The sequence below is a fragment of the Strigops habroptila genome (genome assembly GCF_004027225.2).
Source record: "Strigops habroptila isolate Jane chromosome 13 unlocalized genomic scaffold, bStrHab1.2.pri S16, whole genome shotgun sequence".
Taxonomy (NCBI): Eukaryota; Metazoa; Chordata; class Aves; order Psittaciformes; family Psittacidae; genus Strigops; species Strigops habroptila.
The window spans coordinates 1,805,183-1,876,694 of NW_022651054.1; the positions used below are offsets into that span (position 1 = coordinate 1,805,183).

Here is a 71,512-nt window from a genome sequence, read left to right on the forward strand (position 1 = left end):
AGGTAGAAGTGAAGTTACCTGCCATCCTCTCCAGTTTTCTATAAAACAACTTCTTTTTGAACCACGTGAGCCTGTAACACACTGAGCAACACTGGTTTTCAGGACAGTGTGGGTAATTTTAATGCAGGAGGCTAAACCCCTTATCAAACAGGAATCAAAAGGCTTTCAGTAACACTGTGCAAGTGAAGAACCAGCTTCCCCCCTTCCCCAGTGCAGTGGGATGCAGTTTACTTGTGCTGTATAGGTATATACAAACTGGCTGCTGCTTGAGCCTGGTGAGTAGCATTCACAGCTCTCCAAATAACCACATTTGTTTTCCAGAGGTGACTTTTTTGGGTGCTCTCTGCTAATACAAAAGAGAAAAGCTGTAACACCTGCAGGAAACACTGGAAAGCCTATCTAGAGGTTTGTTGGGAGTCAGCTTGCACGCACAGTTTTGCAGGATCAGCATCTGGAAAGCAACATAGCCAAGGGATATTGGTCAACAGAAGACATGGTTGATCCTGACTCTCCAGCTACTTGCTGTATGACCTCAGCCAAGATGGTTCTTACCTTACTTTTTCCTGTCAGTCCTCGGGCTGTTTGGGTCTCCCTTCACTTGTGTACAGAAGTTCTCTTACCCCATGAAAGAGCAGCTGCTGTTTTCTAATCATTATAACAAACAATTACTGCCTGGCCTAGCATCCTGAGCCTCTGTATTGCTGCTGAAGCAGCTGACCAAACACTGAGCTTGCTAGTATATTTTTCAACTAAAAGTATGTTTCACAGGTCAAAAGGCACATTAAGCCATCATTTAAACTGAAAGGGACAGTAACAAATGGCAGCATTTCCCCAGATAAGGACTCAAGGAGGTATTGCCATGCTTGACCTTAAATACCTGAGTTAGCATTCCAAGGCCCCTGCTTTATAATCAGCAGAGTCAGACAGATGCTTGCAGAGGCTGAATCAGAGGAGAGATGAACTTAAGTGCCCTGAAATGGTTATTCAATGACCTCTCTCCTTTCAATCACTGAAGAAAAGTCCTCCAGAGATAAGCCTTGCTGAATATACACTAGATTTAGGTGGCCAAAGTTTAGACAATACACATGGGAATCCCCAAAGTTATATAAATCCAACAAAAATTTCCAGGTTTGCAAGTCAAAAACCAATTATTGCAGATACTTGTGCTTCTAGGATCCAAAGTCTGGCTCCTTCAGTGTGAAAACCCTCTTCTGCCTTCTGAAGTCTTCAGTTTGGAAAAGGTCATAACAGCATGTTGAAAGACAAGAGACCTCAGATGCTGCAGCTGTAGAACAGTTCTGCACAGCATCAACATGCCCAGAAGTGTTCTTTCACAAGTCGTGAACCCCATCCATGTAATCAGGGCTGTGGGAGCTGGAGTCTTTTGTGTTGCAAGCCAGAAAATCCAAGTGGATTGGCTCTTGCATATTAACCAGCTTTGTTGAAATTTGTTTTCCCCCATTCATAGTGGATATGGAGTAGTATGGATTTGTTGTACTCAGTCCCATCATCCAGGTCATTAATGAAAATGTTAAAGTGTTGGCATTGTATTTTCACGTAGAAAACTCATACTTCAAACAATCTGCACCTTTTTCACACCTTTTCAAGGTATGTCCTCAGATAACCCGTACTGGCACATTACCAAGGTAACAGAGGCAGAGGGGAATCAGATCTAAGAAAGTTTCTGGGACAGCTAGAACGGGCTACAGGGAGATCAGAAGCAAGTCATTACTGAGAAAGAGAGTCTGGAACAAACTGTTACCCACATTGCCTTGAAACAAACCTAACCTTCACTGCTGCTGAATGATGGCAGGGGGGTTGGTTGCTTTGTGGTTTTTTACAGACAACCAACCCCTCAAATAATTTTTCCATTCTGCTGGTGCTAGAATTTTGTGTCCGAGTTGGCGCACCATGTTTTAGGAATAAATATGTACAAATTTAAGGTAATCCTACAGAGAGAAAGAAGAATTAGAAGTGTAGAAGAGATTGCTGAGAGGAAAAGTTGGGAAAACAATGTGGAAAAAAAGAAAACTAAACAGTCTTCCAGTGTGCAAATGCTCATTACAAAGAGGATGCAAAGGATGAAATTGGCTTAATTTGCAGACAGAAAGATTTAGGTTAAATAGTAAGGGGGAAAAAATGCATAAATATAAGGCTAGCTTTGGACTTGAGGCTACCTAGAAAGTTTAGACAACGATCCTGCCTCCAAGCAGAACAATAAGCTGGGGGAAACTCATGAGAACCTTTCTCTGGCTTTTATGACTATATACATCAAAGGTTGCTCTACCCATTCACAAAGTTTCAGAAAGGTTTACAGGATTAAACATTTAAGAGTTAATAAAACACATTATCAATTCTACGCTGTTTCTTTGGTTTTTTCCCATCCAAATAGTAATTGTACGTGAAAGGGCTGACACTAAAAAGCAACAGCCAGGGTTCATGCGGGTTTTGTTCCCGTCTGATCATTTTAATGATGCTTGGTGAGAATCTGTTTTTGTGGAATGAATCTCAGCTTTTTGTACCCTTCAGTTATTTGAATGTGCACCCAAAGCCCATAAACACAGCCCTGTGTCCCCAGATGAAAATGGAGATTGAAATTAAATTGGGATTGATACAGGTTTGTTCTAAGAATCCTTAATATTTTCATATTTATCTGAACATGCGTCCTTCCCCCTCATAGAAGGGGAAGGTTAGAGCTCCAAATTCTCTTGCATGATGGTCCAAGAGCCCAAGGTGCAGAAGCCCAAATGAGCAACAAGCTTTGTGGTATAGCCCAATCCAAAGATATCTTCGAGAAGTCTGTAATAGGACATCTGCTGCACAGCCCTCGAAGTGCAATAATTCTGGTGCAATAGACATGAACAAAAAGGGGGAAATAAGAGATTTTAAACAAAAAGTGCACCAGTAAGGAAGGAGCATCAGAACTGCAGAAAAACTGAAGGAAAATAGGTAGGGTCACATGGAATTTGGGCTTTATATAGCACACAAGCCACTTCAGAGTGTCACAAGAGCTCAGAGTGGTTGAGAACACCCTGGTTTGGTCCCCATCAGGAACCAGAGGGAATTTGGACTGAATTTCAGGCAAAGCCTGTGGTTTAGCTTCCTCCAAAGCAGCTACCTAGGTTGCTCACGGTAAGTAGGGGCAATCAAATGATTTGCTTCAAAACTGCACAGCTCCAAACCAAATTGCTCATCTTGACAAAGCCTAGCTAAGCCTAATCTGCACTAAGGTGGTCCCAATTTTCATCCTGCCCACAGCTCTATGCTTCTGCCCCATCTGCATCTGTTAGGGAGCACTGACTCCCTAAGGAACCAGGAGCCTGTAGCAGGGCATGATAACATGGCCAGCAGGAAGGTGGCCTCATCAATATCCAAGCAAGGCAAGCCCGAAGATGGGAGTCAAATTCAAGAGTCCAGATCACGAGGCAAGTCCACGATGCTGTGGCAGGTCCCAGATCAAGCTGAAAAGCCAAGCTGCAGGTCAGGGCTACCTCCCGTGACTGCTACTAGAGTCATACACAGTTCAGTGATCGCTAGGCAGGCCCACATGATACAGAAGGCCCAAGAAGTGGTGCAGGTCTAAGAGTATAGCTCTGAGTGCTCTGGGCTGAGCATAAATGGGGCTCTTGGGCCCATAGACAGCAGGTGTGTGTAGAAGTTCCAGGTGAGACTTGTGAAGGCCATTAATGCCTATTAGTGCACTCAGGGCCCTGATAATTGCAGACAGGCAACATAGCTTAGGGAGTTGATGTGATTGAAGAGTAAGGAGGTTTCTTCTCGGTCAGTATCTGATACGTGTGTGTATGAGCTCTAGTGCTGACCTGAGGGAGAGAGTACAGCCAGGGGAAGGGGAGACTGTGAAACTGCTCAGACTGGATTTCTGTCAGCCTCAGAGCTGCAATTGAAGAAGTCATGTAACTTGGCAGTAAGAGATGAAAAAGGACTCATCAAAAAGCGTGCATGCTTTGATGGAAAAATGTGACCTGATCCTTCATGAGCTTATCCTCAAAGTTTTTGCCTACCAGCTTGCATGAGGAAAAATAAGCCCCTCTAAATTGAAGGCCAAAGGTGAGCCTGTATTCCATTTTATCTAGTCTTCAGTCTCATTCTGAAATCTTTAGAGTGTAAAACCGATAAGCACCATCTGACATCTGATGCCTGAGTGACTTCAGCTCATATTAGTGGAACAGTCAGTACTCATTTGGTTGGGTATGTGATTCTGTGGAGCTTATACAAGGTAGTATTAAACTTTGCATGTGTGTTTGCGACATACAGGAGCATTTTCCAGACCCACTCAAGCAATTTACAAAGCAAGTTTGTAAATGAAACATCCATTCTGCTGCCTTCTTCTCTAAGCAGCTCCTTTCTCTCCTGAGAAGTTCTGTCACTTGTTTGGGTCTCCATAAAAGCCTAAAGCAGAAATTCATAAATCAACTTTTCTACTGTGCCACTCAAAATCTTGTACCTCCATGGCCTCCCATTGCCTATTTACCCCACAAAGAGTGGTCATACACCTATGAAGAAAAACACATTCGGGGGCAAAAGAGCTATCATGTGAAACAAAGGTAAGAACTGTGCTTGTGCAGGAAAGCTCAGCTTCTGGTGAATCAGCCGTGAGGTAGAAAAAGAGGTCATATAGACTCTTGCATTGATGAAGTTTTACTAGTCCCTAAAGCCCACTCAAGCTGCACACCTTGTTGGGAGGGACAGGTCTGGGTGACCACACAAGTATTTCAGATGTTACAGGACCATACAGCAAGAGCGCTACAGCCCTCTGCACACCTTCAGCAAGATACATGCAAGAAAGGGATGAATTTTGCTTCTTGCTCTGCCTACTAATATTTTTTAGCAGAGAAAATTACTGGTAGATACAATTGGGAATCGTTACTTATACCAGAAAAACACTGCTGTTACAGGAATATACACAGTGCTTCTGGACATAAGGGCAAGGGATGAGATTTGTTATATCAACTTTGTGTCTGCTAAGAGCCTTCTCTTTCCAGTTGTTCTATATTACTTAAGTGCACTGAATGTAGGGTTTGCTGGAACAACAGAAAATGCAGGTGGGAATGAATGTCACATCCCAGAGCTTTTTCCGTGTAATTTCTGCCCGTCCTGATGAGGGCAAATTTGACACTTTGCCCTCCAGTTTTCTTTCTACGAGGACTACTATGGAAACAGAAAATGAGTGGCTTGTTACTTCCTCTCAGTGTCTGTGGGACTGTGGCGCCAACAACACTGATGCAAAAGGAAACCATTGTCATTAGTTGCTAAAACAGCAGACGCTTGTTTTCCTTTGGCTGCAACATCCTTCTGACTCCCACACAGGAAGCACTCCTGCAATATTCCACATAGGCAGAATGTGTCCAGTTCCTAGAAGTCCAAATACAAGAAACTGTAGCCCATTTTAGAAACCACACTGACCTTGGATTATGAAAGGGAGAGGTAGTCTGCTTTCATGTGTAACCCTGGGCTACTGCTCCTGGGTTCTCTTCTTGTCTTTGTCCCTAGACTTTTGATGATCTTTGGCAAAACATCCTTCCAGTGTGTGCCTCACCTGTAAAATAAGGCTAATACCAGCGAGTGAAAGACTGGTCATTACTGTTATTTCGTAGACAACCTCCTACACATAATAAAGGTAACTCTGAAGGGTGAAATCTCTTATTATTGGTTTCTAAATGCACCTAGGTAAATTATATTCTGAGAAAAACAGCCACTATCCCACTGTTTCTGTTCTTTTGCACCAAAGCAAATGAGTCAAGTGGCTTATGAAACTGGCCACATAACTCAGATAAAGAGGGCATGCTGCATATTCACAAGAGCTTAAGATTCTTTTATTTACATTTTCATTGCTAGGGGCTGTGAAATGGAACAGAATTCTATTTACTAACTACTATTCCTGGTGCAATAAGTTAGAGGATTTCTCAATTAATACATGGAGCTTATGTATAAAAGACAAGAGGTTAAGCAACACTGCAGTGCCCAATGGACCATCTGGTGAACATTAGCATTGTCAATAAATCATAAAAGCACCAGTTCATCAAGAAAATTCCATTTCAAACCACTAACAGAAAAAAAGGATGGGAAAAAACTCACAAAATTGGTATTTTCATCTTTTATAAAAACAGGAGCATTAAATAACTTTAATACAATTTCAATTGTTTTATTGGTTCTCTTCTGATGACCACATGGCTTCACATACTGAATGTTCAGCCCTTTGTCTTGCACACAAAAGCATTATGAAATAACTCGGTGTATCATCACAGGAGAAGCTCATCTCTTTCCTCTTAGTCTTTCTCCTCACCATGGGTGATAACATAACAGAGGTTCTTATAGTCAAGATTACCAGAGACATCTGGAGGGAAAGCAGCAAACATCTGTTTGATCTGCCAAGCAAACAGGAGATAAGTGTTACAAACATAGGACTGTGGGACAGCAACATGTACTGCTTTTCGTTTTCACCCCAGTTCAGTTCCCTTCTGCCTTGATTCGATAACCTCCACAGAAAATCATTCCTTAGCTTCAGTAAAATTGAAATAGGAATTAGGACACAACCAGTTAATACAGTCCTGCCAGAATCCCAACAAGTATCCTGTCAAAAAGAGCTCTCCTGAAATCCGGGTAAGCCCTGGCCAAGAAATGTACTACAGTCTACACTCCAGACTGCTCTTGCCACGAACCAACTCCGCTCAACCTCCTCTTCTGAAAATGAAGTCCCTCTAAATTCCTCCCAGCCAGCAGAATCCATGTTCAGTCTCACACAAACCACAGTCAGTACCTCGTTTCAGAACTCATTTCAGATTTCAAACAAAATGACTCTCACAGAAATGCAAACCAGATCACAGTCCCCACCCAAACCCACTTAAACTCTAGTAAATTCATTGCCCATCTCACTGTAGGAAGGAACAGCAAGAGATAGGCCACGCTTATGGTTGGATGGAAGTCCAAAGAATCTGTTTGACTTTGATTTAGCCATGGAGCTATTCAGAGAAGATGCATTGAATTGTTCCTAATTGCTAGAGCTGGCATCATCCTTCTCTCAGTCTGGATTTCAGCTGAATTCATGCATTTAAAGAGGGGCAAATTCTTATTGCTGAATAAAATAGTTTCCTAATCTGAGTAAAGATGGTCCTTACCTCTTCTTGACTGAACCGGTCTGCCTGTGTCATAAGCATTTCTTTGATGCTGTTCAAATAAAATGAAATAACCTGATTAAGGGGTGATAATGGCACATGACAATTCAGATGGCAAGATCCCTCCTGAAGTTGCCTGAAAGAAGATCTGTGTGACCGCATAAATTAGAGCTGTTAATCCTTACATGATATTGTAAAAGATGTTCTGTGGGCACCCAACAGTGTCAATGCCTCGCTCTGCCAACTTATTTTGCTTTTGTGACATTTTATAGAGGTTTAAAATTGTTTAAGGTTATTACTGTAATTGAAATACAGCAATTTGCTATGCTTATCTTAACTTAAACCGGTAGGTTTTCTCACTTGCTGTTTAAAGTTTGAATCACTTCACAAAACCAAAAGAGAGAATATTTTCTGTAAAATCTGAGGATGAAAGGAACAGAGCATGAAATGAGAAAGAGGACTTGAAAGAGAACTCCAACAGCTATTCCGAATCATCATCTGAGAATCCCTTTATTTGCATGCAGTCATTCCCAGAGGAGACTGTGAAACTGCATGAGACCTGTTGTATTTCACGGTACAATGTCTTGATCTGGAGTTACAGCACTGTAACAAGGAGCTTATCCCACACACAATCTGCATCCTATGCAATTACATCAAAGAGAATATTTTGGGGACAGACTCTCAGCTGATTTACCCTCTGTTTTCAAACCCATTGTGGGAAATCAGTCGAGCATGTAATTTTTTTACCTAGAGTTCATAGGTGACTAGAAAAGCCAAGAAGAATGATTACTGTTCCTAGCCTCACCCCTTTAGATAAAATGTCTTTCTATTTCACCCAGTCCTGAGGGCAGGACATGCCCAATGTGCTAGAACATCCACCCGTATGAACTCAGTTATACCATGTAAACATCCCTTTCACTTGCACTAATAATTTCCCCTTCCTGAAGAATTCCTATATTAATCTCAAAGAGTTTGCATTCACACTCAAGAGGCAGAGGTGGCTCCTTTTTTTACTACCAAAGGTACTTACATATTTTCAGTATTATTTCTAGATCAGTAAAACAGACTATAAAGCTGTGATAACAGATGAGCAGTCTGTTGTACAAAACCAAAAGCTGAAACAAGTATAGAAATCTGGTTTTGTTTGTAGATTTGAAAAAAGCCTGCTTTTTGGAGGAATTTGTGTGGGGGAGTGAGAGCAATAGCTCTTCTGGAACAGCCCCTTCTTTTTTTAATGCGAATACTTATTTCTGCTTTTTAAAGTGAATATTTGAAACTAAGTGTTTCTAATAGAAATCATGCCTGCGCAGGAACACTTCCAGATGAGCAAAATTCACCTACTGTGGATGCAGATGTTCAGGCAAAACAGTAAAGCTTCCCTTTCTGCTCCCATACACCATGCATCTCGAGTGAAGAAAGTCACACAGATAAAAGTGTAGTTTTGATGGCAAAGCTACAACTGAACTTCCTCATATCTCTGACACACATATTTTTTCCAGTAAAAGGCTACAACAAAGACATGTCCCAATTTGCATAAGAGGCATATACACTTCTGAATCTCTTTCTTGTTGATGTGAAGTGCTCATTTGGAAGGACAGAAAGGGAAAACTGAAAAAAGAAGTTTCTGGGTAATGAATAAGGATCTTAACCATAAGGACAAGAGTGAAAATATCTATTCAAGTTTTAGGAGATACTCTGAAGTCGCAGAGAGAGCTTACGCTATTGTATATATTTTTCCGGCATGACTTTACCATTCTCTTTATTTAGCAAAGACTTTTCTCATCTCTTTTTCTCATATTGCTCTTTCTGTTTTGTTATCCCAGCCATTTGTGCCTGCATTTTTTGAAGTGGAATTCTCAAATGATCAGTGGGTGAAAGAGTAGAGAGATCATCCTCATCAGCATGAATTGATTATTGGATATATGTGCACAGGGGCAAACAGCATTAGCGAATGTAAATAGGAAGTGTGATACAGGAAGGAGCTTGGTGAATAGAAGGAAGCACTTACAGCAATTTTGTCAGAAGTCACAAATAAACTTCATCACAAACAGGACTGAATTAAAGAGATCTGGGCACTGTGTGTCTTCTGTTCACATGCTTAAAGTATTTAGGGGAAAAGATCAAATATCTAATTACAATCTTCTGATGCACAGCCCAGTAGGCTCTGGCACACTCAGAAGGAAGAAGGACTGAGTTAAGGATCTATGCACATTTTCCATTATTTATTTTATAGGGAAACAAACATTCACAGTTTCCAAAGCTACAGATTATACACTTTTTTCTTTGTGTATCTTTTCTTTTTTTGAAGACTATCTGCTTCTCAAAGAAAAAGAATAAAATCAAAGTCTTTTGGGCAAAAAAGAGTATCCATTTGCCTTGACATAGGAGTCTAAATGTCACCTCTTGTCCTGCCTGGCATCAATTCCTTCTACTAGTACAAATACTTTGCTTTTTTGAATTATCTGTGAAATCTCTGGGACATTTTGGTTTTCCACTGGGTTTGCCCTTTCTATAATGCTGGCTCAGAGGAAAACAGGTGAGTTGAAATGAGCAGTGCTCTATAGCTGTGATGAGAAACATCACTAGCTCAGCCAGACACAGCTCCAAAGGTCCAGAATGCAGCTCAGCTCCCTGGGTCCATTTTCATCTGGTACAAATCTGAACACTTTTTTTGCATGGTGATGAGGCATAGTTGATGTTGGCCTGACTCACTTTGTCCCACAAATGGCATTTAGGACTGAATCATCCAACCTTTCCGAACGCTATGCCAGTTTACACCAGCTGAGAATGTGACCTAAAGCATTTTCCCATTTTGACATCATGCTATAGGAAGGATTTGATGTGTGGCATAATGGTGCAGACAAACAAAGTCTGCCATTGAACTTGGAAGTAAGTTATAAACTCCTGGAGCTTCTGGAAAGGTTAGAAGACTCCATCCCAGCTTCCATCAGATGGACTAAGTGAGTCATTTCCAGACTAGAGGTGAAAACACGCAGAGGGAAGAGACATAAAAATCCCCAGAAGGATGTTAACTCCATGAACATAAAAAGAAGTTCTGATTAAAAGGTCACTATGGCTGGTTTTAGAGAGAAACATTCCAGGATTTTTTAATATGTAGAAATATTATTTATTAACATTAACTGTCATTTGAAATGGCTGTTTGAGCCAACAGAAAAATTATTTCAAAACCTTCAAATGTCTAAATTTTGGAAGCATATGAATAGAAGTTAAACCTCAAAGACATTCACGGAATTGATTTAATGGTTTGTTCTGTAATGATCAACATTACCCTCGGGTCTAATAAGTAAACATTATGTTCTGTTGTGGTGATGAACTAAAACAATTGTCTAATGTTAGCAGTGCAGTGGGGGTAGGGACAAGGTTGACCTTTTCCATCAAGGAAAAATAGAAGTATTTCTCTCTCATCTTCATTTTGGAGTGTGATCCTGCATTCCTAATTTGCCCCAAACTCCAACTGGCTTCCAGCATCCAAGGAATGTAGAACTGGACACAGGGTGGCAAGCTGCAGATTTTGTATGCAGTATATTGTTACAGACAGTGGGAAATACATTTCATGGGCTTTGTATTATCAGAGGGTTATATTTCATGCTTGTGATTTCACTACTGTGTGATCTGGCCTATTTGGCAACAAGCTATGTTTTATTCTGATTGTTTGAGTCACTTGTGATGTGTTTCTCTGACTGTTCTTCCCAAGCTGGTTGGATAATGTTAACCCCAAAGCAATCGGGATGACTGTTAACCCTCTGTTCCTTCGGATTGTTTGCTACATCCACTTGTGTTTTAATTAATTTGGAAGTTTAGTGAAAAGACCGTTTCCTTGCTTTGATTTTAGATACTGTGTACCAGAATAGGACCTTTACACCCACTGGGATACTGTCATAGAAAAGCATATTGGTAATGGAAAGAAATATTGCATGTGAATTTCGTATTTTCAGCTAACTTTCATGAGACATTGGTAGTTGCAGATAATGTCATAGAAAACTCCACCTCAGAGGTTCTGGTCAAAGGTGTAGTTTTCATTTACCTTATGACAACATTAGCCGAATTAATTGGTGCAAATCAATTTTGTAACTCATGGTTCTCTAATAAATTTCCTATACATATTATGCTTCATAAAATCTACCTGAAATGGCTGCTGCAGTAGAAGTGTAGAACCCAAATTCACCAAGGAATTTAAGAATATACATAAATCTAGGCATATAAAGCACTTCACTAGAACTATAGGTCAGACCTCCTCATCCACTGCCCTGATTTGATATTATTTATCTCATTTACCTGAGGGTCTCCTTACACCCTCTGAGAGTGCAATGAGGATTTACATTTGTGCAATTAGCACTTCAAGTCCTTTCACCTGGCTTTGGTGGTGTAACAGTTTGTGAATACAAATTAAGTCCTGCCTCCTTATTTAAAATATAGTCATATTGACAATAATTGCTATCTTATTACCAGTATTACTTGCTTTGGCTCCCACCATATCTAGTGGAATTTTACAGCAAGTTATTGTCTAGAAGCAGAAGGCTCCAACAGTGAACACGTAACAAGGAAAATGTCCTCACTAAAACCATGTCCCAGAGTTAATTAAATTGATCACTTTGTTTAAAAGGGGACTAGGTTTCCCATTTTAGACAAGCACTCTCAGTTAGGCACCAGACATTCATTTTCATTTTACATATGGAGTTAATCTACAAAGACTCATGTGTTGATTTATATCCAGACCTTCAAAAAAGGCTATCTAATAGCCTACATGTGATTATATTTCCATTGCCTCTTGCAGTGTCTGAAGACAATAACATCTCTTTTTGGTATACAAATACATTCATACAATAGTCCAGTCTTTTAACTCTGGCTTACAAAGCTAAATGTTTTCTCTGCCTGACAGCTCTTCTGCTTCTTAAAATACTGCAAAATACATAGCTTTTAAGCTGTTCTTTAAACCTGTGCAATTATTATTAGTAGAATTATTCTTTTAAAAGGATTTGAAATAAACTTACTAGTCTGCCTTTATGTGGCCTTTTCCTTCTGGGTCGAAAATCTTAAAAGCATTCAGAATGGTTTCTTCTGGGTCCGTGCCTAAAATTAATGAAATATAATTTAGCAGCCTGGATGTGTTTCTGTAGCTGCTGAATACTTGCTAAGTAATTGCATTCACTCGAAAACAGAGCAAAATGGAAAATTCTGCAGTTGTAGGTTTGAAGACAAAGGTTCCTTAAGTCGGCAGCATTTGTCATGTCAGATAAACAATAGAGGTGAATAGTTCAATGCTCAGAAGCTTAAAAATAATAACTCATATCTATTCTATGTCTGCAGGAGAGAAAACTTCCAGGAACTGGTCTCCAATATCAGTACCCAGAGGATTAGTGGCTTTCAGAAATGAAAATATAACAAACTGTTTCCCTCACTGGCTTCCTTTAATCTTGCACTGGACATTCCTCGTAAAAACACTTCTGGATGTTACTTGTTCTTCACTATATAGGGAAGAGGTTATTTTCCTCACTAAAGGAAATGGAGCTCATGCTAAAATCAGAATGGCAAAGGAATGCAATGGAAACAGGGTGATCAATGTAAAATGGTGATCTGCTCTTAAGTTCTGTAGTGCACTTCCACTGAAGGATCCCTTCATTAGTGTTACTTACAGAAACAGGATGGTTTAAAGCACTAGACTATGGCTCCAAGATTTTGCTTTCGCTCTTAGCTGGGCCACAGACTTTTGGTATGACTTTAATTTCCCTGCTCCTCCATTCCCAGCAGTAAAACGATAGTAATAGTCTTCCTTTTCTTCCATCCTTTATCTGTCCCATCTATTTAGACTGGAAAAAATTTGGGTCAGGGACTAGCTCTCAGAGTCCCTGAATCTTGGCTGGGGTTTCTGACTATTCTGTAACACTGCGGGTTGTGAGTACACTCACTGTCAGTTTCAACCCACACCAAAGATACACTGTATACTCTGCCACTTCCCCAGTGTTTCAAAATATTATGGTAGTATATATAACACAGATCATTATAACTGTAGGAAACCGAATTTACAGGCAGATTGACAGACCCATGGACAAATGAAGCTTCTTGGAATGCTGAAATGTTGAAAGAGTGAATAAAACATGGTAATAACATGAAGAACTGCAGTTTCAAAGTTTGGCAGAGGCAGAACCAGAACAGAATCCAGTCAAGGTCCCCTGCTCTAATGACTACAGGCACTCCTGATGCTGCCTTAGTTTTCTTTGTTTAATAAGGATTATTAGTAATACTTTAGTGGATATAAAAATGAATAAACCTAATGGCTAGATGGCCTCTTTCTTGTCACGCACTGAACATGTATATTCTTTTGCCACGTTATGGGCAATGCATTCAAACTGCAATGAATATATGATCAATACAAAGAGCATTGGCATTTAATGAGTGTTTTGATTGTCCTATGAAGAGAAGCGTCTTCCAGCTCGGAGGAAAGGTCTGCATTTAAAGTAGTCACCACTGTGGGGGGGATTTTTTTTGTTCTTACTGTGTTTTACATTTTCTACTCTGTCATATCCTTGGACTTTGGCTTTGAAGAGAAGCAATGCAGCAGGCATTCTTTATTGATTAGCTGGTAAATAAAGTGGTTTCTTTGATGTGCGGCATCTCTGTTTTCTGTACAAATTGTATTATTCTGACTCCCTGTAGAAACAGCTCCATGTGGTTGGCATTAACATAAACCTCGTTTTGTTAGCTGTTCATCTGGCATCATAATCTCAATATACAAAGCTAAAGCTCGTCCTGAAAATCCCAGCTTCCCCTTTATGACAGAAATCAATTATAGCACAACAAATTTTACTTAGAAAGCACCTTTCACCAAATTCTCTGAGTGGTACTTAGCTAATAAAGAGTGTTGCAAAATTGCCATATCCACTTCCTCTAGCCCTTTCTCCCTTTCTAATTGCACTACAAAGGCTCTTCATCCCAATTAGTTTTGATTGGGAATGTGCAGTCTTTTGGCTCTGCTTCCTTTGCATGACAAACCCAACCAGAAGGGCATGACAAGCACAGCTGTGATTTTCCTTTCCCAAATGGAAATTAAAAAAATCCTCCTCCTCTGCTGGTAGCCAGCAGGAAACCTGCAGACAAGAGGGGTATGCTTTACCATTCACCTCCCCGTGCTGGCGCTGCTTTTAGGCCACACAATTGGCAGGGCCAGACTCCTTGCCAGCTTCAGCCATCGTAGGAGACAAGAGGGAAGAGGGGAAAGGAAGAAGAGCTCATTTCTATGCTCTGTGTGATCATAAGCATCACAAATAGGCAGGAATGGGTAGCAGGGCACCCCACAGGAAATAGTCACATATCCCAGAAGGAAGATTATGGAGAAAAAGGCACTACCTACTCTGCAAGCTGACATCTGGAATGTAAAGGTGGAGGTACCACTGTGATCAAGCCAAATTGTTGTCTGAGTAATAAAATCCCTTCCTCAGTGTCAGTCTACAGCCTTTGCCATCACCTCTTATGCTTCCCAGACATGTCTTGTTCCTTAGCAATAGCGTATTTCTTTGAGAACTAGCTACATTAATTCTTTCTTTGAGACCTCTGTATTTCCTATTCCAAGTGTGGAAAGCCCTTCACTGAAATTGTGCTCAGCAATATAAAGCCAGAGTCCAGTAGCAACACAACGAATGTTTTTCAGAAGATGGGATCAGATTTTTCTGTTTTTCTGCTCATTAGTTATTTCATCAAACTTCTGGAATGTGCTTGGCTAAGGCCAACCTTGCTTTGAAGGTCAAGGCTTTCCCTTACCTTTAATGCATATAGGAAAATGGTTTCCTTTGGCCTCTCCCACTCCCTCTCTTGCAGTTTCTAGCCTTTAACAGTATAAGAGACACAACTAAATTACTAGCTCCTGCAACAAATTTAGTACCCACATTTCTTGAACTCCCTACAGTGATCCCTATATATTCTGTGGCATTGGGCAAAATCCCTCTCCCTTATCAATGTAAATCTACTGTAATTATTTCAATTTCTCCCCTCCATTAAGAGTTATTCAGCAAATATCCAGTGGTAAAATCACCGTTGACCTCAGGGGAAACCAAGGCTGGGCCACTGGCTTACAACTTCTACAGAAAATGAGGGAAAGCCATGTTGCTCCTTCATGCCCTGTAACTGCAAAGATGCTGCAGAGGTCGTGTTTGTTATTGAGCCAAAGGAGTGCAGAAAGTTTTTCTTTTAGAAATACTGAAAATACTTTTAAACCAGCTAACACTGGGAGTGACACCACTATAGCATGAGCAATAGGCTTCATTCAGCCTAGGAACCTACTGACAGTAACTCATCTGCACTGTGCTCCAGGCTGCTGTGATTTCATTACTTTCTGGTCCTCAACTTACCACTTTCATGTTAGCTTATGTAAGCTGAAATCAACACCTTTGAATTGTCCTCTGGACCGTCCCATAGCCTTTTCATACTTCAGCTCTGTCTGCAAAAATGGAGATCACTCCTTGCCTTTAAGCATTGTTCTGTGGATACATTATTATAATTTGCAAGGTGCTGAGATATTTCAGTGCCGAGGATCTTTGACAGATACTCTCCAACCCCCCAAAGGTACTTACCTTTCAGCTTTTCCCCAAACATAGTAAGGAAGACAGTGAAGTTAATAGGACCTGGCGCCTCCTTCACCATGGCTTCAAGCTCTTCATTCTTGACATTCAGACGACCTGCAGCAGAGATCATTTTTCATAATAAATCACAAATTGTGTTTCAAAAAACGATTCCTATTCATCTCCTCCCACTGGGGAGCTCAGGGCTCTGTGCAACTTTGCTAATAACATGGTAGAACACAACTCCAGAATACCCCAGTGTAAAACAAATTGGCAGAGTTGGCTCCAAGATCAAAGGGTGACTGAAGGAGTAAGAAGGATAAATAATACAGACGTGGCCAGCAGTGGACGAAAGAAGGGGCACTTCCAAATAAACTGGTTTTCATTTTTGGGTGGTTTTTTTTACCTCAGGTGAAACACAGGCCCCACTGATATTAATATAGCAGAGTTCAAAGTGACTGAAGTGAGTCCAAGGTCTCAGACTTTGCCCTCCTATATACTGAGAGTAGAGGGCAGATGGATGAGTTGAGTAGTTGTATCCTTTCCTCATCCTTGTGCAGTCCTGTCCCTTCCCCATCCTTGCACAGTCCTATTGATGAGAACTTAGACCCCGGCAACTCTACTCAAACCGAGGGGTAATTTGCTGTGATGGTACTTAACAGGCATTGAAAGACTTCACTGAACAGGAAAGATACCAGAACTTGGCCTAAAGAAATAAATATTTCAGGGTAACAGTAGCTACAGGCCAAAGTTTGCAAACCTCATTGTCACAATAAAGAGTTCAGGAGCTTCTGCTCTTTACACTGTCTCTGCTGGTGTCTGATTCCACCCCAGGGAGCTCTAAAGATTCTTATCAAGCTCTTTTTAATAGGATCCAGATGGCAAAAGCCCAAATGCCTACATCACTGCTCAAGCCTCAGATGTTGCAACAAGGATACAACTCCAGGTTTGGGATCATGAGCATTTTGATTTTTCCTTTCCTTAGGAAGATTTGCTTTAATCTGCTTGATATTATCAGGATTGTGATGCGCATGGAATGGACAATACCAAATCTCATGACATGCACATTCCACCTCACATAAAAGCCCAACAGCACAGAACCTCACATGAAGTCTTTCTACTTTTGTGTGGGCAGAGGGGCAGCTAGCCCATGACAACAATGTTAATCGGTAGATATTGCATGGCTTTTAGATGAAAAAGGTGCAGCCTGTGAAGCCTGGATTCAGAGCAAATCAGAAATGCCTGGCATGGACCCCTGCTTGGGTGGGCTTCGTATGACATAGTTGCAGGGGAGGGATCAGTGCTTTTGGAGCTGCACAGCTCTGCTGCACCCAGCAGAGAGTCCCAGGGAGACCTTCATTTTGCTTCTGAAAAAGGCTGCCCGGGAGACTTTCCAGCTGGAGCTATGTAGTAAAATAACAACTATCATAAAGGAGGAAGATCAAATTGAAGAGTTTTCCTTTTGCCTCCTGCATATCTCTTTACTTTCCCAGTGTAATTCTAATATAAGCTTTTCTTCTGTGCTTGAAATTTAAACTGCGTTTCTTTAAGTACTGAATTCTTACTACCAGTTTACCTAGTGCAGCAAATGTGTCTCTCAAGTCTGCTTTGTCAATAAAGCCATCCCTGTTCTGATCCATGATGGTAAAAGCCTGTTGGAAGAGAAAGGAATATTTACTGCCATTGCCATGTTGCACCAGACAATGCTACAGTCCCACATACCAGTCCAGGGGGGATTATATTTATGCTGTAAAAAAGAAGATTTAACTTCCTTTGCTTCACCCACACCATGCCACATCATTGCGCTTTCCTCACTTTCAGCACATTGCTGTAGCTTGGCAAGGGGCTTAATTCAACCCACCCAAAGTTCTTCCTACTAAATTAATGCTCAGTGCAGTGTGTAGCTGGGCTGAAGCCAATGCTGGCAGCTCCAGCCATTCAGGCCTTAACCCATAAAAGTTTGAATTAGGGAGGCTTTAGTTAGGGAGGATTTAGTCGGTGGTTACTCTGTGTGTTTTCTACCTTTCCCATTCCTCATTCCTTTGTGCAGCTATCAGAGCCTGTAAAACATTTAATTACAGTAGATATCTCTCTGGTATCAAGCTAAAGTCAGTTCCTTGTGGGCCTTAAAATGATCCATCACACAGAGACAGCTGGATTTTCAAAAGTACAGAGAAATGTAGGTTTCACAGTATTGTTTATTCCAAGCTTGTTTCCCTTTCCAATAAATTGTATCCTTCGGACTGTACACTGTGCTCTGACTGACCTTGATGTGCTGACCTTAAATACTTCTGGTCAGGAAAAATTTAACTTTGGTAGAAAAAACACACTTATCTCTCCATTTCCAGCCAACACAAATTTTATGTACTGTACCCATTATTTACCAAGCCAGCTAACTGCCTAGCTATCTGTTTACCTATTTGCATGTCTGTCTATTCCCTGCCATCACATTTTTATTGTTTCATTGATTTTGAAAGATTTTAACGACCTGAAATCCCTCTGGTTGTACTATGGGGAATATTAGTAGAACCAGGCATGTCTCTGAAGCTGGTTATCTGTCTGACATGCACATCAATATCAGAGTGTATCTTTACAATGACCAGGAATTATTCTGATTTCAGCATTAGTATGAAAGACAATGTTCTCCTGAGAATACAGCTAGCTCACTGCAGCAGGAACTTGCAGAGTTTTAAAGTCTACTGCTCTACAGGGTGCACTTCTTTCCATGACCATATTCTATCAACATATCTTCATGTAGTTTTACTTCCAGTTTCTTACGAAGCCCCACTGCTCACATTCCGTTTGCCCATGTGGTTACTTGCAGCATGCATGTTCATAACCCTTCATTTACCTGCCAAACCATCACCTTATAAAAACCTAAGCCCAACTCTTTAGAGCTGCTTTCCTTCCTCTTGGGGGGGAGGCTTGCTCTAAGTGGTGATCCCCACAATTTGGAAGCAGACCAGAAGAAAATATAAAGAGCAAAGCAGAGCCCACCAAGCTCACAGAAGACAGGAAAAGTATTAGGTATGTGTTGTAATGGGTGAACTTAAAATAATGTAGTAACAGCAATGCTGAAGCTTTTTCTGGTTGAAATCTCTAGATAAAAATGTTCTGATCAAAACCAGCTTTTCAGAAATCCTTGTCCCAGTTATGCTGGTTTTAGACACAACATGGTCTTGGTTTTCTCTGGACAACTCCCCTGCCTTATGCTTTCACCATTATTCTGCCACCATCCTCCCAGAACTGATATTACGATAATACCTTACTTAGAGCAGATCCAATATAGCGTTCTAACCAGTTCAACAAGCGGTAGCCCTTGGAGAAAATACAACTAGAGGTTTATAGGATACAGAGAAAAGGTGAGAGAAGTTAATGTTCCCATTAACTGTGGAGAAGAGGTTTCAATTCGTTTACCTGGGCCATATTCACAATCCTTTGCATGGGTTTTTAGTCTCATTCACTGCTGAGCTTTACTAGCGGGAATGCTCATGAAAAGTCAAGTTGAAAGCCACATGAACAAAATGAAGCAGTAGCTGTTTATCACATTGGAAATTGCTTTGGAAGTGTAAGTTAGCAAAAATGGGGAAAAAATTAATAATTTAAAATGACAAACCAGTGCAAAATGTACTGGCCTCACAGGCATTCTGAATGTCCACACAGAAAAAGAGCATAAACTCGTCAAATTATCTGTCTTTAATAACCTTCAGCTTTTGTGCCAGCCCATTAGATTTACCTCCTCAAAGGTCAAAGATGCATGGTAATACCAAATTCTTTGGGAGCTTAAATATGCTTACTTAGTGAATCTCAACGTGTTGTTTTGTTTTATTGGCTTTTATGGAGAAACTTGGCTGAGGGCTTCTTGGTATTTTTCTTTCTAGTTTGTGGGCATTGTTAGAAGGGCACAGAAGAATATTTTCTACTGCTGTTGAGGAACAGTTCACTAATTAAAGCCCTGGTTCAATACGGCACCTCTCTTCAGAATAGTATTTGAGAATGTAAGACTATTCTTATTTAAAACACCACTTAAACTTAACTTTAAACATGTGCTCAAGTGTTTTCCTGAATCAGGGCTACAGTGGATGAGATGATAATTTTACTTTATTTTTGGGAAGGGGCTTGGGGGCTTTTCAAATAAGCCTGGAGCTTGAGACAGGAGAGTGAGGGAGAAACAGACGGAAGGAAAGAAAGAATGAAAGAAAGAATGAAGGAAAGAACAAACAAACACACAAGGAAAATGATATACCAGCCAAAACCACAGAGATGATTCAGAAAACAACTGTGTGTTCTATTAAAGCAGATGGAGAATTGAATAAGGATTACAAACAAAACCTATGTTATTCATTAGCGATGACAGGAGACTATAGAGAACAGCAGAATAGTGACCAACCTCTTTGAACTCCTGGATCTGGGTTTGTTCAAACATAGAGAATACATTGGAACCACCTTCTATCTTCTTCTTTGCCTTTTTTGGAGCCTGCAGCACAAATAAAAAGATCAAATATATATTACTTTATCTGTTAAACAACCATGAAAACAAATTCCATCTTTAACAGAAGGAAAATACAGTCAAGTAGTACAAGAGGATTGTGTTTTGTTATGACAAGCTTTTTAATTCAATCCTATATATGTGTGTGTGTGTGTGTGTATATATAAAATATGGGATAAAGAATGCTGCTTTAGTAACAGATGAATCTCTGAGGCTTTTTGTCATTCCCTTGCTCTGGCCTGGAAGCTGACAGCTCAGATAAACAAGGATAGCTTGTCCCTGTGCTGCCCTAAAAAAGGTGAGGGACCCAAAGCATGACTCTGAATATCACAGCTGGTCCACTGCTTGTTTCCCCAAGGAAGTGCCTGTTCCTTGGAGATAGAATCACCTATTCCAGACCGTTAGATTCAGGAGACTACTGTCCTTTCTGCAGTGGCTTTTCAGAGCTCTGTACTAGAGGAGGAGTGCTGTGAGCTTATAATCTCACTTGGACATGTGAGCTAAAATTCCCAACCTGCTCTTCTCCAGAAATATAAGCAATTCAGGTAAGTGGCTGCAGTTATTCCTTCTTCCCAGTGTCCATGCTGGGACAGGCAGCCAGGCACAAAATGAGGCCTTGCATGAAGACTCAGTTCAGGAGCTATAAAGGGAAATTACATCATTTCCTACTCACATAGAAATGTTAAGAAGTCTGCTCTGTCTGGACCAACACTGACTGAACAGATTCTTCCTATGTAGGAACCTTCTCCATTTGGAGAATAGTCTATATTCTTGCACTAACCTATGATGCTACGTTACATTGCCTTACTAGCCCATATAATTTTAATATTCAAGATAGTCATCTTAAATAAAAGGGCTGGACTGCTTTTATCACTATTCCGTAGTCTGAAGACTGAGACAGAAAGATTGGGGAAAGAGCTACAATGATATCTAAGAATCTAATGCTCACTAAAAATCAGTGAGAACTAGACTTTGAATTACTTATCTTTGACTAAGGGCCCAACCAGCTTGCCTAAGACAATACAGTTCTTGTTCTGCAGTAAATAAGATCTGTGATTCCTAAGGATTACAGAAATGTTTTAACCACAGCATTATCCTGACTCGGGGCAGGATAATGACCTACCTCGCCTTTTGAGTTCCCTTCCAGACAGACTACTTTTTTCTTTATCATTTTTGCTTTTAAACTTCATCATCATAGTCCCACCTTGTTCTCATGTCATGGAAAATTAGTCTTGCTTAGTTTGGGCTATTCTGCATGAAACAGAAGGCAACTTCTACTGTCTCCTTTCATCAAAGTAAAAAAGCCTGTGAAAGTTCAAATTCAATCCTGATTTCAAACATCCTGAGGAGCAGAGCAGCTCAAGGAAGTATTCCCACTTGACTCTGTTTGAAGTATACATTGTCTGATCGATTTAATCTGCCAGGCAGATCTCCGCACTCAGCCACCCTGGTTTAGATCCCAGGTTGAAAATGAGGGCTATGGTAGAGACTAACCCCCATGCCCACACTCCAGACCTGTCAAGCTCGCATCAGCTAGTGCAAAGCACTAAAATCTGGAAATAGGAATGGAAATTGTAAGAAAAATGTCTTTGTAGTGAGGATAAAAATAAGGATAGAATGCCACCACAGGCGTGGAAAAAAAAGTGAAGAAGTGGAATGTTTAATGAATGTAGAAATATTGATTTTGGAATAAACATATTCCCTTCTCCTCCTACACATGAAATAAGTGTTATTTTGAGCAGTAATGGGCAATCTTCCATGTAACGTGAGGTGCCTGGTGGAGGTTTTCAACACTTCAAGATCGAATGGAAATATTAAGGGCAATCCTACGTATTTACATGTATTTGTTCCCCAAGGTAAAAAGAAAGCAGATGTTACCCAGCAGAATGTATTGCAAAGTGTCTGGGGAACTGACCACAGGGCACAAAGCTGGCTGCATGTTTGCAGAAGGGGTAGTAGAACCAGTTCTCCTGTGCTTGTGTAGCTGGTCTTCATGAAGATAAAATGGCCTTTACCGTTCTGATGCTCTGCTCTGCTGTGACCAAGTACTGCAGCCGTATCCAGCAGGATAAATATTCCCCATGTTAACAATCTGCATCTTTTTAAGCCAGCACCACAATGAAGGACAGTGGGCTCCAGCTCCAAGTTTTATTAATTTATATACCAAACAACAGCAATATACTTCCATTATGCCTCAGTTTAATGGGTTCTCTCTGCTGTATGGCTTTAAGCAAGGATTATAGCTACAAGCAAGGATCAGATAAACCCAAAAGTTGTGGCTCAGTATCTATTAGAAACAGACCAGCAACGGAAAAACATTCAGAAGTTGCTTTACATTAGTGAAGTCCTATCAAGGCAAAAAAGATTGAAGACTAGTTGTCCAGAGACCATCACTATACCAGGAGAAATTCATCCTAGCACAATACTCGTTCAGTGTCACTCTCTGGTTAGTTATCTCCACGGATGATAAAGGAGATCTGTTCCCATGTCGCTCGATCTATCTTTAGTTTTTCTGCTGAAGCTCTGGGTGTGGATCCTATTCATGATCTGCTCACTTATGGAATGGAACTGAGACCACCACTACATTTCACAGGGGAACAGCTGTTGGATGGGAATGGCTTTCCATCACCAGTTTTAAGCTAAATCTTACAGCATCAAACATATAGAGCATCTTGGATTATCAGTCTGTTTTTTGCATACCCAGTATCAGGAACATAATTTATCTGCTCTGAAGGGCTGGGAAATTCATAATCACAGAAAGAAACTGCACCTTGATTTTGCATGACTGGTGGGAGGCAGGCACTATGAAGAGGAAGGCTGAGAAATAAGTAGGTGGAGCAGGAACAGAATACAGCACATTGTCACTGTCTTTCTGGTGGGTAAGTCAAAGTAAAAGGCAGTTCTAAGAGAATAGAAATAGGTCTGTGCTGCTCTCTCTGATGCCTCCAAACACTACAGAATGTTTTAGTGACCAGAATCAGGATTCTGACTCTGGAGTATCCTTCTGAAAGACTGGTATTGTAAAAAGAGCAATACAGAATTGAGCAACCATATGGTTTCTAAACTGTCAAGGATTTAGTAGGTGACCTACAGAGGAGTAAGTGGGTGACTGACACATCCCTTCTGTCTGCCTTGATTTCCCCTTTTGTAAAATGCAAAGGGTGCCGAGCTGCACTTTGCAAAGATAGCTGCTCTGTCTTTGCAACATGTGCTTTGAGACTGACATACAAAACGTGCCAGATGAGAAACTGAAGAGCTGAGGGTCCCCTGGGCTTGGATTCCAAGGCCTCAATAGCAGAGCAGTGGGAAGAATGTTGCAACAACTGAACAAGCCTATTAATATTCCTGCCTGAGTGTATTAATCACCCCATTGTGAAGAAAACAACACTTCACTTTAGAAGAGAAACCACAGGCTTGTGCATATCACTCATTTGTCTTACTGGTGTTAGCACTCTCTCAATTAGGCTCAATTTTAAAGGCTTTTTATATTGTTGGTCTTGGTTTGTTTTAGAAGATTTAAATGAAAAAATGGAGCCACACTAAAATCTGGTCCCAAGAAAACTCTGTTGAAGCAGACATTTGCTTTGAGCTGAGTCTCCCTCACTGAGGTTCCTTGTCATGCTCCTCTCGGGCAGTGCCAGGGAGCCAGAGAGAACAGGAATAGTGCAGTGACACAGGCAGGCAGGAACAATCTGTGTGCACTGCCTTTGCCTCTCTGGATATAGGGATTCATGTTTTATATCTTGCAGAGGGGACTGTATGTATGTTCAAGTGAATCAGAGCGAAGAAATCTCTTATTTCTGAGTAAAAAGGGAATCAGTTTATATCTCTGTATGCAAAGGAAGAAGGAGCTGAAAATACTTGGTTCTCATTCAGAACATGAGGCATTATTTACCTTGGTAAATTCATAAAAGGCTGCTGCAAGAGCAGGTTCATGACACCAGAGAGACAAAGGATGTGACACTGGATTATTGCAGAACTTTATCATCTCAGTCCCTCAATGAATTTTGCTGACAAGCCAGAAAAGTGTGGTAAACCAGGCAGGTTGCTGCAGGATAAGCAAAGGTGCAGCTCCGTAACTGGCACTACTCCACGCTGCTCAGGTGCACACTTCCCCCTTCAGTAAGTATGGAGTAACCAACCTTTACTTAGCATTTTCTGCAGAGCAAGAATATCCCCACAAGCAGTCAGGCAAACTGGGCAGCACTCTGCCAGAAGCCATGTTTTCGGTTTGGTTTGGGGAGGTCAGTTCCCTGTTTGGACCAAACCTTGAAGAAACCACTCAGAAAATACTCTAACTAACTAAAGGTGACACAGTTTGATGCTCCTGACAGCCGGAGTTAAAAGACAAGCAGAAACACTTCCCCAGTCAGCCGCTTATTGTGTTACCAATAAAGGCACTAATGGAGGAGCAGGTCTCCTGGGAGGGAGTCCTTCACAGACAAAACAGCAGTGTATATTATTAAGAGCCCGATTCTGTTGTCTTGTACCCTTCCGTACTCAGCCCAGAGGAAACTAGACATAAGATACTACAGCTTTAAATTGCACTGTTTCACATTTTATACTTGCTCTGCAACTATGTCCGCGACTACAAGAAAGACAGAATCATCCATCATCTCGCTCAGATTCTGTCCCCTACTGTGATCCACAGTATGATGTTAACTCTGAGTTACTCTTACTTTTTCATCCATCACATTCTTCCCTTGGTTTTCATCCACTCTGGGATCTCAGTGCTGACATTTCCTGTCTGAATTTTTGTTATCATTGAATCCAGCTTGTAACCAAAACTTCCATCTCAGGCCTGTCCAAGGGATTTGTGCAGCACTGGACAGGATTTTTGTTGATGAGTGTCTCACAAGCTTGTTCTGCTGAGATAATTTACACTGCATCTGCACCAAAGATCCCAGCCACGGACAAGCCACCGTTTTTTAGTGTGGTTTGGGTCTTTTTCATGGCAGGTGAGTAGCATAAGGCCAACCCAAGTGCATGCCTTTGAGGGAACAGTCTAGAGGAGTAAGCAACATAAAGTGCTCTAAGGGCACAATTTGCATTTCAAACAGGCAACAGCCTCAGATCATTCAAATAAAACCCCACATTATCAGAACTGAGAAACAGAAGACCTTTTTATTACCTACACTGCACTCACAAACAGATTCCTCCCTTCTCATCCTCACTCCATTTTATACGTAGCCCCAGCCTCCCACACTCCCACACAGGCACACACACCTTTGATCCCTGCTAGATACAAGAATCTGTTGGACTGCATCCTTCCTGCTTCACACTCCCGTACGCTAAAGCATTCTCCTTTGCCCCACATAAAATCCCTTCCCAATGCCAGTCTCCTTTTTTCTCTTGCTCAGATATACTCAGGGAATGCATTATCTCCCCAGACTCATCTCAGAACAGCAGATAACCTCTCCAATCACAGACTGCTCAACCTCTATGACCCAAAATTCGCCAGCTGCTTCCCCCACCCAACACATTTTCTTCTCTGGCATATACATGTCTTCATGTAAACAGATGAACAGTCCCTCTCTACATACACAGCCCTCTGTGCTCACACACACGTATGTACACACACACGCATGTGCAGATGCATACACAAACACACCACATTTTCGGCGGGTGAAATCAGCACTGCTCCGCTGAGGTCAGTGCTCGTTTCAGTACAGGTGGTACATTCCAGACAGTTAAGCAGGCTGAAAACACATTTGATCAGAATGCAGTCTATTTTTGGGTGTGCAGCTCCCTTCAGCACACAGAATTTGCTACAAGGCGTCACTCGAACTGAAGAAACACGGGAATGTTTTGGGAATAAGGAAAAGGCTTCCTTCTCCTTCCTTCCGCCTCTCTTCTTCCCTCCGTTCAGCACAGAGCATGCGGGGAGACATCACAGACCCAACTTCACTGAAATTCCCTGGAATTAACGGAGAGCTGCAGACAGTTCTCAGAACTCCATTCCACAGCGCTTGTGTGGTCTGCTCTTGTTAGAGAAATTATCTCCCTGAACCCTGCCTCTCTCGCTCTCATCAGCCCTGGATGTCAGAGCCTAGTAGCACTGCCTGACTTGTAATTATTTTTTACTATGCTGCTTTGTCTGCACTAATCCTTTGAAAGTAGCTTTACTGCACATCTGAAATATTATGATGCTATAAAACCTCTGTAATATTTATAAATCCCTTAAGACATCATAAAGAGAGAAAAAAACCTCCCCACAGAGTTCATCTAGCATAATTACATATACATTTCCCTCTGATTAATAAAAAATGATCACTTCCTTATGTAAAGATATTCTTCAGCTTTCTTTCATTAAGGCTATTTTTTTCTTCCCATTTTAAATCCGTTTCATGTGTCCCTGTATAGGAAGGTACCTCTGAAGATATTTTCCCAAAACAAAAGGCACAATGAAAAGAACCACCACAGAGAATCATTGGTTGAACAAGAAGCAAGGAGACAGACTAGTCTGTCACTATATTTTCACATCTCCTCACTTCAGCAGTTTCACCACAGAATGTCCTGAAATACCTTCAAACATCAAGCACTGTGGTGTGTCATTGAACTAAATAGGTGGGAAGAAAACTGGTAAATAACATTTTAAAGAAGAGGGGGAAAAGAAAACCTGAGCCCCAGCACTTGACCCCCACCCCACAAAAGGGCTGGATTTGACTTCAGCGAAGCTGATTAAAGGGAAAGCTGTAAATTCACAACTGAAGAGGCGCAGTCAGCACAAGGCACTGCTCACTCCTAAAACAGTGGTGAAGAACATGGTTAGTGACTTGTGTGCTCAGTGTGAAACCACCGACACTGGGCTTGCACTGACTGAAACTGGAACCTAATTTTGTGTGTGGATTTTAGAAATTACTTTGAATGTGACTTTATCCTGCTCAGAACAGCACTTGGATCTCATTCATCACCTGCTTAAATGGGATCAGGTTCAAACTAAGTTTTGAGAACGCTTTTCATATACAATTCCCTCTCTGGTGTTCTCCAGAATCAAATATTCCACAGCCCCAGGAAGCCACTGGGCAGCATTACTTTAAGGTAGCCTGAAAAGGACCTGCAAAAAGGAGAAAAATAAGGAAAATCACCAGCTTTTTTTTTTTTTTTTAATACTGCTGTTGTCATTCCTCTGAGTTTGCAGAAGACAAAGATAAAGCCCAATCTGCCCACACTGCTCCTTATGCAGGAGTTCTTCTTCGCTCCTTGGAATCACATTATGCGCACCTTTGGGGCAGAGGTGGCTGTTGGAGTCCAGAGCTAAAAGGCAGCAGTGAGCAGGGCAGAGACAAGACACAAGTTTCTGCAGTACATCCTATTTCTCTGCACAGCCTCGAGAGCAAGATACCCCTTTCCCTCACTCCCCATCACACCATAGCAGACCTCAGCACTAGTTACACCAGCCGTGCCAGTCGTTGCTGCCCTATTGTATTAGTCTTGGAAAGAGATGCATGAGCTCTTCTCTCAGCCAGTCCATCTATGTTCCCCACCTTACTCATTTGTTAAACACATGCAGAAAAGTCCTTGGAAGTTTACAGCTTGCTCTTTGACATAGATCTTCATTCTGGATGTGATACTAAGTATGAGATTTCATGGAGTCCAGTGTGGTCATTACTGCTCTGTTTGACTTGTTAGAGTCAGAAAGAAATACAGAGATCAACAGACAGACAGGGGAAAGAATGAAACCTACCATAGTGCTGCTGTGCCTTCCACCCCTTCTCTGCCAACTAGTCAGCCAGCAAACACAATGCCAGTTGTCTCTATATATAGTGTCGCCAAGGAATAAAAATATGCCTGCTCCAAGTTTAGACAATAGATGTAAGGTTGGAAAAGTGCAGTAATTGAATCCCAATACCATTCCAAGCACCTGTTCTGTGCAGGGCTTTAGCTTTCACAGGAATAATGCAGTAGATAAGTAGAGTAGGCAGTTAGGATACAATTGTACTGCACTCGTAATAAGCTAGAGCTGAAGGGGCTTTCCTATGTACTTCTAAATAATGAACACGGGGCAGGCACTAAAGAGATTTCAAGTGGACATGGCACCCTGAAAAAGCAGAAAGAGAAACGCTCCCCTTGAGAAAATGCAGAAGAAAGTAGCAATAAATCCGGGACACTGAGATCTCTCCAGAGCCTGGTGCCTGCATTCAGAGCTCCAGAACAATGCCTGAGGTCCCGCCTAGGTGCAGCTATAATGGGGAGCCATGAGGGAAAAGCACTGCTCTGCAGATGGCAAAGTATCTCAAGTCAGGTCTGTTTTCCCTGAATCTATCACACATCCTGAAGTCCAGGGGCCAGATCTCAAGCTACGGCAAATTGATGGAGAGTCATGGACTTTAAGCATGACAAAAAAAGAGATGTGTAGCAATGAATATGGTGTTGAGAGCAGGAGAAAACAGGAGGCAGCCTGGGAACCACAAGGGCTGTGTCTCCTGGGGAATGCTCATGGACATTAATGCCTACACATTCCATTGATTTGTAAATCATGTTTGGCATTATCACAATGGGCCAAAACATGAACCTAGTACAAAACGGCATAATTCCATGACATTAAATCAGATTTCCTAAAGGTCTAACCTGTATCTGTTACAGTATCTATACAAGGACACCCATTTAAACCAGCAGCAACAACAGGTATTTCAGGAACATATATACACTAGCATCTGAAATATTTGTCCTTCATCAGTCACACTAACCTTGAGTCACAAAAGTGCTTCACCAATCAACTGAACTTTGAGACAGACACACATTGAAGTATGTACTGAACAAGAACCTTGTTCTTCCTCCAGGTCCAGCCCCTTGCAGTGCTGTCATCTCTAATCTTAGATTTGACTGCATGCTCTTCAGGGCAAGGACTGTTTTAGCTGTTGTGAAGTAACTCAAACACCTACAGGGATAATTAAGTAATAAATAAGCATAATACAATTCACCTGGCTTTAGTGAAATTGTTGTAGATACAAGTTGGAAGCCAGCCTAGTGTCCATCTGTTTCAGTGACATTATACCAATATCTGATGTAACACAGCATAAAAATAAACCTCTCAGTCCATGCGCCTGCTGGAGAGCAGAGGCACGTTTGTGTATACTAGATTGAATTTGGTCATCTGGAAACCTCAAAGTCAGGATTTCAAGGAAAATCTTACATAGTTTCAAAGGTTCATTGTGATAAAGACTTACCATGCTCCCTGAGTTAAATCCTGATTCAACAAAGCTGTCAGGCATCCGCTTGACTTTAAGGAAGGAACAGTTCCACTGAAATCAAGGTAATAGCTCTCATACTTACACTTCAGAATATAGTTACTTGTTTTGCAGGATCAGGGCTCTAATCCTGACAAGACAGCCAAATGAGCAGCAGTTTGTCACTGAGTTCACTGGGCCCACGATTCCATCCTGTGAATTTTGTGTCCTTTTTTGGAAGAATGCTTATGTTTTCATCCAGCTGTTTCAGGAGTTTGTCCTAACAAACAGCTCTGTTACCAGATGCTTTGTACTGTTTCTTTGGGAGTTTGTTTTCTCTTATCTAATATATCATCAATCATCATTATTATCATTAATTTGCTCCTTAGTTTTCCAGGCATTTTCCATAGTGCATATACTTTTTACCTTGATCTTTGTCTTTTCACAGAATTTCTATATTAAATGACTTCTTCCAAGCTGTTTTTAAATGACATGACATGTTAGGATAAAACCCACACAGAACTGTGTGTTTGTAACACACATATCCTGAGAGACCAGAACCCTCTCTGCTTAGTCTATAAAACAAATCCACAGAGGAATTAAGAGAGACATACATCTTGGCTTTAAAGGTCTGCTTGCTTCTGCAACTGCCTCCAAATCATAGAACGGCTCCAGACTGGAGAGGGGAGGGAGAAAAGGGGGGAATAACATGAGGACCGAGAAAGAAAGGCTTGAATTTAATTGCCCTAAAAATTTCAATCATTCAATGTGGTAATTAGAGAGTGGCTGATTCAGAGGCAATTTCATTTGAGAAAAAAAAAAAAGGGAAAAAAAAAAGAACCCAACAAGATAATTGATGCTAAGTGAATATTTTACCTGAAATATTAAATACCAAACTTAAGTCTGCCTCCAGGGCCCTTTCTGCTACCCCTTTTTGATCTGTCTTTCTACTGCTTTGTATTTTCCTCCCACGTGACTCAATAGAACAGGACACTCCTTCAGAGAATCAGACTGACACAGGGACAGGTTTATTTGAAATCTCTGTGCTGTGAAGGAGACAACATAATGATTTATTAGTAAAGAACATAATAATAAGTCTACTGAGATCCAACCTGGCTGCAAATCAGAGATTTTCCAGGGTTGAGACTCTGTGTCTTGTCTGGCCATAAGCAAGGTTTGTTGTCCTACCAAGGGTAACAGTTTTCTTTACGAGCTTAACAATACTAGCAGAACGTTTCACGCTTAATTCTAGACTCTCTGGTGCTGCAAAATGATACTTAAAGGTAGATCTCTGCAGTCATGCAGAGCACTGTGGATGTCAGTGTCACAGGGGTCTGATTGCACAGATCTCTGCAGGATGGAGAGCAGAGCTGCTTTATTGCACACTGTTCAGAAGAAGTAACTGCTAATTCTCTGTTATTTAATAGCCTAATGAACAAGGACAGCATCTCGTATACATTTTAAAGGAGTATTGCATGCCTGGAAATTAAGTAGATACTAATTAATACTACATTTGTAGATGGAGAAATGATAAAGAGAATGCATACAATCATAGAATCACAGGATCAACCAGGTTGGAAAAGACCTTTAAGATCATCAAATCCAACCGTTCCCAGCACTGCCAAGGCCACCACTAACCCATGGCACTGAGGCCTCGGCTACGCAGGGTGTGAACACTTGCAGGGCCGGTGACTCCAGCACTGCCCTGGGCAGCCTGTTCCAATGCCTGAGCACCCTGTTCCAATGCCTGAGCACCCTTTGGGGAAGGAATTGTTCGTAATGTCTAATCTAAACCTCCCCTGGCACAGCTTGAGGCCATTTCCTCTTGTCCTGTCACTTGTTACTTGGGAGAAGAGACCTGCCACCTCCTGGCTCCAACCTCCTTTCAGGTAGCTGTAGAGTGCACACAGATAGTCTTCCTTCATGTCTTTGAGTGGCATGCCTTCAAAAGAAGACATGTGACAGTTAATGATATTGGGAGCTGAGCTCTTCCATATCCCCCTAATAGGTAGGGACAACATTCAAACCTTTGGAAGAGCCTTCACCCAAAGGACTCCACAGTCTATGCACTGACCAGGCTTGATCTCTCTGATAACTAGTCTGGTGCTGAGGTTAATGACAAGGCCAGTCCTTATCTAAAAATAGGACTATTGTGAGCACCATCCTGGCACTCTGGTAAGATGCCCCTTGTGGAATTGCCAGCTACTACTGTTCTCTGGCCATGCCATGTGTTTTCTCATTGCTGTGTGCTCCTAACACCTTCCAAGTCATAGATGCTTGTTTATTCTACATGTAGGAAACAGACATACTCAGTGATTTATGCAAATTGAACTAGGAATTACACTGAAAGCAGCAAACTGAGGCATTGCCTTGCAAGTCCTGGCAGGAGTGCAAACCATGGATCAGGAATATAGACCATGCGCCTCTCAAGCAGGCAGTATAGTGAGAATGCCAGGTTGTTCCAACAAAGCCACCAGCAAGAACTACCAAGGTGAGATGGATTTCAAGCCCTCCAGAGAGACTCAGCAATTTCCCTTGAACCACCTACTTTTCCTTAATCACCTTAAATTAATGAGTAGTTCCCCGGTCTTTTCAGAGCCATCATGATTCCCTTTTCCTTTCTCCCTGAAGTAGTTTTCTTAGCAGCTGATTAAATTCTTCATACAGAGGGCAGCAGAAAGCCCACTGGCTAAGCTTGGTCTGACTGCTGTATTTCGGAGCCTGGCAACAAGGCAAGTCTGAGGAAAGTTAGTCTTACATTCACTGTAAATGGAGCTCCTACAGTTCAGGTACAGAAAAGAGACAGTTATTACAGATACCTCTGCAGAATTTTAAACAAATTAAACTGTGCAAATCCCACTGAGAATCTTCTCTCTCTGTTGAGTGGAGGCACATACACTTAGTTGGAAACAGCCAGGGCTGTTGTAACTGTTAATTAAGTTCTGTGCATTTGTTGTTCAGGACACTGAGTCCAAACCTCTTTCCTTCTTTGACTTACCCCTCCCTCTCTGAGAATTCATAGCCACTATCTAATCTGACAAAAACTGTGTTCCTTTTTATACTTGGAGGTCACTTTATGTTACTTACAGTGTGTTGCATTATGTCAAAAGGCATAACACAACATAATGAAAAGCAGACTAATATAACTCAACCTGACATCAATGACATAATATGATGTGGCTACTGAAAAATGCACTGTTGTCATTGTTTTGTGTTTTCATCTGATACCTACTTGTTATTCCAGCATGGGGCATTTGTTACAGAATTTGGAGAAGGTTATGGACTGAGCATGCTTGATTCAACCCTGCCTCTTATCATTTTTGCACTGAGATCTCTTTGTTGGCTTTGCTGGGGTTCCTCCTGATTTACTCTAGCAAGAATCAGGCTCTAAAAAATCATCGCATAGAATGCAATTACATTAGGAAAGCCATCAAGTTGGAAAATGCAGCTCCTGGGAGTAAGGAAATGACAACACTGTTATAGTCTCTGTAACCTTAGCTCTGCCCTCTTGGGTAGTAAATGAGCCTGTACTATTTTTCCTGCAGGATGTCATTTCACTTCATAGAATTGTGTAGCAAAGGAGCTGTTCAATATTTCTCTTAACTTCATCACGTAGGCCGTGGTCCCATATCTCATTTGCTGCACATCAACCAAATCCTTTTGTGGGTTAGGTACTTTTCCTCTTCCTGTTTTTATTTGCTTTTGTATTGTTCTAATTACTGCAGTATATGTGTGTTTCAAACTCAAGGCTGAATCTGTCTTCCCAACATATCCACAAGGTTGAAACACACTGTTACTCCTTCCCTGTTCCATAGAGAACAGAAGCACAGGCCCACTGGAAAGTCTATCATAGGCATGGCTAGAACGCAAGGCAGCAAAATCCCAGCCTTTTGCATTCGTTCTTCATTTTTACCCCCAGCTACTTTACACTGCCCAGTGTAAAGTAGTAATGGCTACTTTAATTACATTACAGTGTAATGGCTACTTTACCATCCCCAGTGGAAAAGGCAGGCATCAGCTTTACTTGTGAAAACATAGAATGTTCTGGTGATGTTATGAATCCCTATGCAACAGCTCTGCCTAGTCCTCCATCCAGCAGAACCAAAACAGAAGATCCAACAGTACGCAAAGTAATCAAGCTGACAGATTAAAATGAGATCTACTGTAATTTCCACTGGAGTTTTACAGATGACGCAATCAAAGAAACATCTTTAGCCACTTCTGTCTAACACAAGCCATAGCATTTTATATATCAGTTGCTGTATCAAGCCCAGGTCTTCTGATTGTCTAGAACATATCTTTAAACATTGTTGTTATTATTATCATCTTATGCTGATAGTAGTTGGCCAAGCCAACTCAAGCCATGGCATCCCCAGTGACAGAATTCAGCTCCCGTTGACTTTGGGCCAGTCTGGTTAATGGACTTGACCTCACTGTTCCACACTTGGTCACGCCTGCAGTTTAGCATATCCTCCACACTGCTGGCCACGCAGGAGGTGTTGGCTGTACATGAATGATTTGGGAGCACTGGAAACAATGGGACAGATCATAACACTTTTGTTGCAAGATAAAATGTGATGAGGAAATAATTAGTTTCTGCTGACAATGCCCATTCTTTCTTGCAGCAAGATACCCTGCTGAGAAGCTAAGGTTTAACAAAGCAGAAGTCAGGAACTGAGAGAGGCTGGAGAACAGCTAAAAAGCTCTGGGAAAGCAGGTGAGGATTAGACATCTGCTAATATTTTGGCCAAGTATCTTCACAGAAAGACAGGACGTATTCACTTCAAACTTTCAAAGAGTGGAGGAACCAGCCCACCACTTGACAAATGGTTCTCCCTGTCAGAGATTTTGCCTGAATGTTTCCATCTTTTATTTAGCTTTTGATGAAGTCTGCTCTGCCTTGTTCTGTTAGGATAAAATCTAGCTTTCCAAATTAACCTGATGCATTTGTAATTTCTGTTTGTATACACATACATACATAATTCCTGAAAACGTTTGGAATATGGTTGGCATGGATCTTCCTAAAATTTCAGGATAAACAATTGGAACTCGGCATCTAAAATCTAACTATATCAGGATGTGCTAAAATATACAGTTCTACCTCCTCTGTGAAAAATCCAGCACAGCAAAAGCCCATTTGGTTTACAGAAAATAATATCTGAATATTGACCCAGTGGCTAAATTCATGCTGGGTATCTGTGGTTTAATTGCAGATGAACCCCAGAGAACATTGGATCACATCATAGTGAGGTTTGGAGCCACTTACGTTCTATTGCAGGTTACAACACACACAAGGGAACAGAAGATAGCTAGTGATACTACCTCAGAGTACAGCACAGGGTTTAGGCTACACCATCCATAGGAGCACTATGGAGCATATTCCTATGGAGAAAAAGGACTGCCAAATGAGGGGCGATTCAAGAATATAAGTGCAGTGGAAAATGCCAGCTGAAATAGTCACTTTGGAAATTATGAGTATAGTAGCTTGGCATCGCTTTGTAGATGTTGAATGTAGGACGTGGTAATAGGGCTGTATTCTACCAGCACAGTAGCTGTAAAAGCTAGGAACCACAAAGGCTTTTAGCAACTCTTTGTAAATGTCACAAGTTCCTATTTCAATCCTTTGGCACTTTTCTAAAAGATCATTGTGGGAGAATCATCACATGGCATAGTAACAAACTCTCCTGTTTGTACTAAAGAAACAACTCACACTCATAAACTTGGCTTAACATTATGAAAAGGAGCCGAGCACATAAGAAAGGTGCCATATTCTGACCTCACAAGGGCATAAGTCCATTGCCACCTCTTAGAGAGAGTGGCATTATCTGGTATTGACCATCATGTGGCTGAGGACAGAATCTGGCCCAATATAATTTTTCTTTGTAGCACTCATAGAATCATAAAATGCTTTGGGTTGGAACGGACCTTTGAAGGTCATCTACTCCGTAAGGATGGAAACTGTGGTTCCACTGCAGTCCAGTACATGAAAAGTGCAGGAGGGTGGATTGTGCTGACAGGAAATGCCCAGTTAGTTCTCATAGCAGGTGACAGCGCATCCTGCCAGCACAGGACATCAGGGTGGGACCCATCCTGATACCCAGACAGTGGACACCTGTGAGACAAACGGAGCACCTCAAGTACCAATCTCCTGAAAGCAAGCAGACACAGTCACAACGATGGTTAAACAACTTGAATCCTCAGATTGACTCATATGGGGCTGAGTTCCTAAATATTCTGGTGCCTGTGGATAGAACCTTACAGGATAGGGACCCTAAGCCATGTTTGAATGTCTTTGTTCCTGTCTTTACCAGTCTGTGGTAATCTTTACTCTGAGCTGAGACTAATCAAGTTCTTTTAACTTAGGACCCCCCAAGCTATCCTCATTCTGTTGGATGAATTATACTGTTGTGACATGTCTCGACCTGCTGTTCAACTCAGTTAGCTAGCTAACCCATTTTACATTCCTGGCACTTCAAAACACAGACATTAGTTATGTATGCATGTGAGGCAACCCCAGTGTACACAGAAATGCAACACAAAATCCCATGGTAGTTTGAAAATCCACAGTACAGTCACTCAAACAGGAGGAAATGCAAATGTCACATTCAGAGGTACTGTCATATTCCGATATACTCCATACAAGTATCCCAAAAGCATGAGTCAACACCCCAAAAGACATGTTTTAGAGGACACAAGGTTTGAGAAACGATAATAAACTGCAAGAATTGCATCTCAGGTGGGCTGAATCACTCCTTGAGGTACCAGTCTTCCTTACTTGTCTGTGAAGGAAATGTCTTTAACTTGAGCTTTTTGGTTTAAAAATCAATGAAAGAAATCTAGGCCATGAACCCAGCATCTTGGCCATACAAAGATACTCTCTAAAGCACAGAGTCAGAAATCAATCCATGAGAACAGACAAAACTGAAATGCTCTGGGTGCACAGAGTTGCACTTGTGTAAGAAAGAAATTTGACACACATCAAACCCTTCAGTGCAAGTCAAGACAAAGGCTTCTAGAAGCCCAAATCTCTCCTGAAAGAACGAATAGCAACTGCTCATGGTACCTCCTTTGCTAGTTAGTTGCAGGTCAGAGTATGTATGTGGTGATGCTGCTCTACGGACTGTCTGTTGTACCCTCTGCAGGCATGAAAGCTGCTCCCTGCTGAAATAAAACACAGGAGAGAACTGCTGTTGGCTCCTCTCTTCCACTGAAACTCAGGAAGCTGCAATGTCAGTTCAAATGAGGTTCCTACAAAGGGGTGAAACTAAACATATCATCTATCCTCAGAATGAACTTGGATCAGGCACTTCGGTGATACTGCTCAGCATAATCGTAGGTGGACATCATGCACCACCTCACTGGAAAAATACAGAGCAATGCGGTGAGGAAAAAGTCTGTAGGGAAAGCAAAAACACCGGGAATTTAAACTGGAAGACATTTATTATTTATAACTGTGGCTCCCAGTCAGCCCTCAGCCTAACTACCATGAACAAATGGCATTAATAATAAGAGTAATAGTAGCGACTGCAGACGTAGGGCTTCCATGACCACCTACAGCAAGCCAAAAACTTAACAAGCTCCTCAGAAAACGGAATTAAGGAATAGCCTCTTTTTTCTGTTAATTTAATTTTCTTCTGGGGAGCGAGTAATGTTCCCTCACCAGTGACGGACATTGAACTCATGCTGTATTAGAAGGAAAAAGTCATGATAACCCAGGAAATTCTCAGTGTTCACTTTCAGACGTAAGGGTGCCATTCGGAACTCATAGACCACGTGTATGTGTCAGTCAGAGAGAGCACAGAAGAAACCAGAGTCCCTCAGGAAGGTTTCTGCTGTGAACTCCCAGCCTAAGGTCTCTCTCAAATATGCCTGGCAGAGGAGAATTAACGTCATTAAGCCACCCTTCCCTACTGAGCACCTACTTCAATGAGGCAGGTAGATGTACAGTCTGTTCAGACCCTATTTTCAGATGTTGTTTAATGTGTTTATATATGATCAAGTCCTCTTCACTCATTTAGCCATTGTAGTTGTGCACTGTGCAGAAACTGATGTAGAGTGCGTGGCTGTGGGTTGGTGAAGAGAGGCCATTTACATTTGGCATTTGTCAGTGTGACATGAAAACAGTTCATGTGCAAGGAGGCATCAGCTACACATCATTCTGTGATCCACTTTTAATATTTATAAATGTTTTGTGTAAGGAAACGCACAAATATTCAAGGCTAATAGAGGTGCAGAGAGAAGTAACTTTAGCAAATCCAGTCATCACTCCACACTTGTGGCTTAGTCCTGGATAGTTTGCCTGCTTCTTACCAGTAACCTGACAGACCTTGGAAGATAAGGACTCCCTGAAGACAAACTGCGAGTAGATTACTCCTATGCTACCCTGCTCCAGCCTTTAGGTCAAGGAATGTGTTATGTATCCTGAGATTTCAGTAGGAGCTCTTGGATCTTCAGAGGGGGTTTTTAATCAATCCACTTATCTACTTGACAGAAAGTACAACTTAAGTTTCTCATGTATAAGATAGGATGTCTAGGTGTCCTGCAATGTTAAGAGGCTAAAAAAAACCACCCCAGTGCTCTTCAAGTAGCTCTTTCTCATTGTAAACCATCCTTGACTTCCTGATTTGTTTGAGGAAAAAGCCACTGAGTGTGTAGACGTCTTTTATCCCTCTTAGCCACAATTCCTTTGAGAAATCCAACAGCGAAGGTGGATACAATTATTGTAAATAATGTTGGATAGAACCCAGAGCAGATGAAGGTAGGAGGATACAGCTCAACAAGAACAGAAGTGGTTTCTAATGAGAGAGGGAATATTTCACTCTCAGCATGGCTATTATTATGTCCTACACATTAATTCAGCTGAGAAGTCTTGAAGTAGCAGAATGAGTTTCTATTCACTAAAGAGGCAGGCACTGGCATGGTTGCCTTCATTTCAAGTCTTACAGTTAATACTTTCCTGATTCCTCCGTGAAGAATTGTATGATGAGTTAAGCCCCGTGAGGCACTAGGCACCTAACAAGATCTCAAAACCAGCACTGAAGGCAAATATTCCAGTCTAGTCCATTCAAGGCAGTACTTCTTCACTTTGAGTTTTATTTTAATTATTTTCTCTATTTCTGTAGAGTTGTGTGACAGGATTTATCTTCTCGAAATATAAGCTCTAATAATTCTAGCAGAGGTGTGAACTTGTTGGATGTTTTATTCAGCCTTCCCCTGCCATTCTCCTGGAACTGTCCAATTTGCCCAGAACTGTCCATTTTACTGGTGATCAGTAAGAACACGAGCTGGGGTAATGGTTTACCTTAAAATCCTGGGGTCTATCTCTATCTTTCTTTAAACCCCTGCCTCTTCACTATTCTTTCATTTTCTAGCCAGCCCTGACTTCCCCACAGGTGAAGGTCACTAGTCTTTCCACCCAAAATGTAACTCCTTTTCTTCTTTCCCTACTGATGTCCTGCAAGGACTGCAGGGCAGGATGGTTGTGATGTTTATGAGGATCCCTTTTCACGCTGCTTCCCAGACCTAGAGCTGACAGAAAAGGAAGAGAAGGAAGACAGGAAAGGTGAGGGGGATTATTTTCATGCTGACAGAGGTATGCATGAGTAACTTCTCTGGCGTGGCACTCTTAAGGCCTCCATTTCCACAAAGGAACTTTGCATTCCCAGAGCAGCTGAAATCCTGAAAGTTTAAAGTGGAATCCTGTTACAGTTACATTCAGGCATTACTCTTTAAGTCAAATACAGACTGTTTGGTACCCTAGAGGATCTAACTATAAATCATATATCCTTGTGACATCTCCCATATCACAGAAGAAGCAAAAATGTCCCACACTCCTTTTTCTGTGTATTTTTCTTGTCACTTGTCTTACACATACATTTGCACTGTGGCAGGAGCTGTTACTTGTTCTGTTGTTATAGAGCACCTCGTACAATGGAATCTGAGCCCACGACCACACTTTCTAGGTGCTATTGCAAGGCTGATAAAGAAATAACTGCAGTCAGCAGTAAAAGCTGCTTTTAGGCAGCACACTACTGAAAATGAGAGCAAAATTCAGGGAAGGGCTGAGTGCCTGCAGTTCCCATTGACTCCAGCCCAGGCTGTGGTAGCTCAGCAGCTCTCAGCATCTCTGAGGATTTATTCTGCAGCATGTTTGCTTTTGCCTCCAGTGTGCAATGGGAGGAAGCCAGTAGTGTGGCTGCAAACCACAGCTCCCAGCCACTTGTCCCCTCAGTGCTGAGTGAGAGGGTGAAAGCTTGCAGACCAGCCATTACCTTTCTCGTGCGCGCGGCGCAGCGGGAATAGAAGCAAAACACAGAGCTGAATTTATTCCTAGCCAACGGAAATTTCATATTGAGGGTTACAGGCGTCCTGTGCCTCTTAAATGCGAGTAATAAAATGCTGCTCTCAATTACAAATTGTATTTACATTTAAACCCCCATATGGTTTGGTGAGGTGGAGGGAGGTTTCAGATGCATTAGCAGCAGTGCTGTGCCGTGAGTAGTTACAATTTCTCACTCTCTGTAATGAACAATTAGTGCCTCCACCTTTGTTTTTCCCTCTATCTTGCAAACTAACCCGGTGGCTGTGCCAGGTCAATAGGCAGTAGACAAGCACAACTCCTGCCTAATGCTATGAACCGAAAGAAGCAAATGCATTGAAATGACCATCTCTACAAAGCCTCCTGTAATAGGATTTACACACTAAGTATAAATTCAATAGCAATTGATTTTTTTTTGGTAACTTCCCGGACTGAACTTTTCAAAATGTAGGGACATTTAACAGGAAAATGCAAAACCACATGCAAATGTGCACAGCTGCATCTTCCTGGGCTGCAGAAGCCAAATTCCCTTCTCTCTGCCCTCAAGCAGTGATAAAGGCAAAGCACTCACTGTCCTACATGATGCTCAGGTCTTGTGGCTGGCCCTTGGCTTTTGCAGAGGCTGCGTGTGTGTCACTCAGTGTCAGCTGTTAGGTGAAAGCATGTTTTTGGGTGCAGTTCTGCACAGAAATGGTCAATATTGCCTAGAAGAAGGTCTCAACATGGATTCTCTACTCAACATTTTAGAAAACATGCTCCAGCTCACTGCTCTGACATTGTTCTTCCTCTTTAACCATGCTAAGCATATACAGGAGATCATCTCTAAAGACCCTCAAGACTGCCTAGCACTTGGTGTCATGGTCTGCCTTCTCAGAAGTCTGCATTAGCAACAATGCCAAAAGGTGTTTTGATATCAGGAGGTGCTCTGCAGAAATAATCAGTAAGTCCTGTTCACCTTTAGCCAAAATCTGATAGAACAACCCTTCTCTGAGGTTTGTGGGAACTCCTGAGTGAATAGGAACATATCTTCTCTATGTTCATAAACATATGTCCAAGTCTCTGGTCCTGGCCAATAATACTTAATTGCACCCAATGATACCCAAGCATTGCAAGACTATTTCAGGGGATGTAAATGGGAGAAGTGGTTTTATTAGCCATCAAGTCAATCTGCAGTTCTACTGGGAATGGGCAAGGTCCCTGAAGGGAGGGAGTCTAGCAGCATAACCAGCAAGAAAAAATCCAAAGAAATCAGGAGAAAACTCAGTAACAATTCTGTGACATAAACCAGCATTGAACAGACAGTTATCTTGTATTCCATGGGGATTAGTGATGACAGGTAAGAAGTAATAGGCTCAAATTGCACCATGGGAGATTTTAAGTTGGATACCAGGAACAATTTCTGCCTGGAAGGATAGACAAGTAGAAGATGGTCCAGGGAAAGTGTGAAATTTAAAGGGTTTTGCTAAATCTGAGTTAGTCTGAATCTGCTTTGGTTGTAATGGTGCTCACACCCAGATGTTGCTGACCAAGGCTGAGGCCTCAGAGGTGAGAGGATGTTCCAAGCTGCAAGTGAGAAAACCAGCACACTGCTTTATAGGCATGTCTCTTCCTCATATTTATCTCCAACACTGCACTGACAGCCATGCTGGAAAAGACTGGGCCAGATCCACTGTTAACTTAAATCACCTTTACAGTCAATAGAATCATAGAGTCATGGAATGGTTGGGGTTGGAAGGGGTTGCCCTGGCTGAGGAGCAGGCCCTTTGCAGAGCTGTGAGTAGAGCTGTCTCAGTTTACTGTGGCTAACCTGCTTTGCTTTTATTTATAAATAATACATTTATGACACAATGGCTATAAATAGTATTTCATTAATTTTACTGCTTGTTTAGATATTTCCCTAAAGGGCTAATACACACTTACTGTTGTGTTACTATTTCAGCTTCTGTTAGTTTGCAGCTAAACCATACAGTCTACTTGGAGCTGAGGCTAAGCTCAGCAGCTCGGCTTGGGATGAAGAGTGCATTTGGTGTAATTAGATTTGTGGGTTTAGGTGGTTTGGGTTTATTTTTTTAGGGTATAACAGTGCAATAAAAAGAAATGGCTGTAATTTATAGCCCAGCAGTTGGCAAGTGGCTTGTCTGGTCTAGGATTATTCTTTTTTTAATGGCAGAAATTTTAAATTTAGGTTAGAATTTCAAACAACTGAACCCACAACTAAGGGTTCAGGGCTGCCAAGCTCAGGCATTCAAAAGTCATGAATGAGGCACAAAAATACCAATATTAACTTAAAATAAGAAGGCACATATACAAACTCACACACGTATACCAACATGGATATACAGGTACCTCTGAATAAGGCTAATGTTGAATTTTGTATCGAATTCACTCTTCATCAGGGACTGTAGAAATAGGACAAGGAGGAATGGGTTTAAACTTAAAGAGGGGAAGTTCAGGTTAGATAGAAGGCAGAAGCTCTTCCCTGTGAGGGTGCTGAGGCGCTGGCACAGGGTGCCCAGAGAAGCTGTGGCTGCCCCATCCCTGGCAGTGTTCAAGGGCAGGTTGGACACAGGGGCTTGGAGCAACCTGCTCTAGTGGAAGGTGTCCCTGCCCGTGGCAGGGGGTTGGAACTGGATGATCTTAAGGTCCTTTCCAACCCTAACTATTCTATGATTCTATGGTTCTCTCTTTGGTTAAGTAACCTTAAGGCAATAAAATTAAAAATATTTTTGTTTTGCTTAATTGGCAGCAATTTTCAGTGAGAACCTGGGACTAAATAATTCTCTGTGCCACAATAGAGCACCAATTTAGCTTACGACTTTGGGTTTCTTTTTTAGCATTCTGGTATTTGCTTTCCATGTGCATTTATTACCAAGTTTTTCTTTACAATAACGAAAGCTCAAAAACTCCTATTTTGAGTTTCACACAAACTAAGATTCTCTAATCATCTGGCTTTGGGGACTCTAGACTTAAGAAGAACACTAAACATGATAAGAATAAGAAAACCCTCAGGAGAGCTATGAATAAGGTGTGTTGTTTATCGAGAAAGCTCAAACTTTGCGGTCTTTGCAAGAGTTCAATCCTCAGCATAACAAATACCTTCTCATAAAGCGAACTTCTAAGACAAGAGCTTTCCGAAAAATAGAATTGTCCTTTTAGGTGCTGAGTGCCTTTGTAGAGTAAATCCTCATTAGATGGTACAGACAAACGCCAGCATACCAAATAGCACATCTTTAGCCAAAACATTACCTGAGTTACCATTACACCAGTGGTCTGGTTCTGTAAATGCTTATGGTTAGATAGTGGGAAACAGAGGCCCCTTTGAAACGTTGTACTGACCTGGCTTGATCCAGAGCTATCCAGAAGCAGTGAAACAGTGAGCCACTGGCTCCCACTGTACCTTGGAGTGTAAAGGTAAATGTATGAAAAAGGCTTTGCAGGATTCAGAAGCCACTTGAGAGCATGTCTTCATTCAGGCACAATTGCTGATTGTATCCCACTGTCCCAGTGCACAACCCTGCTGCATAGACTGATTTACTCTGTTTTCTTAAAGCAGAAGTCCACTCACCCGTGTTACTGTAATCCAAAGAAGTGATGCCATGGTGCTGAAATACAGCGAAGCAATGGCACATTAGCACCATGTTACTGGAATACATCAGAGCAATTGTGCTCTAATGCTGTATTACTTACTACAGGGCATCTCGGTAACACCACTCACAGTAACGCTGAGTACTCCTGCTGAGGTGAAAGAAACATCTTAATGGGAGACCCTGACATTTCTGCAGACCCATCTACATTCCTTCAAATCAACACTGTGATTGCCTGAGCATGAGGTCACAAAGAGCCCTGTAAAAACATTCAATCACTAAAAGGTCCAAACCCCACGTCAAAACACAACTCACAGGAGTATGTGAAATCATACTGGGCTTTGAGCTAACTGCATTAACTTTGGAAACAATCTGGGTAGTGAAAGAAGGGCATTTCAGAGCTCTTCAGGAAAAGCCTCCACAGTATTCCAGCCTTAACAGTATTCTGCTATCATGATTCAAACCCACAAATGTCTACAGTGGTCACAGAGCAATTCATTTGGAAGAATTTATGCAAAATGCCATTTGTTCTGGCTACTGGATCTGAAGCTACCAAGGCGTGTAACTGTTTGTACAGGTTTTAGAGCAACACTGATCCTCTAGCCAGGCCTGGGAAAACCTCAGCAGCCCCCCTCCAATTTTTACGTGTACAAAATGAATTACGTGTACAAAAGAACTGCACAAGATAAACTGAAATACTTCAAAAAAGCACAAGCCTGTCATAGTTTCTCTTTCCAGTTCCAGTGACAACCTGCTGTTCATATTGATTTTGTGTAAGTATAGCTTCAGCTGGAGATTATACCTTGCACCACCACAGCTCTAATACTACAAGACTTTCTTTTGTCTCAGTCAAAGCTCAGTCAGCATAAGGGTTCTACAATGGATGGTTTGTGCAAAGCAAACCAGAATATAAAATACAGCAGTCATCAGGAAGAAGCTCAAAATGAGAACTAAACATACAGCAGCTCACTCCACTTCCAAAGCCTGCATTTGGGGACACAATGTGTTCTAGCCAGTCCGGTTGAAATTCCCATTCAAACAGCCTCTGCACTGAAAGCACCAGGGAAGCTTTTCAGTGATGTGGCCTTTAAAGTGCAAAAGCATTTACATGGCCAAGGTCTGCCTTTTATCTGCAACAGAAGACAAGACAGATTTTATTCAGAACGTCACATACAGGTTGAGGATTCATTTTGCTTTTAAATTCACTTCAACCTAAAATCTTTAGGTTTGATTCTTACAGCTCGTGAAGTCACATCTAGGCAGAGTGGAAGTAAGAAGCTTCCTACTGATAAGGGTAGGTACCCCACATTCACCCTTACATGTGCACAGTGATTACACAAGTTGTATATCCCAGCGCCTGCAAGGTACTGCCCAGTGTCTCAGTGCAAATCCACTTTCATCAGTAACACAGGCTAATATGCCACAGTGTGAACATGAGTGGTTGATGTGTTGGCACACGGCCTGTTCTGCCATCCCTGCCACCAGGCATATAACCTCCTGCAGACAGGTAGGACAGACAGCATCCAATGTTAACGTCTCCAACCACTTCAGCGAGAGCAATCAGTTCACCTGTGGAAGGAACATAACGTGCACAAGGTCTCACCAAGCCAGTGACAAACACTGACAGTGGAATCGCTGACTTCTAAGTACCAGAGACCAAGCTCTTGCTGCTTGTTAATATCTTACATTACTTCTATTCATTAGTACTTTTACCTAAGTAAGTGCTCTGGTACAGGTAGACATCTTCTAGCACACTCAAGGCAATCTCTTCCACGTAAACCTATGATGTTCAGAACAATCTTCTTGCATTTAACTGGGATTTAATGGAAAAGTGGTGGTTTCACTAAAAACCTGCAGAATATTTACCATGCTGCTTGTGGATTTGGTTTGCTAATGGTGTTTTCAGTGAAAAACATTTGTTTGAGCGAAATCTGATGAATCAAAACAATCCTGTTTCTGAAGGAAGACTTGGATTTCCAGACTAATTCAGAAAGAGATCAAATTTTGTGTCAAAACATGTAAAAATACGACTGTTCAGATTTAAATGTCAAAAATAAATATTGTGTCAGTTTGTGAAGAACTGAGCACAAAGTAAGCAGTTGCAAAATGTGAGAATCTTCTCATGAAACACATAAATATTACTTTTTACCCAGTTACACAGTTCAGTCATCAGATGCCACAATGTAATAGATTCAATGAATGTGGATGGGAGAATCCCATCTGCAAGATGCTTAATCTTTAAATACTAGGAATACTTAAAATGCCAGAGTGAAAGCATAAAGGGCAAACAGATTTAGCAATCATGCTGATTCCAGTTCTTCCTGAAAAGGTTCTAACATAATCAGCAAAGCATCCAAAGGAGTAGTTATATTTTTTTAAGGAAATGCACAAACTCTGAATGGTATATTGCTGGTTTTTTTGTTGGAAACTGTTTTGTTCTCTGTCTAAAGGGTGATTCCCATCCAGTGCCCAACGACAGCAATGAGGTTAAATTGGTTTGGATGATATCAGCTACATGTAATTAAACCAGCAGCCCATGTCCGATCCTTTCTGTGACCATGTTAGGTGTTAAATTAAGGTCTGATTAAGAGTGTGCTGCTGCAGTTAAGGTCAAGGACTAAAGATCACAAGCTTTGTTTCATCTAATAACAATAAAGACTGTCTGGCTGCCAAATACCACAACAGCCCTTGTTCTCCTATCAGACTGCTGTCCAGCTAGAGGGATCTGATTTCACTGGTATCCCGTTTTAAACCCTACTTCTAAGAGGGTTTGTAGCTATTTCATCTGTATTAAGCAGCGCCATGTTACCCAAGGCTATTCGGTACATTCTGTATGATCAAAGCAGAAATGCAGCAGCTTCTGACGAAGAGTTATCGTGGCTGAGGGGAAAAAATATCAAGGAAGGAGAAAAAAAGATACAGTGCTACAAAATACCAGGTCATGCCACCACAGTAAACACCCACAGGTAAGTTCATAACATGAGACCACGCAATAGTGGAAACTGCACACGTGTTTGCTTGGAACAAATCACAGACTTGCCCCACCAGCAGTCAGCAGGAGGGATGTGTCAGACAGCATAGAGGAGAGATAAAAGCAGAGCTGTGAAGAGAAAAACCAGCAACTTATTTGTAGGATGAAGACAAGAATTAGAGCCTAAGAGCTTCTCCCTGCATAAGTGTTTTCCACAAAGACAGGTCAGGAGACATTACCAGAGCAGTTCTCTGTTGTGAGAGAACGCAATTCCTAGTACCCAACAAAGTGTTCTCATGAAACATGCCCATATTAATCTCAAATGAATACAAGGTGCTGGGACATGTTAGTTTCCCAAAAAGGAGGGTGGAGCAGAGTAAGAAACCACATGGCCCCAAAATAATCTCCCACAAACACATCCTATTGTATGTTTTCATACTTGGGGTCCAATTTCAGAGTAGATACCGATTCATTCTTCAAGAGTCATCTGAAGCGTCCTTCATTTGCTCCTAGTACTTAATAGACTATTAATAGAGCACTGTTCATACCTGGAAGGACAATTTTGCTATTCTGTGAGGCTGCACAGAGAAAACTCATCATAGGGCCACACTGAACACACTAAAACCACTACATGTTTTGACAGTTCTTTGTGAATTGCATTGCACATGTGATCAAAAAAATTCCTTGAGGTGTCTTGATGCTTTGCATTTCAGGATTTGACATACAACCTCTCTGTTTCCTAACAAGCTCCGAGTGAATCCCAACAGATTCAATGATACAGTTCAACATGGATGAGCTTCCAACTCGTTATGGTTGCTGCTGTGCTACAGCTCTCTGCAGAGCAGGCTTTGCTGTGGGAGACCCCAGACTCCCTGGAATCTGAGTTACATCAGAAATACAGTGAACACCACAAAATAGCCAAGTGTGACAAATGACTTCTCCGTAACAACAGAACTGTGCTCACCACTGGGAATCAGTGCCTGAACAGAAAAGCTACCTTGTAATGACATTAATGACAAAACATTAAAAAATCCAATCACATTAAAAGGGCAGGTTGGGTTTGGCTTGATTCACTTCATCATTCTGCTTGCTAAATTTTAGAAGAAATATTGTACACAGAGAACCACACTTTTATTTCAGTGTTGGAGATTGTGGTCAAAGCATTTAAACTCAATGGTTTAAGACTGAACATATATATCAAGATGACAGCGCTGAGCAGTCCAGATTAACTGCTGCGAGTCAAAGGAAGTTGCTTTTGAAAGTGATCCTTAGTTTTGAAAACTGAGCCATTGTTGATAAGGCACTTTGCTACCATTTTAGATACTGAAATTTAGGCACTTCAGTCAGGATCCAAATAGAAACACAAAAAGCAAAGTTGAGTTTGGTGGCAGGTCAGAACACTGCAGCGCAGCCACTTGCTCTGGTACAGCAGCAACGTGGTAGCATTGTACCCTGGCATCTTTGGCTTCGCAGGCTGAACCAGCAGGGACCCAGGCACAAGTAGCCTGGCAATGGCTCCAAACATAAACCCAGAGTGAACTCAGACTCCTGCCTTGGACTCTGAAACTGATGATAGAAGGATTGCTTCTGAAAACATTCCAGCCTTGTCCTCGATAGCTGCATTACATTATCCCACTATCTGCACTATTCCCTAAACTCCACTTTAGCAAGTATAAGAGGGATTGTTGTACATATTATGGTAATGTCATTTATTTATTTTATGCAACTGGAAAATTTAAGGGCAACCACTTCACTTCTGTGCTGAGTGTTCACAGTAACACCTGCTTACTGGATAGACAGGAAAAAGCCCTTATATTCCTTCTTTATTGCAATTTATTATTATAGCTTGAATGGTTCCTAGTGACTTCCTAAGATTAATGTTAATATTCTGATCGGAGTCTTCCCTCTGGAGTTTTATTATGGGTTTTGAACATTCATTTCATTTAACATACACATGGGAGCAAGTCTGGTGGTTCAAAAAATATTTGTAGTTGGAAATCACAGTGATTTTTGTTAGGCTCAGTGCCAAAGAAATCACAAATCAGAAGTCTGTTATAGAGTAGTTCCAATTTCTTGGCATCAAAATTCCTCTTTATGTATAAGCAGAGTGTGGTGTTTTCCCTAGCTATATGGCACTCAAGGTTTACTGACAAATACATTGCTTATCTGTTTTCCAAGGTTTCTGGTAGAACTAGAGTTTGTCTAGACAAGTGGGGATTCCTAGGGATTTTATGGACTTCCTGTGTGAGCCAGAGCCTGCACACTGAGTACGCATCTTTCTTTATCACGGCTGGTGTTTTTGAACCGAAGTGTGGAGCAGAAATTTCATCCCTGATTTTTTTTGGCTGGATCAATTGTTTAGTCTAGGAACTCTCAAGTAGACTTTCTAGGTGCTGGAATTCCTCTTTTTCTTCAGTCAGCAGCTGATGCTGTATGGTGTACATCAGAGTCCAGAGTAACATCTTAGTGAGCAAAGATTTATGTTCATCCTAACACTCCTTGACATTAATGAGTATTACAGACATGTATCCCCATGGATTAAGTTGAGAACATATCCCAGAGTGTGTGTGGAGTTTGTCATTAGGGCATCACACTATTAAAACCAACAGAGAAATTCCAAGGATAAGAAAGCAATTGGACCTCTTCCCTTCTCTCTGCTGGAGCACATGTAAGAGATACACTTTAAATCTCCTCATATTTCCAGCCCTCTCACATCAGTTCCTGCACTCATTTTTGGTCATTAATGACTTCAAAAAAGAACTGATGCCACTTTTAAGACATTTCCCATACAACATCATTAGAAATATCTTGCTGGCAGATAGTTTCTGTAGCACTCCTTAATTAAGGAACTTCCAAATAGCTGGGAGAGCTAAGAGAGTATTTTGTTTCCCCTCAACTAGCTGCTTCAGGGACTGGATCAATACAACGGGATGACCCTGTACACTCTATTATCTAGGGATCGTGACTCCTCAGTGAAGCATTATAGATCCTACGGGATGTGCCAGAGACCACAGCACAGACACACCTGATAGCAGTGCATCAGCTACCAAAAGGCTGTGGCTGCATCAGCTCAGGCTGGTTTCTGCAGATCTGTGTGGTCAATGTTTGCTTTCCACTGCCCATTGCTCCAGGTTTTGGGTGTATTTCAAGGGCAGGGCTGCATTATCTGTGCATCTCGGGGACAATTCAACTGCAAGCCAGATAAACCATACACAAATATAGACTTCAGGATCTATATTTGGCTATTGGATCAAGGCTATATCTCCCTTGAAGCTCCAGGTAAAGCTGCAGCTTCACCCCCATGTTCTACCTACAACAGAACTCTGGAGTCAGGGTTCTTGGTTTTTCTTCACAATGCCCTAGCTATGGAGGGGAGTTTTTTAGGCTGATGATCATCACACGTGAGGTTTACAGAGCCTCGTGTAGTCCTGCCTGTACCAGCTAACTGCAACACGGAAACAAAACCTTTGTGTTTTCCCTCGAGCCACTTGAGCCCTTTTGGAGAAAGTTTTCATAGGAGAACCCTGATTTATCTAATTCGGAAGCAATCGTTCCTGGATCAGTCACTTCCCTTGCAACACACCCATTTCTCCCTCAATAAAAGAGGGATAACAATGCTAACCGAGCTTTCTAAAATACTTTGAGATGTGTGAATATAAAGGGTTGTCTGTAAAGTGTCTAGAACACCTCAAAAAAAAAAAAAAAGGTGCTATATAAATGCATATTTATTGCAGTGCTGACATTCTTATGGCAGCTCTGAATGCGGAATCAAAAGCAGAGGGGGCAGAATATAAGTCAGAATAAGAAACTGTCAGCCTTTAGCCTGTGTCTTAAACTGCTTTGAAACGTTGCAGACATTCAGAGAATCCAGTTTGCCAATATTGTATGTGCTACAGTAACTACACCAATCTGGAATATAAATTTTCCTCTCCCCTCCTAAGAGAGGGCAAAGCTCTTTGGGATATACACAAATGGAGCTCTAATCCTACCAACTTTAATGCACGCACCTAACGTTCGGCAGTACAGTTGTCCCACTGATTTCAATAGCACTACTCAAATGCATGTGTGGAAGTGTTTGCATGATTAGAAGTTAACAGTAGTAAATGCACAGCTCATACAAGATCGCTGTGTGAACAATCTATTTCTGCATGCGAGTGATGATTTTATTGCTGTTCTGTAATTCTGAGTAGTGGCTTTGTGAAAAAGCCTTATATTTTGCAAAGCAGGAAAATGTTTCTGATCGTGTTTTTCATTGCTAAGCTCTTTGGGGGCTAATTAAAAGAAGTATCTGTTAAATTTATTCATTACTTGGTTCCTTGATAGCAAGAGGCACCTGGTGTAAACATTACAAAGAAAAGCAGCAGCAGCCAGACCTCATCAAATATTAGATGCATTAGGACATTTTATTTAGAAATACGAAATTGGTTTTAATGAGGGAGGGAATGCCAGGAAGAGCATAATGTGAGCAAGCTCAGTAAAGCTGTCAGGAAGATGCCTAAACCCACTAAAATCTAGAAATTGTGTTTGCTCTCCCCTTCTCCTCTCAATAAGCAGCAGTTCCAGCTGCAATTGGCAAACATATACACAAAGAACTCCAGGACTAACCAAAACAAGCAGCAGATAAGATGGAGCATCCAAGAGCATGTCTACACTGAAAGTACCATCAGTGGATGACCAGAAGATAGCTTATTTGTACTGAGTTGACTGATTCAGTGAATCAAATCCTGAATTGTGACCCCTATGATTTAATGGAAAATGCCTAAGGATGAGAAATCCATCCTTCTTTTGGGGATAACATTTAAACAGGCACTTAATGTTAAGGGTATGCTTTATATTCACTTGACTTTACTTTCAAAATGCTTAGTAGTTTCATTCTGTTCCCATTACAGGCTTCAATAAATCAGTAATGAATAGTGAAGCAATACTTTATAACTAAGCATGCATTCAGCACTGTCCCCAATAAAGATGCAATAAATTCATGATCAATAGACTAAATGCAAGTAAAGAATATCAATAATTGTCCTGAAAAAGTTCTTTCTTCATGAGGCAATAATCTATCCTAAAGGTACATTTCATCTTCAGGCACTTATTCTAATAAGGTGTATTCATTCACACTAATTTGAGAAAGGCAATTCACATGAGTCCATTTGATGTTAATAAGATCATTGTCCAGTTTTAATAGGATGAACCACAGCATTATTTCTTGTTTAGAGAGTTGAAGTTTTGAGATAGGTGTAATATACATGACTGCATCCAAAGAAGTAGGCAGATTTATGTTACAAGACGACCTCTCATTCACTAGTACTTGGAAGCTTAGGAAGAGTGCTAAGAGGAAGTATGACCTAAAAGGATTAAAGTACAAACAAGAATGAGGACTTCATTCTAAGCTAGCCTATTATCTGAAAATCTGCGACAAGCCACAGACTGTATCGAATCTACAAAGGATTTTCCTACTTAATTTGACCTTTTCCAAGAGACTTAAACATAACTGTCCACACACATGGAATAATTATTTTAATCCCGGTTGGGATGAAAAACCTTCCAGTATCTGTTCTACTCCTTGTATGTAGCAGAGAACAGTATCTAGATGAAGCAGAGTGAGGAAGGCAGACAGGTTGTCCCATCTGCTTTGAAGCCTCTTGCATATTCCCAGTTTTGGCACTGTACAGACTGAACATGTGGGCAGGGAATGTGACTACATGGCCACAGAGGAGGAGAGAAATTAGGAAACCTAATGCAAGTTATCTCCAGAGAGAGACATGACATTTCTTTGCTCTGCCCTGAAGAAGCTTTCGTGCTGTGCCACAGGCCCATTCATGGAAGTCTTGGGCTACCTATGACCCATAATAGTATAAGGACTTTTTTAGCTCATGCTGTTATTACTGAAGAAGAAAGGAGCACAAATGGAGGTGCTTTTAGTAGCTAGCACACTCCATCTGCTTTGGATGTGTTTCACCTCTAAACCTAACCTGTGCATAACCTATACTGACCCATCATGGTCATCAGACTGGTGTCCTTGGCACGTAAAGGAGGCTTTCAGGGCGTTGGAACTAGCTGGTCTTTAAGGTTCCTTCAAACCCAAACCATTCTGTGATTTTATGAACATTCTTCACATAGCAGGGCTGACTCTCCACTAGCAGCAGGCCTATAGAAGAATTAGGCTTTTGTAGACTAGAGGAATGGTGTTTTGTGGCCTCTTAGAACACCACGAGATTGATCTTTTCAAAGGGTCATTTTCCACTTTTAAAGCAATGGAGTTTTGTTGACTTCTTTAATCACATCAGAGGTGCCTCATTACTAGGGCAGGAACTTTTCTTCATGCCCTTGCAAACAAAACAAAGACATCGATTTTCCATCCTGCCCTGACCTTTGGAAGATGTCATCTCTGCCAGTACTGTGCTCTCTGGCCCTGGAGAGACTTACCAGTTCAACCCTGACTCTCAGGGAACCAAGCCACCTACTGAATCACAGCCACACTTCCTGAGGCTGACACGTGTGTTTTCCTTGGAGGTCACCCCATCCAAGAACTAACGAGGTCGGACCCTGTTTCATTGAGGAGATCCAAACAGCAGAATTGACCAGACCTCCAGAATTAAATGTGAAACATACCACAAAGCCTCAGAGGACTCCGAGAATGAGGGACTGTAGCCAGGGAACAGAGCCCCAGCTCAGAACTGCTGCTTGCAGGATACAAGTACAGTATGCTGCAGCATGAAGTCTCCATTCCAGGTTTTAAGTGACTTCAGTGACAGGGCCTTGCTAGGTTTAAGACAAAAATGGGTCCAGACGAGGGGGAGCAGCAGAGACTGTAATTTATAAAATGACTCATTCTTACCAGCCCTATATGTGAGGCTTGTGCTTCCACCAAGCCAGGTGACATTTAACCACAAAAATATTTAACCTGCTTTTTACAAGGATGTGCATCATTGACTATGATAAAATACAGGGATGTGGGAGAGTCAGGATGCAGCTTTTTCAATGCTGCTCCATCTAAAGAAAAAAAAGGCAATAAAAAGGAGGTCTTGACATAAGGAAAACATCCCAATGAAATCCTGCCTTTTAATCTCAGCCACAATCTCTGTTCTCATCATCTTCCCTGCTTTTTAATCCTCTGCTGCACTTCAGTTTTTAATACCTATTCACTTTATCAACTTCACCTGTCTCAAAAGTCAATAAAAGCAGAGGCCACAGTTTTAAAATACAGGCAAATGAGCTGAGGCACCAAACTCCTCAACTTCTCCAGATGTGCTCACAACTGTTAGTAACTTCAAAGCAATGTATGGGTGATCAGTGTCTTTAAAAATCAGTGTCTTTGCTGCTTGAAGAACACCACTAAAAACCACAGAGGATAATACTTTCAAAAGCTTTTGATTGAAGAGTAAGTATTTTACTTTCAGAAGTGATTTAGGAACTTGGGAATTCAAGAACTATAATTCCCCCCCATCCCTCATCTTCTGAAATGCAGAATTATTTTTGTGAGTGGTGTGCAGATACTTCTTGTAATGTACTCACCCAGAAGTTTTAGGCCTGCCTCTGAGACAGAGGCAACATCGTGGATTCAATTTTATTTAACCCTGCTGCTGGGTGGAAGGCTCTCATGGAAGAATAGGGGTATTTTTTCAGTCTTTCTCCTGTTACCATTTTTTTCCTGACATCTGTTCATCACTAAGTCAGCAATAGATTTAGTGTCCCCCTATGATGTATATGAGCTTCCAAAACACTTTTAGAAGAAGGAAGAGATTGCCAAGTGTACAGAGAGACAGGCAAAGCCAATAATGTCATAGCTTAAGCCAGCTTGTTGATAGAGGAGGTTTACAGCTGTCATTAGTGAAATGGAGAAGAGGGCCACTAGTATAAACTCACATCAGTGACAGCTATAGATCAGGGAAAAAAACCTCTCCACATGGCAGCATTTTACTGCTGAACTGTTGGCCTCAAATTCTGTTAATGTTTAGCTAACGTGCTGATCTTCCACATTTGGATTGCTCCTGGTAGCAAACAGTCAAACCAGCCTAAGGCCTTCACAAAGGGTGTTGACTGGCCAGAGTCAGATTAAATCTTAGCAAGTCCTCCTACTGATAGGCCAAAGGCATGTGGAGCTAAAGGGGTCAATCAACTTATATCTCCTTGGTCTGAGCTATCTGGATTCTTTAGCAGCTACTGAAGGCAGTGGGGAGTCTGGGGTGCTAGAGATGTAGTTTGCATATATCACACATACACATTATGAATTTGGTCAGTTTCTTTGACAGACAGAATGGTTAGATCTTGCCTCTGGAATAGAGGCTTCTAGGTCACTGCTTTTCAAGCTCCCAGGAAGTACTCTGCCACCACCATTGCTACCTATCACTGCATACTGAGCTGAAGCAGTTAACCGTGGAGCACAGCGGGGTTATCTTTAAAACATACTGGTTTCAAGCCTTGCTCCTCCTTGGCAAGACACGTTTTTAATAGAAAGGTACATATTATTTTCTCTTTTAGTGTCTCTAAAGAGGAGGAAGGTTCTCTCTTGAGACAGTTTCACAATAGCCTAGCTCCTGTGAACCTAATGAAGGAAAGAAGACTCAGAGCCACTAAGAACTTAGGAAAGCCTGCTGCGTATTACATCTGCAGTACTAGTCTGATGCACGATGGTCAGAAGACTGACCTCTTTTGAGCTGGTTTCATGGGTCTTTGAGTGGACTGAACATGGAACTATTGACAGCAGGCAGTGCTGGCAGGCCAAAAAGTGTGGCATACTGGACTATAATACTGGTTAGAATCCTAGATACTATGATATACCCAGAGAGAAACTATTCCAGCAATTGCAATTGATTTTTCGAGGTAAACTTCTTATTGCTCTGCCCATGTTAAGCTACAGATTACTGCTCGAGAACCTCTTCTCTTTGATTGAGTTCATACACTTTCTTTGGAATAGCACTTTAGTTTTCCTTCCTTAATTTAGATAAGGTTTGACTCACATTTTACTGCATTCATTTTCCTTTGGTTATCTTTTGCGTGGAGAACCCCTCAGCTTTCTGATCTATAATATCAGACACCACTCCTAATATGATCCTAGCAACCTACCTGGTTACATCCAAAAAAGTTTCCTCTCAGTTTGCCTCCTGGCCTGAAGTGTTGCTTAGATCTCTCTCACTGCAAGAAACCTTCCCCTCTTCTGCTATTCATCATAGCAACTTCACATGCTCTCTTCAGCTGTTCTCTCCATGGGCTGGTGAAGCTGGTATGCTTATTATCCTCTTTATCCTGTACAAAGTATAAAACAAAGGGAAAAGAAGATTATTTATGGATAACACTGGAGACCACCCATATAGCAAGAAAAATTGAGACAACACAGTTGTTTTCATGGTTAGGGCAGTTATACGCATGCATAGCTTGGATTAGACAGTCCTTCCCATTTGACTTTGGTTCTGCAGTAAATATTTGTAACTTTGCTGATAAAGCAATCCTGGATTTCTCAGCTGGGATTCTCTGTGGACAAGAAGCTGTGTGACTGGAGTGTGGGATCTCATTCTATAACAAGCTTTCTTGAATAGTCACTTGTTCCATTCTCTATCTATCTTGGTCATGAAAAATCTGCTCAGGAATCAGATGGCAGAACAAAGCCTCTAAATAGAGCAGCTTTGGCTGTATTATTGATTGCTTGTGACGTCCACTGAAATAGGTTATAAAGGCTCAAAGGCATTAAAACATTCTTTATTGAGACCTAAATTCAGGCAATTCATGTATAGGAAGTGGCAACATTGCAATTTTTAAAAAACATTATGCGATTTCTATTTAATACACATTATCTTTGCTTCAGTCTTGTTCTACTCATGAGCAAAACACATTACTTGTTTGTGCCTGCCCTGCCCATGCGTACTAGAAGCTTCTGAGGACAGTCACTGCATCCTGAGGTAGTTCAGTGTTGTGACCACGTAAACAAGCACAGTAAATAAGAACCTGAAGAGGGGTTAGTGTGAGTAGTGCCCATGGCTGGCCAGCCTGGGGCCTTGAAGTCCTTGTAAGCTGAGCTGTAGCTCAAGACAGCCCTCATAGCAGGATAAATTGTGTGACCAGCAACAGGACAGTTCCAACACAGGGCTGCTGATCTGAATTCCAGCTGGGAAAGATGCTTACTCTGAGGTCAGCACCACTGGCTTGCCTCTGACCCAGCCTTCCTTTTAGCTCAACACATTTTGCAACGGGACACCCAGAGAATTGTCACCATCTGTCACCTGTACATTACTTTCCAAATACCTGCATGCACCTTCAGTGCACATCATCTGCATCCCACAGCTAAGCTACAGGAAGGTTTTGTTCTCAGCTCAGAGGTCAAGACTTTTGGCCACTTCTAAGTTCACTGGTTTAGAGTCACTACTTTCCTCCCAACAGAGAAAGAAAATCCCCAAGAGGAAAGATACATAGGAAAATAAGGATGAGTTCAAACTTCAGCTTGACAGCTTTTTCCCTTTCTGAACGAACAACCCTACCACACCCCTTGTCCCTGCAGATATCAAAGGGCTTTACAAAGGCAACAAATGTCATCGACACCACTTTACAGTGAGGGAAACAGGAGCACAAAGGGGAAAGTTGTTTGTCTGAGAACCCTTCAATAGACCAGCAGCAGAGGTAGGACTACAAACAGCAATCTGCTCACTAGGAAAGCTGCCCCAGTACATGCTGCCTATAGTGGTCTCATTTCTAATGCAAATCACATTTATTTAGCATTCTTTGTCTTTCTGCTAGGGACGAACACATGCAAGAGCTGTTTAGACCTCTCTGACCCCCTTATCTCTTCTTCCTCTCCCTTCTCAAAATACACATCCCAGTTAGTCTTCATCTGACACCAAAACTCCCTTTGGGATGGACTTAGGGTTTTATGACTGAAGTTTCTTATTCCAGGCCTCCTTCTTATGGTATTGGCTCTGGCATCTAAGGAGATAAATTTTGGTTTGTGCAAAGCAGGAAGATGAGACACGTGGAATGTTCCATGTGTTCAACAAGTAGTTGAGACAACATCTTCTATATAAAGACTATTTCCAAACTGCTCTCAGTGCAAGCTGCAGTTGAGTGCACTATTTAAATGCAGCCTTGGCTTTTTTTGCCATTTCCTGCCCTGAAGAGCAGCTCTCTAACTGTTTTGAAATAAAAAGACACAAATGTTGGAAGGATACAAGTGGTCAATTGACCTCACCAGTGCTCAGTGCTGGTGCTAGGCAGGAATTTTCCAACAGACTTTTTTTGGGGGGGAAACAGTGGGAAGACAGAAAACGCTGATCTCAGAACTTAAGCTTTTTGTGGGAAACACATCAGTTTCAATAAATGCTTGCTGGGAAGAATCTTCCAGCCCAGCTTGAGACTGATGGACATAACCTGATTGGGAAAGGATCCCAGCATAGCCAGCAGCTCAGTGGTTTGCACATTCCCTGGTGATGTGGATTTATACCATGTGATAGAGGAAAGATTGAGTTGGGTCCAAATAAAGCAGAGCAAGCATTTGACATAGTCTTCCCACAGTCATTGCAAATACCCCAACCTCTGAGCCATCGTCTCTACCCCAAGGAATGGGATTTTTATAGAGCCAGAACCAGCCCAAGAGGAGCTATTGTGCTTAACAGACTGATTCTAGTCAAGGAGGTGTTGTGGAACATAAACATGAGCCTGGCCTCCTGAATCTTATAGGAATACCTTCAGAACCAGGCTTTGGCATACTGTGAGCTGAACCTCCCTCCTGCTCACTTGCTCTCTCTTTAACAAATGGTCTTATTTTTATTTTGATGAGACAAAAATTCTAAACCATCCACATTTGTCCTAAACCAGATGTTTTGCTTTCCAGCCAGCTTTACTCAGCATTCTGTAAAAGGGAGCCCTTGGTCTGATACCAGACATTTAACGTCTGCCCAACTTAAGGTTTTTCATTGTAACCATTTCTAAAAAGCGACCAATATACACAGAGTGAGAAGCATTTTCTATTACCTCAATAGGCTGTGAACCAGACCCCAAATTCTTTGACAATTCCCCAAAGTGTGTTGTGGGGTTTCTTTGTTTGTATAATAGAAAATAAAAGATGTGTTCTTTACAATAAAACATCATTTAGAGAAGCACAGCAGGAGACCACATTGGAAAGGTCAGTGCTCTGCTGTTCTGCCTTCTGTACATTACTGTTTCTTAACGTCTTATTTTTCTATTCCTAGTCTGAGAGAGAAACTGTCAGGAATTGTGCAAGATCCTTGCATAGCTACAATCACAACATCTCCTTGCTACAGCTCTGTAGCTACTGGAGAACTGGTTTCCACTCCCTTCAGCTACTGACTGTTTCTCACTGTGGTCTTAATTATTGCAGAATAATGTGGGATGTATCAGGTAAGTGACAAGAAATGAGCTGTCATCAAAAATGGTTTCAAATCACTAACACCTGATTTTTGATAGTGTCAAATTTTCCCCAATGCAGATGGTTAATAAATGCAGAAAGTAGTGAAAGAAAAGAGAAAAGGGAGGAAGGCGTGATCTGTGAGTGTGCTGAGGAACACCGAGACCTCCTGGTATTGAGGGAGGCAGTGACAGGTTATCTCAGATGGCCACAGAGGTACCTGTGGTGTAGAGCAGGATTGTGAAATAGACTTTTCATATCCCATTCTTTGGCCAATAATTACAACTCTCTCCGAAACCAATCAGGTATATAGGAGGAATGATACCGGTAATTGTTTCTTCAGCCTACTCAACAGCTTCCATTTGGCAAGAAGCTCTTTTCCAACCCTATCAGTATAAACTAATGCTTTACTCAAAACTAATTCTTCTTCTGAATTAGGATCTGCATTTACATACAAGTAACTGGTGGCTGGATGACAATCTAAAGGAACATCAGCTGAAAGGTGCTGAAGAATAATAGTATTATTCTATCATTACTACAAGAAGGAAAGGAAACTGTACATCACACGAAAGGCTGACCAGCTGCTACTGCTACATAATGGATGGGTACACTGCTGAGTCAATACTGCTAAGAATACAGAAATTTATCTGCAAAGACAGATACTCTGATGTCCACATTAAGACACTGGTAAAACGTACAGCACAAATATACCACACATTTCTTGGTTATTTCTCTTTGCATTAGGGTTTATTATGTATCTTCCCCCCTCCCATCATATTTAAATACACTATGGGGGGTAAGTGTTCTGGCAAGCAAGCACCTCATCTTACCAACATAAAGGGGCAAAATCATTTCCAAACTTGCCAAGAGTTAAGCTATACACAGAACCTACTGAATAAGAGTAAGATTTACAACTTGAGTACAGACAGCAGGCACATCAGAGTCTACCTTCAGCAACAGAATGGCTGCAGGTGAAGGGGAAACTCAAGCACTAACGATTATTTGTTAGTCAGTTTACAACACACCACAGGGAAGGCACACAAAAAACTCCTGTGAAAAATTCTGAGTACATTGACAAAGGAAGAAAACAGATCTTATAAAGAAATTCAACATTTGTTAAATAAACCAAACATGGTGCTGAGACTACAGCCCAATTCGAAGTGAAGCCAGGCAATTTCACAGGTAACTGGAAGGAGTATTAGGAGAGAGAACACTCACGCATCAGACAGACATCTGGTGATTACAAATTAGAGCTGGATATTTACTGAGATAAGATTACCTGACCCTGGACTCTGTTTTTAGTTTCTTGCCTCTTCCTTTGCAGAATTTAGTTCTGGTTGCTGGGGGTATAATACACTGAACTATTGCATCTTCATTTGGAAAAGAGAGACATGAGGAAAAACACAATCCCATCTGTTAGTGTAGGTGGGCATGTACATATATCTATCTGCACATGGCTATGAATGTTTGGCAAACACTGAATGCTGATGGAAGCTTTGGGATGCCAAGGGTAGAAGCAAGAGCCTAAAAGCTCTTTACTGAATAAAGCCTCTGTACAACAGATGATATACTCGAGATGTAAATAGAAAGATAACATGCAATAATGTACTTGTGCTCTCCAAGCTCTGTTTCTAGTTTCTCTGCATAAGAAGCACAATTTCCAAGAGTTCAGCTCCCATTTAAATAGCAAAATCATGAAAAATCCTACCAGCACCCTGGAGTCTATCAGCACAGCCAACTGTATTTCATTTGGAGCAGCAGAGCTACATCAATTTGCACTAGGCAGGGAGCTTCTGTTTCCAAACAGACCATGAGGAGAGTTATGACCTGCAAATCAGGCCAGAATATCCTTGGCTCTGTTTCAGGGTGCAAATACTGCTTTTTCTCTTAGAAATATTAAAATTGAATGATCCAGTGAGGAGGCCTTTTCTACCTGCTTTGGTTATGGGTCTTTTGAGAGGGTTTTTTTTGACAATCAAGTAGCTTTTAGTGGTTATCAGTGACCACAAGATCAATTTACACCCTTAGAAAATAAATACAATTCTCGCTTACAATAAAAAGCAAATGTGCAAGTAGAGAGGAAAAGAAGAGAGAACAGGATTAATAAATTACAGTTGTTAGCAAGCACTAACGTACTGAAAATGGCAAATTCTCTGGAGTATAGCTGAGCTTCTTTTATTCAGGTCAATGACTCCTTTTGTGATTCCCTTCTCTAAAAAAGAGCTTTTTTTCAATGATTTATGTAAAATAATCTCCACATCAGCATATCTTATTTTTCACTATTTGTTTGTTAAACATGCAGCAAGAATCTCACATGGAAGCCCTCAGCCTTGAAAATTCAACCGGGATAAAGGCATAAAGACATACATATAAAATAGAAATATTTATTACTAAAGCTGATGTTTATGATTTGACATGTAGGTAAGGGGAAAAAATACACCATTTTAAATTGCTGAGTTAAGGCTTTAATGGTGTGTTTCACGCAGATACATGAGGGCTGTTTATTAAGCAAAAAAGACACCCATCCATTCACAGGCCACCAGAGCAGGAAGCTGCAGTAAGCACCACTAAGGCAGCTCTGCATTGGTCTCTGTAAGTGCTGTCTCTTTGCAGCCTGTAGGAGTCAGAACTGGGCAAAAAAATTACAATTCTTCTTTAAATTATTAAGATGACTCAAGTCAGCTCAAACAGATTTGCAAGTTCTTGAATTCAGGGTGGGTTTTTCAGGCTTGAACTTCATCATGGGACGATTTTCAGCCATCTCTGCTCCTGCCTGGTTGCCTATGTAAAACCTGGTTCAAAGTGTTCACCCACCGCTGCGCCCAAAGTGCCTGTTTCAAGTTCAGGAACTGGCATTTCTAAAGAGAAAATAATTCACGTGTGCACTTGTTTGAAGTCTCCTTCATTCCAAAACTTGTCATCCAGGCAAAGAGAAGGACAGAGCCCTGTGACAAAACGAATACGATTTCCAACAGTGACTCTGAAGACTGAAATATTATCTAAAGACTGAGCGTATCGTTTCTTTGTCTTAAATCACAGTAGTTCTTACATAGGAAAACCTCTTACCAGGCTACAAAAGTCAAAGGGAGCATGTCACGTTGGATTATCCCACCAGTAAACCCAGAGCTGGATTAATTCTTATTTCCACCCTGAAGACTTGAGAAATGCAGAAGCCAAATATGGGAATTCTACACTGGGCAAAATTAGAATCATAGAATCGTAAGGGTTGGAAAGGACCTTAAGATCATCTAGTTCCAACCCCCCTGCCATGGGCAGGGACACCTTGCCCTAAACCATGTGGCTCAAGGCTCTGTCCAACCTGGCCTTGAAATTGCACCATATATGAAGAGAGACAGTATTTTGGAGGCTAGAATTTGCTATAGAAAAATACTCAGATAATTTTGATTGACAAGTGAAAATCCCAACAGCTTTCAGTTGCAGTACGAATTACCTTTTTTGCCAGCTTGTACTGTACCTGTCCCCACTGATGCAGAGGATTCCATTGTATTTTCTGACAGTACAGAAACCTGCACCAACATAAAATCCATTTTCAAAATCCTGGAGGGGGGTGGACAGATCCCACACGCAGAGGGGAAGGAAGAAGGAAATCAATAGATAAAATGGCAGATTTCCAGTCTCTTCCAGCTAACAGGTCTGTCCCACCCTGCCAATCTCTGGCCAAGGCTTTAAAGGCAACCAAACCTTCTTTTTAGAGCTGTGTTCTCAAAATTGACTGGGTACTTAGTAGGCACTGACGTCCATAAATATTTCACAAGGAAAAGAATGCATTTCCCAGGCATTGACTAGCTACATGTATTATTTATGTGAAACCATAACTTAAGTTGAAAAACAATAAATGCTTCAACAACAGACCTATTCACGACCTGCTCCATTACTAAGTAAAATGGGCTCTGGCTATTCCTCAGGATCTCATAACTATGCAAAAATTCAATGAGACCTGCATATAAACATGACCTACCAAAGTGGAGTAAGAGATTGTAGTCACTTCACCAATACTAGTTACCTTGGAATTACATGGACAAGGGATTATAAGACACTGAGTTTTATTTACATTTTATATTTGTATTATATTTCATGATCCTGTTTGAGATTAGGTCTCCCACTCTAAATAAAGGGCACAACAAGGAAGTAGTGTAATTTCCCATTTCGTACACAAAGGGTTAGAGCTCAGAGAGATCAAGAACTACATTTTCCATGCCATGCCTCCAGCATAGCTCACTGGTAGCCTTTTCTGGAGGAAAAGGTTCCTACCAAAAAAGATGAAGGTCAGGAAAACCAGAGATAGCTTATTCCAGGTTCATTCCAAAAGACTCCTAAAGAGCTGGGATCCAAATTGAGACTTTCTACTTCCCAAACTCAGCTACAAAACACCCATTTCTTGGTAGATGATCTTCAAAGAGGTTTTTAAATGACTGCTTTGTCATTCAACCTGTTCAACACCGTGGAGGAGGCATCTCAGAGGAGATGTAACAGACTACTGCTCTTTTGCCTGGAGCACTCATAGCATTAATGGAAGTTAATTCTGCTGGTGAAAAAGGGTTAAGTGAGTTTTGCTAGCTCATAGGCACAGCGCGGGAGAAGGGAAAAGCTTTTGGAGGGGAGAAAGTGGATCTGAAATGTAGGCAGTACCACCACCATTTATGTGTTTACCACTCAGCTGGCAGCTAATGGCCCGTGTATAAACTCAGGAGGAAAGTGGGTAAAATAAATCGCATTCTTTAAAAGAACCATCTCTTCTTTCAGCGGCACAGAAAACAAACCATCCAAAATGCACCCCAGAAAGCTATTTTGAGTTTGTTCTTTTGGCAAGACACAGAAAGTGCCAAGATAAAGTCAGTCAATTCAGTATTGTGAAGGGGAAAAATAAAAGGCAGTAAAGCCAGTGGAAGCTCTGGAGACAAAACTCACCTCAGCGCAGACAGCAAGAAGGATATTTATGCACTATTTATACCACTCCAAGTGCAAATTTTGTCTTGCATCAATGATAATGCACGTTTCAAAAGATCCTTCTGCAGCTCTGGCATAATATTAATGACACAGCAATGAGAGGCTGAGGAACCAGAGCTACTGCAGCCACTTTGGGCAAGATCAAATGGCATATTTCTCTCCCCTTGACACTCCAAGGCATCACACACATCCCAGCAAGCAAGCCTCCAGAGCAGGCTGAAAGCTGCAACACAACAGAGGCTGTGTTGGTAAAGGAGCATTTTCCAAGCATCTTCTTGTTGCTTCCCAGCTATTCCTCCATTCCCTTCACTGCATTGAGTTGAAGTGAGAGAGTTTGGGTGCTATGGGGTTTTCCAGTGGTGTGATGGGGGCCAGGCCAACAATCGCTGTTAAAGAGATGCATTAGTGGGATGTTAGGAGGCAAACCTGGCTGCTGTTCTGCTTCCCCTGCCATCACCACTTGTTTTGTGAAGGGGCAAGGAAGAAGTGTGTCTCTGAAGTCACCCTGGAGCTCTCACTGGCTCTGCAAAGCATGGCAGGAGGTAGGCCTGGCCCAGCCCTGCTACCCTGCCTTCTTCACTGACAGAATAGAACAGATCCACATCCCACCTGAAATACATAGCTCTTGGTAGCGAAGCCCACTCACTTATTACAGTATTATATGGCAGGTGTGAACTAATTCAGTTCATTTGGATCCAAGAGCTCTCAGCAACAGACAGGAAGATAAATAACCTTGGAAAAGGGGGGTGTTGACAAGCACGAACTTGCTTCCTCCACTCCTTCAGCAGCCACGAAGTATCTCCAGAACCAGAGCCTTCACTGCTCTCTGCATGTCATTTTCCATTGAAAAGGCATTTCAGGGAAGTTTTGCTTCAGCTGAAATAGGCGACTAGCCCTTGATACATGGCCCTTCCAAGGCTTCTGTCAGAGAGGATTTCTGGTAGCACCTACCATAAAGATATCCCCAGCCCCATGTTTCCACCTCGTCACTAAAGCCAGACTCCACAGACTCCATTAGAGGTGCTTCTTTGCCCCTGTACCACCTTGTCACAGCAAACTGATCCCATCAGTTGAAAACTCAACTGACCAGCAGGAGGCGGCGAGCAACCTGATGCCTTCAAAGGATTATTCAGCCACGCGATCCCATACAGTACCTGCAGAGATTGGAATGTATCCCCAGTTTGGCTTCATCAAATCCAGCATCATACACACCTCTGGGTAACTATTTTCTCTGATTTCTGCAGCACTAATATTTCAGTTACCATCTTACAGAACAGACTTAGACCGCTAAGGAGTTCACTTGAATGTCCAATGTGCACAATCACTGCATCCACACACAACCACTGACAGACCAGAAGTGATCCAGATTCCTTGTGCCCCTCCTCAGCACAGAAGAGCTAATTTCACACCGAGTATAAAAGAAAACAGTAGGACTGTGTCCAACCCAACTCCACTCTCCATCAGTCTTAAGCAGACATGAATTTGTATAGGGCTGGAAAAAGAAACCCTAACACAGCAGTGTGAAATCACACGCAGCTTTGTCACTCTAAGGGCTCACACTATAAAACCTTCATTGCTCCAGTCCGTGAAGCAAAATGACAAATGACTCCAGTCAAAAGCTTACAGTCAGGACCTAAATCTTCCACCACCCCCCTTCTGCGGGAATTAATTTTAGGTGTTCTGTGAGATAAATTGAATTTTGCATTCTTCCAACTGCAGAAATAGATTGTTCTAGTTATTAAAATAAATATATGGAGAAAAAAAATTGAAAAGCTGAAAGAGAAAGGAAATCGTGGTGTAGTCAGAGTCACGCCAAAGAATCACAGTGGTACCGAGACACCTGTGCTGTATTTTTGCAGAGGCACCAAGGAAGAAAAGAAAAGGGGTGGGGAACCCCACACCTTTTCAGAGTCTTTTTGGAGGCAGTTTAAGGTTAAACTAAAAGCAGATGTCACAACTTCAGCTGCACTGCACCAGCTGACTGACTTCAGTGGGAGAAAGAATGGACCAAAAGTTGCTGATGTTCTGGTTAGACCTCCAGCAGTCGCGGTGCGTTCGCTGATCAACACAGTGGCTTTATGCCTCAACTAGAGATTTTGCCCAGCACAGAGCATAGTTATCTGCTTCCAACAGCCTTCCTCTTTTCTCTTCCACTAGGCACCTTACAGCATTTTTCACTGACCAAGTTCAGGCCTACACAGAAGACACCACAAAATCTTAACTGTCCAGGGGGCTGCAGCTGGACTTCCCCAACACAGGCTGCAAGGTCCTCCTGGAACGTGTCATGGTCCCTCAGCCACCATTTACCTCCTTTCTTGTTGCATTACTGCATATCACTTCATCCTGGTCAAGATATCTGCCTCCTACCAACATTTCAGCAAGAAGTGCTATGCTCCTCAGGCAATAAAAAGGCAAAAAATACCAGATGCTAAAGCTTCAGAGATTAAAATTAAGGAGACTGACACCAACATTTCTGAGCCCCTGAGACTATTAAGCAGCAACTATCACTTAAACTATCACTTCCACTGGACTAGGACCTCTCAGGTCAGTTAATTGTGACTTGTTCAGTAGAAAACAAAAATATTTTGTTTTCTGACAATTGCATCTCAAGCTCAACTGGAACTATTCACCAGGCTTGGGGAAGAAACAGTTACAGAGGTGAGGACATTGTAAAATAAAGCTTCTGAATTTTTTTAATGAAAATGAAGTTTGAGAATAGAGGCTTCATTTTAGTGCAAAATATTTTACATAAAGTTTTTACTGATTTTTTGATTCAGCCATCAAAACAAAAAATTATCATCAATTATTTCCACAGTGCCACTTAGATTTGGGCTCTGAATGGATTTCAGTGCAGAAGAACAACAATCAAGTGCTATGCTGCTGACTCCGACCAGTTAATTCTTAGTTCTGCAATAGTGGATGTTTTCTTAAAGCCCCAGCTTCTTGAATCATGTGATTCTATAAAAATCTCATCTCTTTCCCACAGAAAGTAGAGATCTGATCATTTGGGTTCAAGCACCAGCTCTCACGGTGGAGCACTAAAGCGCTAAATGCCCCCCAAAAGCAAAACATGTATTTTTCCATCTTACTAATTTTAAAGTCAATCTCATAATATGGCCTGGATATTATTTGAGCTGATTTTTTAACTCTTAGGGTAGAGCATATTGCAAATGACTTTCCAGGAGCAATTGAGAAAGGTGCTTCAGGATACTTCCATCCCTTGGGCTTTTAACCCTTCCCTGTTACTGGCCCCGTTCTGCATTTGTTTTGGGGAAGGAAACCATCAGCCAGCAAAGCTTAAACCCATGCAAACAGTAAGAGTTAATTTGTTGCAATGTATCTGAGTGTAGTAACTGATTACATTTTTCCCCAAAGGAAACTTCAGTTAATTTGGTTAGTGACTCATATGCCAGGCTGCCAATTACAACACAGATGATTACACACATAAATTCACGTCGCAGTGGCTCAACGATCACAGGCAGGAAAAAAAGAGACCAAAAAAAGGTGAAAGAAGCAAAAAGGAAAGAAATAAAAGCTCCCCTTTAGCTCCCTGGGACTTGGGGGGGGGTGAGCGTCTCACCCTGCAAGGTGCTGGGTGCCCACAAAGGCCATTGGAGCCTGAGTGCCAAAGCCTACAAGGCTGAGACACGACATCTCTGAAATGGCAGCGTCTTCTAGCTTTCCATTTGGGATTTTCAGTGCAGAAATGCATTGCACACTCTCTTAAAGACTGTTTGCCAGTATCATTAGAGGAATCCATACACAAAGAGAGCAGGAAGGAGGTTAAATGAGCAGTGCTTGGCAGTACATCAGTAAATCATTTAAAGACAACCTGTGCATACCAATACCAAAAGAAAAATCCAATTAAAGTAACTTATTACAAACCTAGTTCAATTTCTGAAGTGCTTTATATTCCTAAGGAGGAGAGGGAGAGGAAAGAAACAGGAGAAGGAGTCAGAGTCTGATACTATCACATGAGGAAAGCCCAAGCAAGGCATTAGGAAAAAACCCTACATGCTTCATCAGTTGGCCAATGAAATCAATATCAAGGGGAGCTGGCCTGGCTCCTGGATACACAGAGTCAGAGAAAACGAGACCTTCCACTTAAAAGCAATAGGAAGCTCTGATACTTGGTCGAGACCGTAGGAGGAAGAAGGTGTTCTTTCATCTTCAATGAAAGATACTTCACTGGCCTAAAATGTATGTCTAGCTAGGCACTCCTCTAGACAAACAGCTGCATACCTCCTTCATTCAGGGTCAACAGGCTGGCTACAACATAACTCATGCAGTTCCTTGCTGGAAAGGTCAAAATCCTTTACAAAGAGTAATTAAGCTCTGTGGCACCGGGGTACTATTAGACCCATTTTAAAAGGGAATAACTAAAAGGATGTAGTGGGTGAGTTGCCCAAGGTCATTAAGCAAGCCAGTGGCAGAATCCAGCATTACACACAGATGCCTGGTCTCCCATCCTCACCTCTCTCCAGGAGGCAACTCCCCTACATTGGCCTTTATTAAATAACCATTGCAAAAATGTATTAATTTTCATTTGGAACTATGTAAATTGACTCTTTCCCAAAAGACAGCAATTGGCTGTTAAATAAATACCAAGTGATTATTGCAATCATATTTGCAGAAGGGTGGATCGTCAGTGTAATGCGCTGGGTTCAATAAAAAGGTTATTGCCTGTCAAATAAACATGATGAGCAGAGCCTGGACTGATGGAGCATATTCAGTCACTACCTTTGGTGGGAACTGCAGCTGCTCAGCACCGTTCAGAGTCTGAGATCAAGTATTTTGTGCAATATGTAGGGAGAAAACTGGCTCTGCCAAAGCAAAGATAACTCCAGTAGCAAGATAAGCTCAGGTCAGGCTCTGGCAGCCTAAACTTGATTATAAGGACAGTTAAGTCTCACCAATTTCTGTAAAAACAACTCAGTGTGAGCTGCTGTTCTTAACAAGGGTAAAGGTAATAGCAATCACCCCTATAGTATGAAAGAGTAAGATGATTTTAGTGTTAGTGCTAAATTAAGTGCAGATACAGGAGGCTAAGAATCTTGCTTCTGTTTTTACTACAACTCAGCAGAAAGAGCAGTAAATACAGTTGAATATTCAGATTATGTCCTTCAGAGAGACGGTCTGAACACGAAGGAAGCTGTTTTAAATTGCCCGTTTCTTTTCTGGTTTTCCAAAGCGCAACTTTGCAAGAATAGGGTTTGTTCTGTGCTATAAACTGAAGTCATTCAGTTTTAGGCTGCTTCATGCCGCCGGGGCAGGGTGAAGGGACCTTATTACAACAAGCCCTCCGTTCTGATGCCGTTTGTCAGTGGGAGCAGCACGTCTCACTGGAACAACAAGTCTTGCTGCTGTCGCAGAGCAAATATTGTTCTTTGCAAAAGCGAAGAGCCAAACAGTCGATGCATGTAGTAACTGCTGCTTATGTTAAATAAACAAGCTCTTCACAAGCGGCTCTCCAGCCCCGAGCCGGGGCAGAAGCGAGCCAGGAGCAGTTCCGAGTTACAGCACTAGGTGGCAGGCCTCCAACAAGAAGTAGGGGCTGGGAGCGGAGCCTCAGCCGAGGCTTCAGCCGTCACCTGACAGCATTTGCGTTGTGGAAAAACGTTCTTGATTTAAACACCTAATGTCTCCCATTAAGAGAGACATCTCTATACGCTGGCATAGAGCAGCGGCTGCAGCATCCAGGACGTGTTGTACTGCAGATATTGCTTAGAGAGAACAATTCTTACCATTCTTATCTGCAAACCTTAGCAAGATGTTATTTTCCTGTTAATATTTCCTTAATAGACTTACCTTTTCCCCCTCCTCCCCTCCTTCACATTTAGACTGTATAGGGGTTTACTACTGGAAACAGCTGAAGGTTGAGATATGGGTTTTAGAAGATATGGTCTCTGCTTGATTCAGAGGGAGCCAGTTTGGGAAGTGTGTGATGTGGTTCTTCACTGACTGCAAGCCAGGCAGCACAGCCCCGCGCACATCCGTGCTCGCACAGCCCAATTAGAATGTTAATAATAATTAAGTGTCTTACTCCTAAGACGCTCCTACACAGGGGAATGCTAAAGTGCCAGTCAGCTCATTTCATTACACGCAGCCAGACACCTCTCAGACCCTGTGTGTTTGCTAAGGGAGCGGAGCCATTCCAGCTCCAGCCAATCTGATTTCAGATGATCGGTTCAACAAACAAATTAGAGCAGCCTACGGGAAGAAATGTGGACCAGAAAGAAGTCCAGCTGTGGCAGCTGAGCTGTACCTTTCACCTCCAACTGAGCCACAGCAAATAAATACAGGGTGAAAGCTATGAATTTCCAGTTTGTAGGGGTTTGTGGGAGTCTTTATCTAGCTTTGGTTCACACGCTTCAAAGCGGCTCCATTTCAGATTTGAGATAATCCCCTAATTAAACACAAACTCAGCCTTAAGCTGCATGTCATCTGATTTCTTACCCCAAAAATCAGAACTGGACACAGACTTGCTGGAGTTGTTCAGCTTGTTCAGCCTCAAGATTACATTTAACTGGACAGCAAAGGCTGACCCAGAGGTCGTCTTCCATCTGTCTGAACCACGTGAGTCACCCACCTTCCTCATCCTTCATGAATGCTGAAGTCTGGCTCACAGCTGACCACAATGTGCTGCTTATTCACAAACCAAGCCCTTTCAGATGTTAGTTTGCAAACAGTTATGGCATTTGGTGGGCAATAGGACAGAAGGCTAGCAAGAGGGAATGGTGGGTTTGCTGCTGGAAGAGTTTTTGGGTTCAAGGTTTGCCTTTCTGGCAACATTCAAGAGGGGGCTGGGAAGAAAAGCTTGGATACAATTCTCATGAGCAGAACCTTCTGAGTGACTCAAGAGTTCTGGAGTTTCATTATGCCCAGCTTAAAAGGAATGAATTTAGTGTGTTTGATACCAGAAGTGTTATATGGCTACTTCTCAGTCAAGCTTCTACTTTCAGAGAAAGGAAAAGAGAAAGTGAGGCAAGCAGCAAAATCTACCAGAGTATGGAAACAGAAAGCCCTGTTTATTCAGAGCACACTCCAAATAAAGCAGATACAAAATAAGTTAAAGCAAGGGCTGAGTCATTCACATTTCCAATAAATTAAAGGGGGAAAAAAAAAAAGTCTCATCATTTTGCACTCTATTTCACATCAGAGAACAATCACAACAGACTACTCGCTTAATGCAGTGATGACTTTACCCCTGCCCCCAAGGGGTTTCTCTGCCTCTCTTGCACAGCTCTGAAAATTATCACATTTCCCCCCATTTTATGTCTCTCCCCACGCCCAGTTTGCCCCATTTCAAACACTTTGGGTTCACACAGCTGCCTGCTTGCAGTTTACTTTTACTATCCTTTGATTTGTACCATCTGCAAGAGCTAAAAACCACACAAGCCCATGCATCTGCTTAGATGTGCATGACACAACACTGCACCTGAGTGTGCACCTGAGCTCACCCAGATCCCGTTTTCCCAAAAGATTGGAAGCCTGAGCAAAATCAAGCCAGTCCAGCAACCCAAATCTAGTAGACAAAGAACAAGTGAAGGTCCCTCTGGGTCTTATTTCCAGTTTCCCACAGATGACCAGAGGGAATGCTGTTGGGCCAACTCACTGTCTTGCATATCCAGCTTCAGTTTTACCTTCAGCCCTTGGGAAGGAAGAAGCTAAATGAGGAACCTAAACTGAGGACTCTATTCTCTGTTCAGCTAGAGCCCTTGTAAGAGATAGAAAGCTTCATTAACCCATATACAGGTGCTAATGGCTTTCATTGCACAAGATCAGTGAAGAGAATCATGGCACTTGGGTTAGAAGGAACCTCAGGGATCCCTTGTTCAAACTCCTCCTCAAAGCATAACTAAGTTACAGTGCTGCATATAGCACAAGACCTTGAAACAGAAGTGAGCAGATGTGGGGAAGTTCCTAGGAAAAGGTCTTCCCAGAGCTTTTTAGAAAT

At 41.7% G+C, this 71,512-nt stretch overlaps 1 protein-coding gene across 3 annotated transcripts; it reads right to left on the reverse strand.

Annotated features, from left to right (window-relative positions):
* Nucleotides 1-5,862: 5,862 nt before the first annotated feature.
* MYL10 (myosin light chain 10) lies at nucleotides 5,863-55,481 on the reverse strand. Of its 3 annotated transcripts, none has more exons than XM_030472795.1 (7): nucleotides 27,883-27,919; nucleotides 20,097-20,183; nucleotides 17,283-17,358; nucleotides 15,719-15,823; nucleotides 12,146-12,224; nucleotides 7,137-7,185; nucleotides 5,863-6,386 (listed from the first exon to the last, which is right to left on the reverse strand). In XM_030472795.1, exons 1-7 carry the CDS (start codon nucleotides 27,883-27,885, stop codon nucleotides 6,288-6,290), a joined length of 498 nt encoding a protein of 165 aa, XP_030328655.1. In that variant the 5' UTR covers nucleotides 27,886-27,919; the 3' UTR covers nucleotides 5,863-6,287. The 3 variants fall into 3 exon arrangements, with proteins under 3 accessions (XP_030328655.1, XP_030328656.1, XP_030328654.1); XM_030472796.1 differs by lacking the exon at nucleotides 27,883-27,919 and adding an exon at nucleotides 55,302-55,481 and having other exon boundaries at nucleotides 6,101-6,386; XM_030472794.1 differs by lacking the exon at nucleotides 27,883-27,919 and adding an exon at nucleotides 29,366-29,467 and having other exon boundaries at nucleotides 6,101-6,386.
* Nucleotides 55,482-71,512: the final 16,031 nt, after the last annotated feature.

Excerpts from the sequence above, each read along its gene's own strand:
- MYL10 (XM_030472794.1), bottom strand. The coding sequence starts at position 29,410 with ATGCCTGACAGCTTTGTTGAATCAGGATTTAACTCAGGGAGCATG. Across the intron at positions 7,186-12,145 it reads GGCCACATAAAGGCAGACTA|CATCAAAGAAATGCTTATGA; the intron begins GTAAGTTTATTT and ends TTATTTGAACAG. Across the intron at positions 6,387-7,136 it reads ACCGGTTCAGTCAAGAAGAG|ATCAAACAGATGTTTGCTGC; the intron begins GTAAGGACCATC and ends TTTGCTTGGCAG.